The sequence below is a fragment of the Camellia sinensis genome, chromosome 5 (assembly GCF_055761805.1).
Source record: "Camellia sinensis isolate YWXY chromosome 5, ASM5576180v1, whole genome shotgun sequence".
In the NCBI taxonomy this organism is placed as follows: Eukaryota; Viridiplantae; Streptophyta; class Magnoliopsida; order Ericales; family Theaceae; genus Camellia; species Camellia sinensis.
This window is the reverse complement of record NC_138965.1, coordinates 95,472,125-95,544,213: the sequence shown is the minus strand read 5'-3', so window position 1 is coordinate 95,544,213 and position 72,089 is coordinate 95,472,125. Positions and strand designations below refer to the sequence as shown.

Below are 72,089 nucleotides of genomic sequence, written 5' to 3'. Positions count from 1 at the left end.
TCATAGCAAGTACAATGCCATGCATTGTTAAAGGTATCATCATGTAAACAAAAGATGTTTCATGGATGTTCAGCTATGCAACTTGCTAATACAACATTTTCATTAGAAAAAAGAAAACAAATGGAGAGTTACACCACTATTTCATGTAAATTGGAGTTGTAACGCCCTCATAATAATAATATTTAAACCCAACAATTTAGACATGCATTAGTGTAAGAGATAAATATTCTTCTATTCATCAGAGTAGTTCTTTACAAAAGTATTACATGTTAACAACAAAAGCAAATGCCCTACGGGCTTACAACTTTCGAAGTTAACACTTGGTTACAAAAAGAAGAGTGCTAACTCAATACATATTAAGCCCTTGGCTTGAATTTACATGTAATACATCAACAAGCAAATAACGAGCAGTCAGTCTGCCTCTAGCCTCCCAAGCTATGTCCTTGGAGGTGGCATGCTACCTGTACCTGAAAATGATGTCCCATAAAGGGTGAGCCACAGCCCAGTAGAAATACACGAAACCAGCCATGAACAATGACTAAAATGCTAGCAGTTGATAGATGGTCAACACAGATACATCCACATATATCACATTTCAATTTCATGACATTAAGTTCATGTTACATTTCATTTCTCATATCTTTTCCAACTTTGAGTTTGAAAACAAGGCTCAACACCTAGCCAAATAACTTAATGAGATTTAGACTCATCTTAAAACCACTTACAAAATTTCTGAGGGATACACATTTTAATGCTGTATCAATAACACTTAAACCATTCCTACACTTTGCGAAAGATACACATTTCGGTGCTGTATCAACATAACATAGAATCACTTCTATACTTTACAATTGATAACGATATACATTTTAGTGCTATATCAAATCAATTCAAACACTCCCATAATCAACACTTGATACACATTGTAGTGCTATATCAATGTCACACAAAATCCGGTTTAGAGGTCCATCCCCTATCTTCCCCTAAACCGTGGAGTACATCCCCTATCTCCTCCCACACAACACATGTATATAAACATAGGTCATATACATTCAATCAATACATAGAATTAATGTATTATTCCAGTTGCTATATTCAATAGCATACTCAATCGATTAGTTTTAGTTTGCCTAATCATCATGCAGTGTCTACAACAATCAAGACTATCCTCCACCGATAGCCCAAAGCAGTTATTTCTATACTGAAAATAAATGCACCAAATGGATATATAATCAACATTTCAACTAGGTGAGCTATGAACGAATCAAACTACACCCTTTAATCCCATACACATCTAATTCCAACATTCTCGATTTGATTCTTCTTTCTTTCAAATTAATTATCCCAATTAATTTATCAATGTAATTAGAGCATTTCTCATAATTAACATCACAACCCCAAGGTTCCATTTTTACCAATAAACCAATATTGATCTCATTTCTCTATGCCAAACATGCATACAAGTTCATATAAACAAAACCCCAACTTTTGTAAAATTACACAAAGGCCCAAACTTTCTCAAAATTATCCACTAACCCCCAACTCATCAAAATGCTAAAATTCAAAGACAAAACTCATGAGAAGGAGTAGGATATCCCTACCTCGAAGTTAGAGCTCAAATGGGGAAGGAGAAGAAAGTGAAAATGCTCCAAACACCACGATTCTCGAATCAAAACGAAGACCTTGACGATCAACACACTTTTTACAAAGGCCGGAGGATAGAGAGACACTCTAACTAGATCAAGCCCTAGAGAGAAGGGAGTTTCTAGAGAGAGGAGCTCTCAAAATAACTTTTTAGAAAGTAAGAGAGAGAGAGAGAATGTAAAAAGTGATTTTAAAATGCTCAGCTGCCAACTGATATACGACATTCCCGCTCGAGCAGAGAACACAACGCTCGAGCGTCAAGAACAAAAAACTAGGTACGCTCAAGTGCCAAGACACAAGAATAAAGTACATCCGCTCGAGCGCGAAAACCAGTCCGCTCGAGCGTAGATTTCCCCTTCCTAGAACTTACACCAAAAAGTACTACGTACTCGAGCTTCAAAGCACCCGCTCGAGCGCTACCGTTCGAGCGTAAAGAAACCCGCTCGAGCGTAAAAATCACATCTGCAGAAGTTTTGCAGGGACACGAAAAACTGAGAGCGTGCAATCTCCGCTCAAGTGCAACAAGGCCCGCTCGAGCGGAACGACCAAAAACCTGGCAACAAGATTTCAGACCAAGGCTCAACCCACCTGTTCGATACATGCCCAACACATCCTAAAACTCAAACAAATGGAATTAAAGGACGACAACAAGATAGATACAACTACTAACTCCACGGAACCGAGCCCGGAATACAACAGAACAGTAAAGGGACAACCGGGAACGCTATAACCTCCCCCCCTTAAAGAATTTCGTCCCCGAAATTAATTACAAGTTTTTCAAAAACCAGTTTTCCCCATTCTCAATAATATTACAACATAATATTAAACAATCCGACCCATTACCGGTCAATCTCAACTTCCAGTTTTAAGGCAAGTTCTACAACATTTTCCACAACATGCATTATAGTTATGCATTCCCTGAAATTCCACAAATTTCAATACTACGTTTCACAATTCTATATCATATTCAGTATTCATGATATGTCTCCATTTTTACAATACATCCAACATATGCAATGTTACATTAAACTTCCGTTTTGCGGCAAGTTTCAAAATACTTCCATTAAATCAAAACATAAACCATGTTTTACAACCTAAGATATTTTCAATACTCTTAAGGTTCAACAATATAACAAAATATACAATACATGCTCAAACATCCATAAATAGATCCGGATATCTCTCTCGGACCTCCAACTCACGTTCCCAAGTGGCTTCCTCCACCCCGTGATGTTTCCACAAGACTTTTACCAAGGGAATGGTCTTGCCTCGCAAGACTTGATCCCGCCTATCCAAGACCCGAACCGGTCTCTCCTCATATGAGGCATCCTCATCAACCTCTAAGTCGGTCCAATCCAATACATGTGATGGATCTGGCTCATATTTCCGAAGCATACTCACATGAAACACGTCATGAACTCCAGACAACTGCGGTGGATAAACTAAACAATAAGCGACCTCCCCAATCCTCTCAAGGATCTCAAAGGGACCGATAAACCGAGGGAATAACTTCCCACTCTTCCCAAACCTCATCAAACCCCGCCTAGATGATATTTTCAAGAAGACATGATCACCTACCTCAAACGCCAAAGGCTTCCTCCTACGGTCGGCATAACTCTTTTGGCGACTCTGGGCTGTAGCAAGCCTCCTACGGATAAGTTTAAGTTTCTCCGTCGTCTCCCTAACCAACTCCGGACCCAACAAAGGTGCATCACCCACCTCGGCCCAACACACTGGAGACCTACACGGTCGGCCATGCAAGGCCTCAAACGGTGCCATACCGATGCTAGACTGGAAACTGTTGTTGTAGGCAAACTCTACCAAGGGCAAGTGCCTCTCCCACGTCCCACTAAAGTCAAGGACACAACCTCGAAGCATATCCTCAAGGATCTGAATAGTACGCTCGGACTGCCGTCAGTCTTAGGATGATAAGACGTACTGAAGGTCAACTTAGTGCCCAAGGCACTCTACAAACTCCGCCACAACCTAGCAGTAAAACGAGGATCTCTATCTGAGACGATCGTCACTGGGACCCCGTGCAATCTCACTATGTCCCGAATATACAAGTCGGCGAGATGATCTATCGAATCTCTCACGCGCATAGGAATGAAATGCGCCGACTTAGTCAACCGGTCTACAACCACCCAAATGGCATCACTACCCTGCTGAGTCCTCGGAAGGCCTACAACGAAGTCCATAGTGACATGCTCCTACTTCCACTCTGCAATAGGCAAGGGTTGCTAAAAACCCGCTGGCCTCTGATGCTCGGCCTTCACTTGCTGGCAAGTAAGGCACTTCGATACGAAAACAGCCACATCTCTCTTCATACCCCGCCACCAAAACTGGCGACCCAAATCCCGATACATCTTAGTGCCTCTCGGATGCACCGCAAGGCGTGAATGATGGAACTCTCGAAGTACTTCCTCTTGGCAAGACTCCGGCACAAACAAACGGTCTTTGTATCTTACACTCAGGTCGGGATACACCGTCAAACCTTTCTCAACCTTCCCACTGGAGATCTTCTCTCGGAGTGATTCTACCTCAAGGTCATCTCTCCGTGCCTCTAACACTCGGGTCACAAGTGCAGGCTGCGCAACAACAGAAAATAAGGCCGCAGCCTCAACGGATTCGCCCAGTAGCAAATCGAACTCGCCAAGTGCACCCAACATCTCCCATTCCCGGATGGCTATACAAGCTACATCACTAATGGATTTCCTACTAAGGGCATCGGCTACAACATTGGCCTTTCCCGGGTGATAGTGCAACTCAAAATCATAGTCCTCAATGAACTCCATCCATCTACTTTGCCTTAAATTCAAGTCTCTCTGTGTAAACAGATACTTCAAACTCTTGTGGTCCGAGAACACCTCGAACCTCTCACCATAAAGGTAATGCCTCCAAATCTTCAAGGCAAAGATCATTGCTGCTAACTCTAGGTCGTGCGTAGGGTAATTCTTCTCATGTATTTTCAATTGACGTGAGCCATAAGCTACCACTTTCCCCTCTTGCATCAACACACAACCCAAACCCTCTCCTGAGGCATCACAATAAACTGCATAACCCAACCCTCTCTCCGGAATAATCAAGACCGGAGCGGTGGTCAATCTAACTTTCAACTCTTGGAACGACTTTTCATAAGTCTCACTCCATACAAATTTGATTCCTTTTCGCGTCAATCTAGTCAACGGCGAAGCTAGCCTAGAGAAATCTTTCACAAACTGACGGTAATACCCAGCTAATCCCAGAAAACTGCAGATCTCAAAAATGCTCTTAGGCTGTGCCCAATCTTGCACTGCCTCTACCTTGGATGTATCAACAGACACCCCTTCCCCGGATACCACATGGCCTAAGAATTTGACCTCTCCTAGCCAGAACTCACACTTCCCAAACTTGGCATACAGTCTATGGGCTCTAAGCAACTCAAGCACCACTCTCAAGTGTTCCTCGTGCTCCTCCTCAGAAGGCGAATAGATAAGAATGTCGTCTACGAAAACGACTACAAACCGATCCAAAAATTCCCGAAAGATCCAGTTCATCAAGTCCATAAAGACTGCCGGTGCATTGGTAAGCCCAAATGGCATCACCAGAAACTCATAATGGCCATACCACGTACGGAATGCCATCTTCGGAATATCCTCCTCCCTGACCCTCAACTGGTGGTAACCCGATCTCAAGTCTATCTTGGAGAAACAATGGGAACCCTTCAACTGGTCAAACAGATCATCTATACGGGGCATAGGGTACTTATTCTTGACCGTAGCCCGATTCAACTTTCGGTAGTCTACACACAATCTTAAGGCACCATCTTTCTTTTTAGCAAAGAGGGTCGATGCCCCCCACGGCGAAACACTAGGGCGAACAAAACCCTTATCTAGCAATTCCTGGAGCTGAATCTTCAAATCACTCAACTCGGCTGGGGCAAAACGATAAGGTTCCATAGAAATCGGCGCTGTGCCGGGCACTAAATCAATAGAGAACTCTATCTCTCGGTGAGGTGGCAAACTAACGAGATCCTCGGGAAAAACATCCGAATACTCACAAACCACCCTCGGCAATACAATCTAGGTCTCATCACACTCACCACTCATAAAGCTAGCAAGTAGACCACTAAGCTCATTCCGTCTTCGCGGATCATACATCGATGGCAACACACTACCAACCCGATCCCCCAAGAAATGGAAACACTCCCCGCTCAAGGTACAAACTGTGACCCTCTGGCGGTAGCAATCAATAACAGCCCGGTATGACGATAGCCAGTCCATACCCAAAATAACATCAAAGCCCTTCACGGGCATGACAACAAAAGGAAAAGGAAGCCTATGGTCGGCGACCTCTATATCACAACCCCTAACACCTTGTTTCAAGATCAACTCACCACCAATCGGCGATACTACACATATAGGAGATGCTAACTGTGCCAACTCCAATTCCAAAACAGATGCAAATGCAGCAGATACAAAAGAATGAGATGCACCCGTATCAATCAATACACTAGCAACCGAGTTGCAAAACAGAAAGGTACCTCTCACTACTGATGCAGCCGGTACTAGGTCCTCCGCGGTAACAGCTGCTGCACAGACTGGGACGATGAAGTCCCCTGATTGGCCCTTGAGGCCTACACAGACTGAGCTGGCTGAAAACCCTGCGTCTGCCTAGAACCAGACGCACCCGAAGTGGCACTTAACTGTGGGCAAAACCTCTTCAAGTGCCCAGGCTGACCACACTGATAACAAGACAAGGACTGACCCCTGCCCTGACTCTGGCTCTGCGGTCTAGCTGAAGAAGAAGTAGCTCTCTGACCTCCTCCCCTCAGTGGGCAAACTGAAGCCTTGTGGCCCAACTGACCACACTTGTAACAGGTGAACTCCCCCTGATTACCTCTCCCCGAGCCTGCACTCGGCACCGGAAAGGTCGATCTAACAACACCACCCTGAGACTGCTGAGGATTAGCACCCCTCTGTCTCCTGCCATCACCCTGACCGTCTTGGCTCCTCTTGGAGCCTCTCTGTCCCTCTTCTTCCTGCATCATGATCTCCATATGGGCTGCAGCATCGACCAAGCGCCCATAATCTCAGATCATCGAACCTCCAATCCTCATCTTGAGGCCGTGCCTTAACCTCTTCTCGAACTCAATACAGCGGCATTCCTCAGACGCCACAAGTTCAGGTGCGAACCTGGACAAGCTAGTGAAAGCAGCCTCATACTCGGCTACTAAAGAACTCAACTGCAAAAGCTGACAGAACTGGTCTTTCAGCTTCTCCCTGACTGCTGGAGATAAATACTTCTCCTGAAAAGCCTCCACAAAAGCATCCCACGTGCCAGCAATATGGCCCCTCATGTACTTCTACCACTGACCCGCACCCCTTTTTAGCTGGAAGGATGCCAAGGTCACTTTCAACACTCCGTCCTCGATGCCAAGCATCTCGAACGTCTTACTCATCTGCTCTAACCACTCGTTCACCTTTAATGGCTCATTCGAATCCCCAATAAACTCGTTCGGGTTAGACCGGAAGAACTCCCTTTTCAAAAAGGAAGGCCCTGCCTCAACAACCTGGGCCTGAACTGGAGCCTGAACTGGATTCTCAGCTCGGAAAATACCCACAGACTCCCTCAAAACATCAGCTATCCCTCGGGCTAAAGCACCCATAGCCTCCTGACCTGCTGGCTCAGCCACATTGGCCTGGCCAACCCCCTCCTGCTGTGCCGGAATATCATCCGGTAAAGGCATCTCCTGCCTACCACGTCTGCCACGCCTACCACGTCCTCGTCCTGACATCCTAATAAAGGTAACGAAGAACGTCAGCACATTCATAAGTGTGCCAAAACTAAACACTAGCGTCCTAATACATGGACAACTGTAATTCACTCCACGTAAGCACATAAACACATAAGCACTTACGAATTTCATTTCCGGATAATGACAGTCCCGAGGCGTTACTAGAGTTCCGGTTAGAAACAGCATTGATCAAGTGCTTTTCCAACAAGACTCACAGAAACCGAAGGATCCAATCAACATCCTAGAAACTAAATCCCATACCCAAGTAGTCACATAAACATGTTATCAAATAAACACATAATGTCACACATAAGTCTCTAACAAGCGAGACAAACCCATTGTGATACTAATCACTTCCCACGTACCCAAAGTATTTGAACCCGGTACACTCTGATACCAAGTTGTAACGCCCTCATAATAATAACATTTAAACCCAACAATTTAGACATGCATTAGTATAAGAGATAAATATTCTTCTATTCATTAGAGTAGCTATTTACAAAAGTATTACATGTTAACAACAAAAGCAAATGCCCTACGGGCTTACAGCTTTCCAAGTTAACACTTAGTTACAAAAAGAAGAGTGCTAACTCAATACATATTAAGCCCTTGGCTTGAATTTACATGTAATACATCAAAAAGCAAATAACGAGCAGTCAGTCTGCCTCTAGCCTCCCAAGCTATGTCCTTGGAGGTGGCATGCTACCTGTACCTGAAAATGATGTCCCATAAAGGGTGAGCCACAGCCCAGTAGAAATACACGAAACCAGCCATGAACAATGACTAAAATGCTAGCAGTTGATAGATGGTCAACACAGATACATCCACATATATCACATTTCGATTTCATGACATTAAGTTCATGTTACATTTCATTTCTCATATCTTTTCCAACTTTGAGTTTGAAAACAAGGCTCAACACCTAGCCAAATAACTTAATGAGATTTAGACTCATCTTAAAAACACTTTCAAAATTTCTGAGGGATACACATTTTAATGCTGTATCAATAACACTTAAACCATTCCTACACTTTGCGAAAGATACACATTTCGGTGCTGTATCAACATAACATAGAATCACTTCTATACTTTACAATTGATAACGATATACATTTTAGTGCTATATTAAATCAATTCAAATACTCCCATAATCAACACTTGATACACATTGTAGTGCTGTATCAATGTCACACAAAATCCGGTTTAGAGGTCCATCCCCTATCTTCCCCTAAACCGTGGAGTACATCCCCTATCTCCTCCCACACAACACATGTATATAAACATAGGTCATATACATTCAATCAATACATAGAATTAATGTATTATTCCAGTTGCTATATTCAATAGCATACTCAATCGATTAGTTTTAGTTTGCCTAATCATCATGCAGTGTCTACAACAATCAAGACTATCCTCCACCGATAGCCCAAAACAGTTATTTCTATACTGAAAATAAATGCACCAAATGGATATATAATCAACATTTCAACTAGGTGAGCTATGAACGAATCAAACTACACCCTTTAATCCCATACACATCTAATTCCAACATTCTCGATTTGATTCTTCTTTCTTTCAAATTAATTATCCCAATTAATTTATCAATATAATTAGAGCATTTCTCATAATTAACATCACAACCCCAAGGTTCCATTTTTACCAATAAACCAATATTGATCTCATTTCTCTATGCCAAACATGCATACAAGTTCATATAAACAAAACCCCGACTTTTGTAAAATTACACAAAGGCCCAAACTTTCTCAAAATTATCCACTAACCCCCAACTCATCAAAATGCTAAAATTCAAAGACAAAACTCATGAGAAGGAGTAGGATATCCCTACCTCGAAGTTAGAGCTCAAATGGGGAAGGAGAAGAAAGTGAAAATGCTCCAAACACCACGATTCTCGAATCAAAACAAAGCCCTTGACGATCAACACACTTTTTACAAAGGCCGGAGGATAGAGAGACACTCTAACTAGATCAAGCCCTAGAGAGAAGGGAGTTTCTAGAGAGAGGAGCTCTCAAAATAACTTTTTAGAAAGTAAGAGAGAGAGAGAGAGAATGTAAAAAGTGATTTTAAAATGCTCAGCTGCCAACTGATAGACGACATTCCCGCTCGAGCAGAGAACACAACGCTCGAGCGTCAAGAACAAAAAACTAGGTACGCTCGAGTGCAAGAAGGCCCGCTTGAGCGCCAAGACACAAGAATAAAGTACATCCGCTCGAGCGCGAAAACCAGTCCGCTCGAGCGTAGATTTCCCTTTCCCAGAACTTACACCAAAAAGTACTACCCGCTCGAGCTCCAAAGCACTCGCTCGAGCGCTACCGCTCGAGCATAAAGAAACCTGCTCGAGCGTAAAAATCACACCTGCAAAAGTTTTGCAGGGACACAAAAAACTGGGAGCGTGCAATCTCCGCTCAAGCGCAACAAGGCCCGCTCGAGTGGAACAACCAAAAACCTGGCAACAAGATTTCAGACCAAGGTTCAACCCACCTGTTCGATACATGCCCAACACATCCTAAAACTCAAACAAATGGAATTAAAGGATGACAACAAGATAGATACAACTACTAACTCCACGGAACCGAGCCTGGAATACAACAGAACAGTAGAGGGACAACTGGGAGCGCTATAGGAGTCAACCGTGACATTTTGTTATGACCTTCAAGAACCACATATATGCCAGTTACAGGTTAAGACAGAACATAGATGCAGGGGTCCAAGTTTTTCTGAGTTCAAATAGGACAAAGGGATTTTCCCCAAGTTGACACAATATTCCATTGATGATTGCAGAAAATGATAACATAAAAAGTGCAATCACAAAGGGTTCAGTTCATACAGAACAGTCCTTGAATCGACTGTTAACTTCCGAAATAGTCCCTTATTCCATTTTTAAAAAAAATTAACTGCTCATAATTTTTTGGCTTGCTAATTGACTGTCAACTGCTAATTTTCCTCTCTCTGTTTTGATTTTGCAACCTCCAGCAACTCTGCACAAGTGACACTACTATTCTTCTCTATCCTTTCACTCTTCAAATGGCTCTCTCTCTCTCTCTCTATATATATATATATATATTTCGTTGAAGTGGGTTTCTACATCAATTTCTGAATGAACTAACATTTTCTAATACACAACATCAATTTAAAAAGGTTAGATAGAGTAGTGTATGCCTGTGATTGGATAAAAGCAAATAATTCTAATTTATTTGATGTAGAGGACTACATTATAGCACGTTTGAGAAAATGTGGGTTCATACTCATCATCTGCACTATCCTAGAATAATAATGTGGATTTCTACACGTTTGAGAAAATGTGGGTGGAAACAGAATAATTTTTTTTTTCTTTTGAAAGAGTAGGAAGTGAATACACCAATTTATAGAAAATTCAGAAAATTATGAACTATCCTTGAACAAACATTTTTTCTTTTCAAAGAGTAGGGTATAGAAAATTCAGAAAATTTATATAAATATTCAACTAAGAAGTCAGAGCATTGAAATTTATAGAAATCTTCTGTTTTGGGGTTTGAACAGACACAGCCACAAAGAACATCAATTTAAACCATAGAGACACGGGTTTGTGGGTTTCTACACGTTTGAGAAAATGTGGGTGGTCGTAGAATTTTTTTTTTCTTTTGAAAGAGTAGGGAGTGAATACACCAATTTATAGAAAATTCAAAAAATTTATATAAACATTCAACTAAGAAGTCAGAGCATTGAAATTTATAGAAACATTTAGCGAAACATTGGAGTGAATTCACCACATTTGAAACAACACATTTTCCACCTGGGAAAGTATGAAATCGCGAGAAAGTGACAGAAAATAGTAGAAAAGTGAGCGAACCCTTACCTTTAGTTTGAGAAGAGTGAGCGAACCTTTAGTTTGAGAAGAGTGAGCGAAGTGATCTGTTTGAGGATTGAAGACGAAACCAAATGTGTTTGTGAGATCAATTGAAAGTAAAGTGATAGCAATCAAACATAATAAAATAAACAGAGTGATCTTTACCTTTAGTTTGAGAAGAGTGAGCGAAGTGATTGACTCGAGATAAACTTGAAGAGCGAGCGAATTGATCTGTTTGAGGATCGAAGTTTTATAATGATTTTTAATTAACAGAGAGATAAAGGGTCGATTTGAGGATCGAAGACGAAACCGAATGATTTGGCTGGAGAGCAATTTCGGGAAGAAGAAGAACATGGAGGGAGAGAGAGAGAGATAAAGTGTGATGATCGGTTTTACTTTACGTCCCTTCGTTTTCATTTTTGTCGGGATTTTTGTGTCTGGACGTCCTTGTTTAATTCCCATACTTATTTATTTTGAGTTAGCTTTTCTTTTGTTCCGGAGGGTTCTCTCGATTGGGTTCTTGTTTTAGTTTTGTTCAGTGTTGAATTTCACCAGGTTCAGAGGATACTCGGTTGAGTCCGGAATGCTCGGGGGTTTGAACTAGAAATTTCTGGGCTGCTAGGTCAGGGCCGCACGTGTGGGGGGTGAGGCCGCATGTGCGGAGAGGGGTGATCTTCAGAAGTGTGCCTACTGCTTAAAAGGCACGAGCGGAGAGTAGTGAGGGAGGACCCCCGCACGTGCGGGGGTGAGGGCTACACGTGCGGGAAGGGGTGCTCCACAAGTGCAGGGAGGGGCGCTGCACGTGTGGTACTCTGTGCATCCGAAACTCTGTTTTTTTTATGTCTTTTGGCCGAACTTATATCACATTTTGGGCTCTTTCCTCTCACTCTAAACACCTTTTTCCTCGTCATTCTCTCTAGAAAACCCTCATCAAGCCTCCAACACCCTTGATCTCTTGAAGTTCCTTGGGTCTAGATCCATCTCCTCTCTCTAATCTGGAAGATCAAAAGCTAGAGTTTCATCCTTGTGTGGTGGTAGACTAAAGATTCTCACCTCTTGATTCTAGGGTTTCACTTTCTCCTCTTCATTTAACTTTGAGGTAGGGATTTCTTGAGTCATATATACATGTTTTGCTATATGAATGTTGATTTTAAAGTTTCCATGAGGTTGTTGTGTTGATTTTAATTTTGCACTAAATGAAAAGAGAGAGAGGGAATTTTGAAAGATGGGTTTAAATTTCAAGTTTTCTTTTTATCCATGAGGATGTTCTTTCTATAAAACAAAAGATGGATGATTTTGGTAGGATTTATTAAGCAAATGGGAAAAAGTTTTGTCTTGGGTGAAGAACCCTAGAATTTGGGGGTTTTGGGAAAACATGAAAATACACATGAACTTCTTTCATTTCTTGCATCAAGAGAATGAATAAGAGTAAATTTCATCAAATGTTTAGCAAAATTGCAACCTACTTGATCTATGAGAAATAAGATGTCATTTTAGCATTTGTGCCAAATGTGTGAATATGGATTGTTATAATGTGGAAAATTGTTGTGCACCATGGAAGGTAAGAATTGTAAGTATCGAAGATTAATGTTTGAAAATATCACATATAGTCTTGATGAGACTAAATTGCTAAGACTTGTGAAATGAGAAAATTGTAGTATGTGTTGATGGCATGCGATTATCTTGTGAAAGAACCATGAAAAGAGGAAAATGGGAAATTTAATTGTTGTCTTTATTGTAGAGGTAATTGGTATGGAGAAATGCTATAAGATATGAAACATCATTGCATTGCATATTCACTTAATTTACCATCATGTATTGTGAAATTAAGTTGAGGATATTTACTTCATTAAAGGAACTGGTATCTGTAATAAGAACAACAGAAATGTGTATGGGGTAAATACATTGGTAAGTCTGGTTAGGGGGGGTGTAGATGAATTTGATAAGTTGGCTTGAGTGTCCATGGTGAAAGACCAGAAACCCGCGCGGATAGGTGTCGAGCCTTCCGGTTAATACTAGTAAAAATGACAATTTGGTAGTACTTGTATAGTCTGCATGCAGACACCAGCCTAGGGATTACAGTGTCGTATTTACCACCCCTATTGATTAAAATTGGAAGTTTTGAAATGTGTTGAGATTGCAAGCTTTTATTGAGAAATGGAAATTTTCAAGAAGAGCATGAAATGAAATTTCTTTAGAAGAGCATGGCATGGCATTGACATTTGTATTTTTATTGAGAGTTTGCATAACTGTATATACTTTGTAAGAATTCTCTACTGGGCGTTATACTCACCCCTATGGGATTTTGGTGCAGGTAAAGATGTGGTGATTCCGCCGAATTGATGGCGTAGATAGTTTTGTGAAGAGTATATTGCTCTTTTATTTTTGTTGTGAATTTTTGTAAGCCAAGGGCTAGACGTGTATGGGTCCGAGAGACCATTTTGTGTAACCAGGCTATTGCCTTGGAAGATGTAAACCCTTAAGGGCATTTTATTTGTTTTGAGACTAGATGCTTCACATGCTATAGATTCACGTGTTCTTCATATCGTTGAATGTATACCCTCATGTGAAACTTTTGTATAAACTCATTTATTAACTACGCAATGATGAAAGGATTATTGATTGTTGTTTAGTGAATGTCAATTAAGGTGGTTAGTTCATGTTGATTTATTTTGGGGCGTTACATAAAGAGGGAATAGGGTGGGTGGGAACAAAGAATGGAGAGAGATAAAGATAGAATGAAGGGGAGACATGGGTAAGTAGGAAGGTGAGAACAGAGAAGGGAGAGAGATAAAGATAGAATGGTGGGGAGACGTGGGTAAGTAGGAATCTTACTGTTTGGGTGGGAAGTAAATGTAGATATATACTTAGGAGTGATATATACTTAAGGGGGTCATCTCAGCCGTCCATCTAAATACACAATTGAATCATGACCATTAAAATGTCCTAGTAGGACAATTGTCTCTAGGATAAATTTAAAAACCTTCTTCCCTTATTATATAGATATATGTAAATTTATATATTCAACTGTAGCTGGAGAAACTGAAAGTAGACAGGTAAGTAGCAAAAGTAGAGAGAGACTCTAACATGGGTGTTGTATATATATATATAGAGAGAGAGAGAGAGAATGGGGGAGATCTGGGTGTGAAACAGGCACGACAACGGCTTTTTTAGAGATAATGCAGCTTAATTTCATTAGATTATAGCTTAAGTTAAGTTATTTTCAGCTTATTTTGGAAAGCAGCTCAGGAGTGCTTATAAAAATAACTTATGCGTGCAGCTGGGTAAGGGGGGCTGAAATGACTTAAATGCCCCTCTAAAATTCAAAAAATTACAAAACTGCCATTATATATACCCTTCTCTCCAGTTGCCCTATCGCTCGCCTCTCCTCTCACACTCTCCTCTCCTCTTCACCTCTCCTTTCTAGCGACTAATGAGACGAAAACTCCTCCACATCTTCAAGATCACAGCCGATCGTTCAGTTTAGCCCCCTGTTTTCCGTTGATCTGCATAGAAAAGGTAAATTTCATACCCTTTGTATGTTATATATATATACACATCGATCAGGCTCTTCTTGCCTCTGTCTTGTACCCTGTCACAAACACCAATCTGATCAGAAAATTCTTTGACCTTCTCACCCTCAAATCTCTGTTCTCAGGCCCATCTTTGGAGGTTTCTAGGGTTAATCGAATCACAACATAATTTCTAGGGTTAATCAAATCAAATCACAACATAATTTCTTGATGATAAAAAAAAAAAAAAACCTAAAAAATCTCATCTTTGTCTTTCCCTTTACTGGCCATCTCTTTCTCTCTCTCTCTCTCTCTCTCTCTCTCTCCCATTTGTTGATATGTGTTTCTTTGTTCTTGTACCTATATTTGTATATGATCATTTAGATTCCCAATCCTCCAAATCCAAGGCTAGTCGTAGGCTTCTAATTGTTAGATTTCTGAAAGTGGTTCAGGATTTCTTGCTCTTCCTTTGATTTTTTGTTGTTGTTGTTGTTGTTGTTGTTGTTGTTGTTGTTGTTGTTATTATTATTATTCTCATTAAAAGCACGCAACTGACGTCTATGAACTTTTGAGCAACACTATATATTTCCAATGCTATTCATGTGCAAAAATGGATGATGGTTATAATTGAATCAAACTGAACCATGCTTACCCCTACTGCTGTCTACTTGCTTCTAAGAGTTGTGTGTCCTCTCCACTTGATTTTCTTCTGAGTTGATGTTTGTTGGTTTTCAATTTGATGCTCATTGAATTTGTTTTTCTGTCTTTGTTTGGGGGATGTTTTCAATTGTTGTTGTTTTCTCTTTTGCTCTGTGAATACATTCGAGATTTAAAAAAATATTAGGGGACCAATTCATTTTTAAAACAGTATGATGTGTATGCATGAAGTTTTCTTTTCTTTTTGATTAAAAACAAAACAATCAATCTATAAGATAGTCCATGTAATTTATTATCATCTAAATTTTTTGCCTTAAGGGAGAGGACCAAGAAAATTACGGTTACTTTACTGATGAGAATATAAATAATAAAGTTATTCATCTATCGACAACTTAAAATTTTATATGAATTGGTGTTCAATAATTCAACACTTACAACACACACTTGACATGTGGTACATTCTATTCTATGGTTAGATAACTATATGAGTTTAAGAAGGTCCTCTGAAATGGTCTTCCCAGTTTTAGCTAATCTGAATCGAGTGTCCTTTGAACACTAAACAAATCAAATGTTGTAGTTTTGACTGTTAATAAGTTTTATCCTTGAGGATTTGAAGTCCAACAATTGAATTAATCATCATTGTTGCAATCAATAATTGTGGTCCTAACATTGTCCTTGTCATCATCTTCCTTTTAATTAGCATCGATTAACCAATCTATGGATTAATTAGCATCAATGAATTCCTATCTCATTTCAAACTATGGATTAATGAATTAATGAATTCCTATCTCATTTTATTGTTTTGGTCTCTTTTTGGTTCATATGGAAGGTGTGTGGTTAGATTTGTGTGAGAAGTATGATCTCAATCATCTTTCATAAAACTGGAATAAAAAAATGACCAAATGAAATATATTTACAATTAACTTCCTAATCAATTTTAGAGGACTTGGATTCAATTCTTTTTAATTAATGCAGAGGCATGCCATCTTCTAGTAACTATTCTTCTAGGGCTGAGACCTTGGACTTGAGGATAAGGCTTTCAAATGTGATTGTGGTCTAAGAGCTACCATAAGGGTTACTTAGTCTGACAATCCATCTAAAGGGAGACTGTATTTCATTTGTGAGAAGAGAAATTGTCAATTTTGGAGGTAGTGTACCCCAAAATTTGTGATAATGGTAAAGAGGCTAACGAACGAGAGAATGCTTGATCAAAATCAAAATATGGAGACCGTAGGACTAAAAGTGAAGAACCAAATGCTTCAGCAATCCAATGCTTTCATGAAGCAGCTTGTTGTGGGTCTGCTCACAATTTGTATTGTTATGTTAGTTGCATTACTCATCAAATGATGATATGTGCCATTTAGAGATACCTGGCATTTTTGTGCTATGTAGTTTACCATGAACTATTGCACTAAGCTTTGTACCCAATGAATGTTGATATGTCTGTCGTAGTTGCCATGTATGGTTATTATGTACTAATCTAGTTGTTGTAATGCAAGAAATGATGAATAAGTTTGTTTTAAAGAATTTTTTTTCTTTCATAGAATGAGTATCCAAGAGGAAACGCAATCTGAAAATAGGAAGAAGAAGGGAAAATCAAGTCAAGTACCATTCGTTAAAGCTCATTAGGATGCAAAATCAAATGAAATTTTTTATTAAGCTTTGTGTTGAGCAAGTGAAGGCTGGACACAGACCTGGTACACACTTAGATAGGGTTAGGTGGGAAAATGTGATAACTAAGTTTAAAAGTATGACTGGAAAAACATACCAACGAATACAAATGAAAAATCATTGGGATGTGTTGAAGAAAAATTGGCTTTTATGGAATAATATGTTAAGGGGTGAGACAGGCTTAGGCCGTGATACATTGACTGGAGCTATATCTGCATTTGATGAGTGGTGGACCAAGAAATTGGAGGTAAATGAATTGCTTAATGTACATATTCTGTTTGTTTTTTGTTTAAACAGACCAAATTTTTTTGGGGTGAATAAAACAGACCAAATTTTGTTACTTGAAATTGTTAAATTTTCCTTTATAATTGTTACAGAGGTATCCTGATGCTACTAAATTTCGGCGTATGCCGTTGCAATTCACTGAAGACTTAGGCACACTATTCTCAGATGCAGCTGCGACAGGAGAATGGGCATACACCCCTAGCTCAGGGGATATGCCTCACACTGATGAGACTCTAGAGGAATTTCATACCCCATATGATGCTAAATTTCATGATGATGTTGATTTGGGGGTGGTTCATCCTTCTGATTTAAACAAAAAACGTCCATCAAACACTGATGGTTCATCAAACAAGAGCAAGACAAAGAAAAAATTTTCTAGTGCAGCTTTACTTAACAAGACACTTGATCGTATAGTCAATGTAGTTGAGTCATCTTCAGCAACTTCAACACAAACCTCATCAAGAATCCTTCAATTGCAGAATGTTTGGCGAAATTGGAAAGCATCTCTGGTGTGTCCTTGGATGATGAGCTGTATTTATGGGCTGCCAGATTGTTCTTAAGAGACAAGCATCGTGAGTGCTTCATGACTCTTCCCACGAATGAAGTTCGGTTGAGATTTCTGAAGTTGGAGACTGAGATGGAGAAGACCACCGCAGGTTATCATGGCTAATTGTTTCTGAAGTTGGATGTTACTGAATTTTCTAATTATTTCATTTGTAAGACCTATATTAAGGATTTTATTATTAATTGTGGACTGTTATGTTGAACTCATTATTTTTTTCTTTTATTAATATTATGTATGAGTATGTTGGACTTTTATGTTGGACTTGTAGCTGTTGGACTTTTATTAATATTCTGTTGGACTTTGTTAGTTGAATGGTTGAATGATTGGTGGGTAGGTGGCATTTATTCTCATTTGAATAGTTGAATGGTTGAATGGTTCATTTCAATCTTGAATATGAATGGTAGGTGAATGGTTAAGACTTTTATATATATGTAGATGTTCTCTAGCTGCTGTTATTGTGAGGAATGTTGAATTTCCATCTGCTTGTTGTGCTGTATTTATTTTCTGTGATGAATTTCCATATGTTACTGTGTTGAATTTCCATTTGTTATTGTTGGTGTGCTGAATTTCCATCTGTTGTTGTTACGTGCTGAATTTCCATCTGTTGCTGTTGTGCTGAATTTCCATCTGTTACTGTGCTGTATTTATTTTTTGCATCTGTTCTATTGTATTTGCTGTTGTATTGATGTGTTGTGTTGGTGTTGTTTGCTGTGCTGTTCTGGTGTTGTTGTGGAGCATATGTGGAGCATTGGCTTCACAAGTTAGTAAAAATTAAAGTTCAAGGTATAATTTTTTTCCTTTACATTTTTATCAGTTTCTCTGCATTCCAATAGTGCATTAGTTATGTTTATCAGGTATTGGTTTGGTGTTTTTAAGCTCTAAGTTATGTTAGGTATTGGTTTGGTGTTTTTAAGCTCTAAGTTATGTTAGGTATTGGTTTGGTGTAATCATCTACATGTTGTTTTTGTCGGTTCTAATTTATATGTTACACAAAAAAAAAAAAAAAAATTCTATGGAACCTAAGAATATAAATCAAATACATTCATGAACAAAATTAGTGTACAACTACAATACATTCATAAAGAAAACTACAATACATTCATAAACAAAACTAAAATATAAATAAAATTAGTATGCATCATATACAAGCTCAACAAATGGTTCACCAATTTTTCATCTCTCTTGCTTCAAATGTAATTGTACTATTGTGTGTTCATTTCATTATTGTAATAGTAAATAAGAATCCTTTAAATGAGTAGGTATTTTGGAGATGAGTAACAATGATGACAATCAATGGAATGATGATCAAGATGCTGAAGATGAATGCAGCACATTGCAAACCCAACAAAATAATAATATGCTCTTAGCAACGGCGGCAACAGTTACAGTCACATATGTGACAAATTATTTTATAAAAGAACCCTATAGGACATCTTCTCTAACAGGGTGGAAGTGGATGGTAGAATTAAAGGAAGGGAATCGAACAAAAATATTTGAAAATTTTTGAATGGAAAAAGAGGTATTTTATCAATTGTGTGATTCGTTACAGAATAACTATGGCCTTCAAACTGGACGAAAAGTCTCGGTTCAGGAGTAGGTTGCAATATTTTTGTATATTGTTAGAGGTGACATTCGAAACAGAAATGTCAAAAAAAGATTTCAACATCCTGGAGACAATTTCAAAATACTTCAAGCTGGTGTTAAAAGCTGTTACAATGATGTCTATTGATTGGGTAAGGCCTCAACTAAGAAATGGTGTGCATCCATATATTAGAAGCAACTGCAGATACTATCCTCATTTCAAGGTAATAATTAACTACAAGTGGAACTTGGGTGTTACATATAATTAATGTTGTTAGGATATTTCTAATAATGAATAAATATATTTTTATTCTCAATTTTGTAATAGGATTGTATTGGAATAATTGACGGACCACACATCAAAGCATATATATCTCCAGATAAGCAACCTCATTTAATAGGTAGAAAGAGGTATGCGACTCAAAACATAATGGTCGCATGTGACTTTAATATGTGTTTCACATTTTGCTTGCCAGGATATAAAGGAAGTGCACACGATACTCGGATCTTCTTAGATACAATTAGGAATCCTAGTTATAATTTTCCAAAACCAAAAGGAGGTAACTGTTTTATATTTGATTGCTATAATAGATGCACTGCACTCACATCTTCATATTTATTTTTACATTTCTAATTGCTTACTTTAATTTCAGTTTGGAAATTTAAAATAGATGAGTTTTACTTGGTGGATGTTGGGTATCCAAACATGAAAGGATATCTTGCACCTTACAAAGAAGAGAGATACCATCTAACTCAATTTGAACATGGTCAACCCCCTCCCTCCCCCCCTCCCCCCCCCAAAAAAAAAAATGCACAAGAAAAATTCAACCAAGCACATTCATCACTTAGAAGTGTAATAGAAAGAGCGTTTGGGGTTTGGAAAGCAAAATGGCCGATGATAAAGGATATCCCACCAAACTACAAGTGGCCGACCCAAGTCAAACTTGTTTGTGCAACAATAGCAATTCATAATTTCATCCAACGAAGTGAGTTTCGCGATATTGCATTTGACTCTTATGATTGATTCACGACTTATGTGCCTAATGAAGAGGAAAGATCTTCGTCTCAACAAGCACGCCATGGAAATGATGTTGCAAGTGATGACAACGAGATGGAAGTGAGGAGACATAATATTTGTATGTCAATTTGCAGACAAAATTCGGAGTTCTTTAAATATCTAGGAAGTTTTATTTTTATTGCCTTAATAGTAATTTATTGTATTTTTATTGCAATGACATTTTGTTGTTCCTTTGTGAACTCAATATTAAAATAATAATAATAATAATAATAATAATTGAGGTAATGGAAAAATGTATCAAATTAGGTACTAATCATATCAACTTCCATTAATCAAATAACTTTTTCAAAATTTAAAGTGAAGAAAATGACAAAATTACAATTTTTATGTTCATAAGGGAAAAAATGACAATTACACAACAAAAAGCTATTTTACAGCTTATTTACCAAATACTACTCTGCTGCTTAAATCCATAATCCCACAGCTTCACCAAACAGGTTACCAACTTATGTTCACAGCTGTAAACTATAATCTATTAAGATATAATCTGCAATCGCTTCCCCACAGCTCTACCAAACGGGACTTGAATAAGGGTGGGTGCTTGGGCAGGAAAGTTGAAATTTGTAGTTGTAAAGATTTGGCGTGAAATTACTAAAACATCTCCAGATAGTATAGCAAGTTATGAAACTACCAGCACACTGGGTGAGTTTGGAAAAGTTATGTTGGGTTTGGTTTATGTTGGGCGGTAAGTGTTCCCACCAAAAAAATTAAACATAAACTCAAATTGGGCGGTAAGTGATCTCACCAAAAAAATTGGGTTTTATTGCCGAATAAATGTGTTTTGGTCACCAAAAATGTATATTGGCCCAAATGAGGTAGTAACCAAAGATTAAAATAAAATTATACTAGATATTTGGCGACTAAATTTTGCTTAGTCGGCAAAAGTTACTATATGACGGCTAAAATTTATTTAGTTGCTGAAAATAATTGTTGGGCGACCAACTTTTGGTCGCCAAAGATCAAAAGTAAATTTTTGTTTTTCATTCGGCGACTAAATAATTTTAGTTGCCAAAACTAACTATACAGCGACTAAAATAAATTTTTGATCGCCAAAGATAAAAAGTAAATTTTTGTTTTTCATTTGGCGACTAAATAATTTTAGTTGCCAAAACTAATTATAAAACGACTAAAATAAACGTTTGGTCGCCAAAGATAAAAAGTAAATTTTTTTTTTCATTCGGCGACTAAATAATTCTAATAGCCAAAACTAACTATACAGTAACTAAAATATTTTTTGGCGTTGAAAATAAATTTTTGGCTACCAAACTTTTGTTCGCCAAAGATAAAAAATAAATTTTTGTTTTCATTGGGAGACTAAATAATTTTTGTAGCCAAAACTAACTATACAACGACTAAAATATTTTGTAGTCACCAATTGTGGCATTTTTAGCTGCTAAAAATTTTTTTAGTCGCCAATTGTGTCATTTTTAGTAACTAAATTTTTTTTAGTCGCCAATAATCAATATACCCCGATTAAAAAAAATTAGTAGCTAAATCTTATACTTTTGTCGACTAATATAAGTTTTGGTCACCAATTTCACAACTTTTGGCAACTAAAAAAAATTTAGTTGCCAAATTTAGTCCCCAAAAGTGTAATTTCCTATAGTGTTTATGATCATGATTTCTAATATGGAGTTTTTTTTTTTTTTTTTTTTTTCTACAGAATCATTTTTCTATGTTGGAATGATTTTTGCATTCATAGTTGTACTAAGTATGTTACTCTTAACGACATAGACAAGTACTTCAATTATTTGTCTTTTTTATTACTTTAGTTTTTCATGAGAGACAAAATTGATATGGGAATCTCTTTATTTTATTGTTTTGAGACATTGCTGATAGGATATGAGTCCAAATGGCAGTTTGGGTGATTTCAAAGATAGGTAATGGTTATTTCACAATTAACAGTTTTTGTTTTTGCACGAAAATGGGATGCAATTTCAGCAACTCTCTCTCTCTCTCTCTCTCTCTCTCTCTCCTCTCTTAACAGCCTGTAGATGAGCAAGAGCTAGGAAGAACGAGTACATGATCTTTGATGATGATAGTTACTGTGCGGGATAAGTACAATGAGTAATCATTTTAGTATAATTTTGGGCCTCTTAATTTAGTTATGGAATTTCATGCTATTCACATTATGAACATTTGGTGATTTCATAAATTTCGAACCAAATTGACTATAATTTTAAACATTAGCATTGTTTAGAATGCCTCTAAATTAGCCTTAATTTTTATTTTATCTAATAATTAAGGTTTTCATGATTTTTCTTTCTTAATAAGGTATATGCAAAGGTCTTCCTTACAATAAGGTACCCAAACAAATTGTTAGGAGTGCCTTTAGGCACAGGTTATTCCTAGTATATATATTAGCTTTTATTTCATTCGCTTTTCTTTGTTCTTTTCTTTTTCATCCTCAAATTCAAGATCCAAACACGGCCTTTAAAAGATAGTGGTTTTTGTCAACTTCAAAATTTCATATATTTAGTTCATGATGCCCTTCATTAGAGAAAGTGATAGATTTCCCTTTTTTATGATATTCTCTTGTTTGATTGTGTTATTTATTTTGGATAGTTTGGGGATTATACTATATAAAGTTCTTGTGGAAGTAGAAATGTAGTTGTGGGCTACTTAATACAAAGTTTATGATGTCCTCTATCAATTTGAACTTTAACTCAACATAATGCGTTCAAAGTGGAAAATTATGAAGCATGTTAAAATAACAATATCTTAAACCTTTAATTAGATATATGATTGGGCATATGACCCTTCCTCAAAATTCTTCTTGTACAACTAGGAAATTATTCAAATTGAGAGTCTTGGCTCAGCCTTTAATCAAATATATGATTGGGGATGGAGGTGAGACCTTTTATGGTTGGATAATTGGCATCCAATTGGTCCTCTGTATAAAATCTATGGTGAAAGAGTGGTTAGGGATTTAGGAAGCTCCCTTCTTGCTAAGATTTCTTCCATCATCAGGAATGGTCACTAGAGATGGCCTAGGCTTAAAAATAGATATATTCATTATATTATTGAGAACACCCATGATGATTTCTTGCCTAGTCCTGAGCATGGTGATTCTGTGTGGTGGTGTTTTGCTGCGAATGGGGAATTCTCTGTTAGGTCTGCTTGGAATGCTATTAGAGTGCCTCAAGCTTGTGTTTCTTGGTGGTATGGGGTATGTTTTAGCTACAATGTCCCTAAATGGGCCTTCATTTTGTGGCTTTGCTGCTGGAAAAGATTAGCTACTAAGGATGAACTTCAAAGATGGGAATAGAGGTTCCTTTGCTTTGTGTTCTTTGTAATCTGTCACATGAATCTCATGATCACCTCTTTTTTGAATGCCCTTATTCTGGTTGGATTTGGGGGCAAGTGTTGAGGAAATTTCAAGTTTCTAGAGCGCCCATGAGCTGGTCTGCTGAATTGGAATAGTGCACTTTAAATTTGAGAGGAAAGAGCTTCAAGGCTACTGTGTTTAAGCTTGCCCTTTCTATTTCAATTTGTCATATTTGGCTTGAAAGGAATGCTAGGATTTTTAGCAATAAAGCGTCTGATGCTTGTGTTGTTTTTCATTTTGTGGTAACAAATGTGGCATGCTATGTATGACATGTGCTAACAAAATTTCTGAATCTTCAATCATGTCTCCGACATTCCCAGAGCTCCTTGAAAATGTTCTTAAGTTAAAAAAAAAAAAAAATTAATAATAATAATAATAATACATTTTATTGGTGATTGATATATCCATTGACAATGACATAGCCTTTTTAAAAATTTAGATCTTCATGGATAACTTTTACTGCAAGCATAAATGTTATACAATCCCAAGAATAAATACTACAACTTCGATTGACCAAATTGTCAAATGCATTACTTTTGCAATCTTGGTTGAGTTCTACTTTCTGCAATCTGCATAATAATGATAAATTAGTAGCATACAAAACGTGGCATATGTGGATAACATAAAAAAGATCAAATTCATTTGTTTGATTTCCATGTATTTAACTAGTTTTTCTTTGCTTTTGTCATATCAACATATTATATGCTGCTTGATATAAATTTAGCATTTGAAACTGCTAAATGTTGTGTTTATGAGACAATATATTGCTTCATAATATTAAGTATTATTATAAAGTTCACTAGGTGCCCTCGTGATGTTGAAAAGATCTAATGGCACCTTCTGCACACAAAAAAAAAAAATGTCTTATGTTGTTCTAGTCTACAATGGATCAAGGTTCTAAATCGCGGTATCGGTATCAGTAGTATCGATCGGTACGTATCGGGAATCGGGTGTCGCGGCGGTGAAATTTTAAAAATCATTTCACAAGTTTTTCAGCTTTTTCTTTCCCGTATCGGTCCGAACCGGTGAGTATCGGTCCGTACGGCTTGTGTAACAGTTACAGACCGATACGTACCAGGACTCAGCCGATACTCCTGTGATTTTCATTCTCAGCGGTATACCGGCCTGTATCCGTCACGGTACCCTATTTTTCCGATACGTATCGGCCGATACGTAGTGTATCGGCCGATATTTAGAACTATGCAATGGATGCAATCCTCTTTTGAATTAAAACTAATAACTATTCATCATTGAAAAAGAATGACACAGGAGTGAGTAAAGTGTAATATTATTCTTCCAATTTGAAGGCAACGAAAAACTATGAAAAAGCTGTCCAACTCAATTGCCCCAAGCAAGTATTTTTAGATCTGTGAAATTAAATATTTTTATTCCATTTCAAATCGGAACCCTAAAATCTTACTCATCACAGTTTCGTCATTTTCTTCTATTCCAGTGTTATCTTCTACTGCCATTTTTCTATCATTAACTCTTGGATGATTGGCTTGAGAATTTGTGAATATGTTTATGTTTAAAATATTGGTGGTAACTTCATGATAAATAAGCTTGATATTCTTGTTGGAACAATCTTCTGTGTAAAATAAATAATTTGAAACCCAATCAAACAAATAAAATAAATTACTTACAGAATTTATTTACTAATGTGAATAAGTACAAAAAGATCAAGTCAAGTGTGTGACATTCTGTCCTTAAGACAGATTCCCCCTCTATGGTGCTTATGGAAAAATGGCATCTATCTCTCAGGATACAGTGATCTTCACAAATTGTAGTAGCATTCCAAATAATTTGTACGACGAACAAAACCTGTGTTCTATATTCTCTGAATTTTTTTCCTAAAAATAATATGAAGAATAATGCAACCAAAGAGCAAAATCGGGAGCAAAAAAAAAATTTCTAGATGCTAGAAATGCTGGAAGAGTTTTGCTTTTATAGGTAGATTGGTAACCATTCAGATCTGTCCGAACAAGCATGATTCAAACCGGACAGGTACTTTTGAATTGAACAGATATAGTTTCAAATTGAACAGATGCAAACCTGTTTGAACCTGCTGGAAACCTGTTTGAATCTTTCCGGTGTAAAACAAATTGAAAAACTGTTTGGACTGGTTGAACCTGTTGGAAATTGGACCAGAGAAGGGCTCTGTTTGGACAGAAAAAATTGGCGCAAAATTTAAATTAATTTTCCCACAAGAATTTGAAATTAATTCAAATAAATTTTGTTCAAAAAATTAATATTAGGACCCAACCCACAATTCGCACCTCGCACCCGACTCGACGGACGGTGGCGGCGGCGCACGCGTGTGTGGTGGTTTGAGCTAAGGCTCACTTTGTCCATAACCCCTCCCTTCTACAAACTTGGAGTGCCCCTCGGGGCCCAACCCAAGTGTTGCCACCTAGAACTTATATACACACATAAGTTCTCTTGAATTTTCAATATGGGATAACCCATTTTAAGGAAACCCACATTTTACTCTTTAATTGTCTATTCCACTAATCCGAAAACGACGTCAAGTTCCAATTCACTCATAAATATTTTTGATAAACCGTCTTCACCGTGTGATTTGCCATGCGGTAAGGAACACGTCACCTCTTTGGACCCACCCCAAAAGATGTTTGGGACCCACTCAAATTTGGGCTCAAAGTTGGCCCAAAATAAGCCTATAAAACCATAAATTCCAACAATTCTGGTTTGAGTTGTGGTGATACTTCTAATGCAATTTTTTGTTTCCCAATTGATATCTGTAAAATTTTCCCATGAAAGTGTGAGGAGCTCAAAATAGGATAAGTTCAACCTTTGAACATCATTTTGATGCCATGATATGTAATTGTCTTGCATAGTGACCTAAGATATCACAACAAATATATCTGATATCATCTTTTTCATTTTTTGTTTTTCTATTTTTGTTTTTATTTCATCAAGAGCATGATGATTCAATTTTTTCTTAAACTTTTATCTACAGTTGGCATGAAGCACATTTTCTTTGTAGAAAGTGTTTTAAGCTGAGTGAAGGTAATACAATCCCCTGTTGGTGACATTACTTCAATGATAGCTGCAGCTATTGATGCTTTTGTGTTGCTACTGCATTGCCACTATTGCGGCTGCTACTGCTGCTGCTGTGGTCTTTACTTTTTTTTTCCCAAGCTAACCACCAAAGAATTGGACTTTGGGTGGGATGTGCTTGACCCAACCAACCTACTTGTGTTCAAAACAAGACCTACACTACCAACACAATTTGTAAATGAAAGAAATTGAAAACATCCCAGAAAAAGTAATTATTCATCTTTCTAATTTTATTCAATCGCAAAATAGATGGAACATAAAGTATCTTTTAGTTTGAATAAAAAAATACGAGGACCTCACTGTAACTTAAAGACACTTGTAGCAACAAACGACACTTGGTTAGTACTTGTAGACCGCCCTGTACTCCCGCTCCGCGCGTGAGGGCGCGAATCGTTGTTTTGGCTACTACAGTTCGGACTCATGTCACGGTTCTGAATCTAATCTCACAAAGTGTAATGTAAGACCGATAAATCACCAAAGAGTCCAAATCCGGCAAATCGTTTTGGAAAATCGATTTTAATCAAAAAGCGCCAAACATGGACTGCTTTGCCAAATTTCAGAGTCGCTACCTAATTGTTTTGTTTTGGGAAATTTAGGAAATCCTGACTTGTGCCTAAGGCCACGTGTCCGTCATCACCAAAGTTGCCTCGGCTCGAGAATTTGGGTACGAGAGGAGAAGGTCCTGAAATGAGCACCCCCGCTCGCCCGATCAAGGGATCGGCCTCTACTAACATGATATGTTGTTTTTGAAGACACGTGTTCTTATTCCAGTTTATTAGCTAGCTTACTATGTGATGTGCACAACATACAAGTATAGACTCAATCACAAGAATTGGAACAAAACATTTCATGTTTGTTTCTCGAAAATGGTTTGGAAATGTTACTCGCAAGTAGGCCAAGACGCGGATTTGCCACCCTCAAGTGGGCTTAGAAAATAACATGATTTTACCACTCCGCAAAGTGGGCTTAAAACGCACATTTTGATGAATTGTTCCAATTCAAGTAATAAAGCCTTCATCCACAGGCATTCATACAGTTAAAACACTTAAGCAGTTAGCCTCATGGCAAGCATGCTATCATGACAGTCACTTACACACATGCAAGGATGCTAAAGCATAAACATTTACAGTGTACTCCAAGCCAAAACAAGAAACTAGTTAGAAATCAGGCATGATCCTAGCTATGTCAACAATGCCCAATGCAACACATATAAAAAATGCAACTAAAATAGGCTCGGCTATTCTAAGATGTTATGTGAATGCAACTAGATAACATGCTTTGAAACACGTATTCAAGTAAGTGTATTGAAAGATAATGCAATTTGAATGATGCGCCGAGCCCGGTGCATGCAAGACAGATGAATGAATGCAAACATTCGAAGCATAAGTATGCTAATTGAAACATGCCCTAAAACTAACCATCAAAATCTGATAAGTAAAAGAGAAAAAGAAATGGGGTTGGAAGACATGCGTCACACGCACGCACACTTATTACAAAATTTTCCCTCTCGACAGAGGGTCCGAATAATAAGCTAACTAGCTAATCTAAGCTAATTAAACTAATTATTACAAAGCGAAGCTAATTAACTAACAAGTTAACTAGTTAGGTATTACAACACAAATTGATTAGCTAAGTGCATTAACTACTTAAGTACAGAACCAAATAGCTAGCTAGCTAAGCAAAGCAGTTCAAAGAAGCCTTGAGGCGAGAAGTGCATGCATGCTCGGTCGCCTCGTTCGGAAATCCATTATTATGCCCCAACTTGCCTCTATTTGCATTTGATCTCAGAACACTGCACAAGCTTCCAGATAGCTTCTACTCCAACATGGAGACCTCCAAGAGGGCTGCCGACCACTTAATGGTCTTGTAGACCACCTGTAGACCACTTACACATGCTGCAGACCAGAAAAAGTGGTCGGCCAGTCACTTTTACTGGTCTGTCGACCAGAAAATTCTGCCCAACTCCATTTTGCTGCAACAGAGAACAAGAAGGGGAACGATAGTGTATTTGCAAGATATGTATGCACAACCACCCTCCATATCATTTCCTAAGCTCAAGGGAGTGTGGTACTCGACTCTCGGGCCACCAACTGAGCATCGTAATACACGATGGCCAAGAAGCCAAGTTTGCACAATTCAATTTCAATGAATGCACAAATAACACATAAGGGCCTTAACCTCTATCATGCATGATCAAGAGGGTCGACGACCTAGAAATGAGGCACATTTCATCACTTCAAGTATGAAACGCCCCTCGTTTCTCGTGTTTGGATTAACACTCTATCCAAACACAATGCAACACAACATAAGCATGATCAACCTATCAATGCTAATGGCATGCAAACACAATGCAATGCAACAACATGCAAACAAAACACAATTCTACCAATGCTATTATGGCACGCGCAAGATTCTATCATGCAAACAATGCATGCACAAGATTCTATCATATGGACAATGCATGTATGGCATGTTTAAAAGCTAATGCATCAAAGCTAGTAAAACATGTTACACATGAGGCATGCAATACGATGCTTAATGGACTTAAACCGAATATGGACAGACCTATGAGGCTCCATAACAGTGGCTAACACACCAAAACTTAGGCACAAAAAGGCAAGATATGCATGCACATGCATTAGCTTATCAACTAGGCCTAAGAATACAACTCTCAAGCATGATCAAGAAGTGACAAATGTGAGAGTGTAGCTACACTATATGCACTAAAATCATGTATGAAATGATGCCAAACCACTCAATTAACACAAGTATAGCATGCAAGAGGGCCTAAGGCATAAGGCCACCAAGAGGGACTACACAAGAGGCATGCAATACATGATACAAATGACTGAGCCAGCCATGGACAGAGCTCAATTAGGTCAAAACAAAGACCAAAACATGCTGAGATGGGAGCTCACAAGTCTAGACAAGCATGCATACACATTAGGCCATAAGCAAGGCACAAAGGCATAACCCTTAAAGACACTCAAAGAGTGAAAGAAGTGAGAATATGACAATGCTATATGCTCTGAAATATCATGTTAAATGATGTCAAATCATGCACATGTCACAAATGAAGCATGCTAGGGGGCTCAAAGCTTGAAACTAGCATAGGCACTTGCACTATAGCTATGCAATACATGAACCATATGGCTAAGACAACCCAAAACAGTCATAGAGCATGTCAAATCAAGGCTAAAACATGCACGGAGTATAGCCAAAACAAGCTAGCATGGTAAGCTAAAACATCAAGTAAGCAAGGCCAATGAACATGATTACTCTACACCTACCAAAACCAAGCATGAGATGACTTTACTAACAAAAATTAGAGTTGTATCATGGCAAAATAAGACCAAAAACACACTAAAATGGAAGCCCAAAAGCTTAGGTAAGATGGCATGCATATTGGCTCATGCTTAAGGCATAAAGCGTAACCCTCCAAAAGCATTGAAAGAATGAAAGATGTGAGGGCATGACCACACTACACACACTGAAATCACATACCAAATGATCCTAACACATGCAAATAGCCCAACGAATGCATGTTAGTGACTTGGAAACTAAAAGCTAGTGAGCAAGAATGCACTATGGCTATACAAAGCAAGGCATGCATGACCAAAATAACATAAAATAGAGCTTAATCATGGCAAAACATAAGTAAAAGCTTGCTAGAGTCGAGCCAAAAACATGCTAGAATGATAGTCAAAAGCATGATGCATGTTAGGCTAGTGAATGAAATTGCACTACAAGTGCAAGGAGCATGCAAGAGGCTATCAAACCAACCCAAAATAGAGTTATGCCACGCTAAAACAACACCAAAAATATGCTGAGATAGAGCCAAAACATGCTTAACAAACATGCTACTTTGATGAGTCATTAACACAAGCATATAAGAGAAGAGGAGGGGGGACAACCCCCTCCTATTTAAGACCTCAAAACACACTTTCCACCACTAAAATTCCTCTGGAATTCAGTGGTGAAGAGGCCAAATAAAGGTGATCACAAAGGCCTAAAGTGATGGCACAAAACAAAGCCAAACAAGCCACCAAACGGGGTAAACCACCCCCAACACAACCAAAGCCTTAAACAAACATTTTAAGCACTTGAAAATGAAGCTTTTTACAGTTGAAAACTAGGTCAAAATAAGCATGCAAAGATGGCTAAGTTAAGCAACTGAAACAAAGCTTTACAAGGATTAGAGCCTCACCCTTGAAGAAACACAGCAAATCAGCAACTTCTGAGGAAAAACTAAGCCTTTGAGCTTCAAACAAACCTCCAAGAACCTCAGCTCAAGAGTGAAGGTGTTTCACTATGTGTTTGTGTGCAAAAGTGTGAAGAAAATGGCACTTTTAAGCACAAAATGAGACAAATATAGAGAGGAGGAGCAAAATAGAGATAGAGATATATGTATAACCCTAATGCAAAATTTTTGAACCTAAGACAAGAGGGAGGAGGCTCCTTTTTATAGAAAACCAAGCATCAAGCTTGTTGAACAAGTTTCGAGCTTGAATCAATCCCTCCATACACGTGTATGGAGGATACTTTCTGTGCCCAACAGCTGGCATGAAAAATATCTGCAGAAAGTGCAGGAAAGCTGCCGACCAGTTGAAGTGGTCGGCCAGCTACTTGCACTGGTCGGCCGATGACAAAAAGTGGTCTGCAGGGACAAAAAGTGGTCGGCAAGGGGGAGGAGGTGGTCTGCACAGAGAGAGGAAGGTGGTAGCATGGCTGCAGACCACTTTTTTGGTCTGTAGACCAGAAAATGTGGCTAGTCGACCAAAAAAAGGTGGCTGGTCGGGAAGAAAAGTGGCTGGCAAGGCCAAAAAGTGGCTGGCAAGTGTCTAAATTGAAGCCCCAGAAGTAAGCTTTCCAATGGTGGCAGCCTTGCATCAAAATTCCAACTGTGCACAAAGTTATGCCTGTTTTGGTGAAGCCGCTCAGTTTTGGTCCTACCCGGATTCATGTCGAACTTCTCCCAAACTAGTTTTCTTCTCTCCTTTCCTCTTTTCTTCAACTCTAAACCCCTAAACAAGGTGTTTTGAAATATTTTTCAAAGATTTCATCTCTCTTTCATTCATTTCCACTTTGTCCTTACTCGGTTTACCGAAAAGCGCAACATTTAACGAAATGCGAGCATCGGAATATCGTAGGAACTTTATTTCAAAAATATTTTGAAAGAGAGGGTTTTAAAGTCTAAAAACCATTCAAAATAGTCTCAATCCAAAATGAGGTGTAAGGTTGGGATTTGACTCTCCTCTTGCCGAAGGAATCGAACATTTGCCCTGCACACCTTTCATCACCAAGTAAAGCATTAGTAGTGCCCAAGTCTTAAGGGTGGTAAAAAATGGGGTGTCTACAGTACTCAAGGTTAGAACATTAGAAGCAAGTATATGAAATTTATATTGAGTTGAAGACTAAAAACAGGTCATTTGGCGCTAAATTCATGAAATAGCTAATTTATATTGAGTTGAAGATTGAAAATAGGGCATAAGCCTCTTTTGACCATGCCTGGAATTTGTGGTTTAGATATGCTATGTTTTGTTTACTCATATTGCTTTCTTAGTGGATTTATGTGTCTCATGTGTTTGAAACTAGTGCTAGATTCATGAAATAGGTCAATTTAATGAACTTTTCATATGAATGACCAGTGTTAGATTTCTGAGACTATTCCAATGACCTAAGAAGACATTTTACCCTGTTTTTTGACAAAGGGTGTTTTTTGATTTGAAAAACTTGATACCAAAACCTTTACTCATCATTAGAGTTTACCTGAAACTGAAATTTAAAGTCATCAAATTAGCACTCCTAGGCAATCCTTGAACTTTTTATTTATTTTACAGTTACCACCATTGAGGCCTAAAATGAAATTTTTAATTAGAGGCTTTTCTTATTTTTGAAATAACATCTATCAATTTTATATATATTATAAATTGTTGTGTACAATTCATTTTACTTTTTGATTCTTGTAGTTATAATTAAAGAGGTTTATTTACAGGTTTTTTAGCCTTTAGATAATGATTTGTTTGAAGATGAGCAAAGAAAATACTTGTTCATTATCATTACAATCCATCATCATTTATATATATTAATAATAATAATATAAGGGGTGGGTTGTATAGTTGGTGGTTGGATCAAAGAACACTTGTTTCTCTCCAACAAAGATGGAGAAACCAGTGCAATGTGGACACAACACAAACAACAACTCTTTTCTTCACCGAAGGGCTAACCCACCTTCTTTAATCCTTTAAAATTTCCAACTTTGTTTTGTTTTTTGTTTTTTGTTTTTTTTTTCCTTAAAAAATGTAATCTTTGTTGTTTTGTTATATTTGTTTGCAGCTTATATGTTTCACATATACTTATTGGTTATCCTTTAGGGTATATCTTAGAAGGTAGAAATGTTATGATTATGTATTTTGCCCCAATTTTCATGACAATACTCAGTATTAAAATAGTCAAAATTCATAATGGAGGCAAATTGTCTCCCTCGAATATGACAGAAATTTTCGTGAAGATGAAATGTTATCTTTCTCGTGAAAAAGCTGAACACAAAGAAGGACGTAAAGATGCGATGGAATTTTTCTTGAAAGATCTGATTATTGAACTCGACGATGGTAATAAGGAGGTGAAATGAGATGGAAGACTTTCAAGTATAGATTAGGAAAAATGGAGTTTGGAGAATTGAATCCGGTGCTAAGAAGAAGACGAGCTACAAACCAAAACAGTAGATCAGTGGATTATGGAGTGTTTACTATCTTTGTGGATGAGATCCCAAACTCAATGACTTCAAAGTGTTTGTTTACTCTGTTTAATAAGTTTGGTGTAGTTAAGGATGCCTTCATCCCATCCAAAAGACGAAAAACGACGGGGTCAAGGTTTGGTTTTGTGAGGTATGATTGCAAGGTGGCTGCTGAAATGGCAATGCTGAAGGCTGATGGCTTATGGTGCGATAATAAGGCCCTAAAAGTAAAGATAGCAGAGTTCAAAAAAGGAGAGTTTAAGCAGCATACAATGACAAACAGAGGAGATGATCCGATGATGCAGCGTCCACAGAGGAGTTTTGGGCATAGAATGATAGATGGTATAGGTCGAAGATCTTTTGCAGAAGTAGTCCAGAGTGGTGGCAATAATGAGAAGATGAAGGTGGTTGTAAAGGCATTCGAAGCCGGTAATGGGTGGCTTTATGACAGTGTAATTGTAAAGTTGAAATCATTTTTTTTCCTTCGATGAGTTTAAAAAGGAGGTCGGTAAAAGAGGTATGGAGGAAGTAAGAGTCAAAGAAGGAGAAGGAAGGTTAGCACTGCTAACTTTCAAGTCTCAGCAACATAAAAGGGAGGCCAGAACCAAGCTAGAAGAGTGGATGCTAGAATGGTGTGACTCTATTACAGATTGGGGAAAAGGCAAGTACGTTGAACAGGAAAGGTGTGTGTGGCTCACATGTGCAGGTGTACCATTTAATTTGTGGAGTGTAAATACATTCAGAGACAATGGCAAGCTGTGGGGTGAAGTTGTCCAATTTGATGATGATATTACTACTCAAAATTCTTTTCAGTGGGGGAAGGTACGAGTAATTACTTCCAGAATGGAGTTCATCAACACGGTGATTCATGTTGAATGTAATGGAAGCCTGTTCCTAGTTAGAGTGTGTGAAGAGATCCCACCAGCAGGAAAGCCATGTCATTGCAACAGTTCTTACATGGAAAATAAGGTCACTGGTTCTATGGCTTAAGACGAAGTAGATCAACTGTCAAAAAATGGTGAGACAGACAAGGAGGAACATGAAGATGAACACACAAAGAAGGAGGAGCTGAGCAGAAAAGATGAGATAGCAGGTGACGAACAGGATATGGTGGACTGCGATGCAGGGGAAAAAGATGAAGGTAATGAGTGCTTATCTGTATCAGCCGTAAAAAAAACAGAGGATGACATAGGAAATCAAAAAGTCAGAGGAGATAGTCTGGAGGGCAGGTTGGTGAATACGGCAACCCCAAGAAACGAAATTCAAATTGTTGAAGGCCATTTATGTACTCCTGGGTTTATCAGAAGCCTTAGTGGGCCAGAGAGTTTAAGGCCTAAGCTAAACTTAGAGGTGGTGCTGGAAGGGCTTCAGGATGGGGTGCAGGAGGATAGGCCCATCACTGATTATTCAAACTTAAGTGACTGTGTAGCCCAAACTCAACTTAGGCCCCTTGTTCAACAACAAGCTAAGTTAAGAGTAACAGTCAAAGACAACCCAGTAAGGAAAGGAAAGCCCACTGAAGCAGTAGTAAATAGATGTTATAAGGATGGTGTTAATCTGTGAAATAGGTCAAAATCGCACAAAAAACAGATCAAGCAAAAAAGAGTGATGCGTAGCAACTACTTCAAGCAAGGAGCTATCTTCAGAGCAGCAGCAGCTGCTATATCAATGTCAGTAAAGCAAAGTCTCAACACCAGGAGGAGAAATAAGTTATTAAATGAAGCCCAAGCTACCATGGAAGTTGGGAAAATTATGGGATTAGACCTTGAAGGCAAGGAAAATGAGGTGATTGGCAAGTTGGCTGAACTCGAAGAAAATGATATAGAGAGAGTAGAAGGGGAAACTGTAATGCCGTAAGTCTGGTCAGGACTCAAGGCAGGAGATTTTAGGAGTTGTGTAGTTTTTTTATGATTTTATTATCATGGAATATTAGGGGTCTGCGAAGACCTGAGAAGAGAACAAAAATAAAGAGTTTAGTTCGGGTGAGAAAGGTAGATGTCCTGTTACAGAAGACTACGAGAAGCTCAGTAGATGATAATTTTGTAAAGTCCTTATGGCCATGGGAGGAGCTGGAGTACATGGAGGTGGGTGCAGAAAGAAGTGCTGGTGGTTTACTATGCGTGTGGAATCCACAGATTTTTGAGCTTAAGGAGTGTTGCAGCTCCAGGAACTTCATGCTTTTATCAGGTATGACCCATCATACTTTTAATTGTACTCTTATTAATGTGTATGCACCCACCCAATGATGTGCTCAAAAGAAGGCAACTTTGGGAGTCCCTAGCAACACTGAATCCGTCCTACCCAAGCCCTTGGTGTATAGGTGGTGACTTCAATGAAATCAGATTTATGAGCGAAAGAAAAGGGTGCTCTAGAAGGGAAAGAGGGATGAAGGATTTTAATGAATTTATTGAAAAATTGGAGTTGGTAGATATGCAAATGTTAGGCAGGCAGTTCAGTTGGTGTAATGCGATGGATGGAAATAGATGGAGTAAAATTGATAGATTTTTAATCGATTCGAGGTGGCTGGAAGAGTTCAAGTTTAAACAGTGGGGACTGCCTAGGTGTATCTTGATCACTGTCCAATACTCCTTATGGAGGATGAGAGGGATTGGGGCCCAAAACCATTTCGATTTATTAATGCATGGTGTTTGCATCCCAAATTCAAAGAAGAAGTGAAGAACTGTTAGGAAGGATACCAGGTTAGTGGATGGGCTAGTTTCAGACTTTTGAAAAAATTGGGTAACCTGAAAGTCCACCTGAAGAGGTGGAACAGTGAAGTCTTTGGTAACATTGATGAGAAGCTGAAACAAGCAGATGAGGAACTGCGTGAGTGGGATTTAATAGCTGAATGAAGGAATCTACAGGATGCTGAGATCAAAAGAAAGGTAGAAATAAGAAAATTAGTTTGGGATCTGAGTAAGAAGAAGGAATGGTTGTGGCTTCAAAAATTTAGAAGGGCCTGGGCTGAAAATGGGGATAAAAATACCAGATTTTTCCATTTAATGGCAACCAAAAGGCAAAGGAAAAACTTGTTAAACTCAGTTACTGTAAATGGTGTGATTCAGGATAAGCCTGGGATGATTAAACAGGCAGTGGCAAGTCATTTCAAGTACCTTTTCACTGAAGATTGGAAGTAGACCAAAGCTATCAGGTCTTTTCGACTCAATCAGTCCAACTGACTCATCTGAGTTGTTAGAGGCAGAATTTTTGGAGGATGAAATCTGGGAAGCAATTAAAGATTGTGACGGGAATAAAGCGTCGGGGCCGGATGGTTTTAATCTAAAATGTATTCAAAAGTGCTTGGCCATCATGAAAGGAGAGTTTATGCAATTGATGAATGAGTTTCATTCTAATGGAAAGCTAGCTCAAGGAATAAATAATTTATTCATTACCTTAATTCCTAAGAAGGAAAACCTTGTGGGGTTAGGAGATTATAGGCCAATCAGCTTGATTAGCTCCATATACAAGATTGTAGCTAAAGTCTTCTCAAGAAGGCTGAGGAAAGTATTGCCCAAGATTATTAGTGAAGTTCAAACTGCATTTTTGAGTGGAAGGCATATTATAGATGGGGTTCTAATTGCCAATGAAGTGGTGGATTGGTGAAAAAGGTCAAAGAAGAAAGGTCTCATCCTCAAGCTGGATTTTGAAAAGGCATATGACTCCGTAAATTGGGAGTTCTTGTACTCGATGATGAAAATTTTCGATTTTGGAGAGAAATGGGTGGGGTGGATGAAGACTTGCATATCCACAGCTCAAATTTCAGTGCTAGTAAATGGTTCACCTACTTCTGAGTTCTCTCCCATGAAATGTCTTAGGCAAGGAGATCCGCTTTCTCCTTTCCTCTTTAATATTGTAGCGGAGGGTCTGAACATTCTCTTGGAAAGAGCCAAGGAAGTGGGACTGATTAGAGGAGTATCTGCAGGTCCATCTGAGTTGAAAATTACACACTTGTAGTTTGCCGATGATACCATTATTTTTTGTGAAGCTGAGTGGGAGGAAGTTGTAGCTGTGAAAAGAATCTTAAGGTGCTTTGAGTTGATGTCTGGACTCAAAATAAATTTCCACAAAAGTAAGGTGTGTGGGGTAGGTGTTCAAGATGATATTGTCCAGGTCTTGGCAAAAAAACTAAATTGCCTAAGCCAAAAGTTGTCAATGGGTTATCTGGGGTTACCATTAGGAGCAAATCCAAGGAGAAAGGCTGCTTGGAAGCCTGTGATAGACAAGTTTAAGAGTAAGCTAGCTTCTTGGAAGAGAAGGTATTTATCTTTTGCTGGAAGATTAACATTGATCAAGTCTATTTTGTCATGCTTACCAGTTTATTTCTTACCCATCTTCAAGTTGCCAATGGGTATTGCAAAATTACTTCACAAAATTCAAGCTAACTTTCTTTGGGAAGGGTTTGAAATCAGGAAGAAAGTGCACTTAATTAACTGGAAGGAGATATGCCTAAGTAAAACTAAAGGTGGGCTAGGGGTGAGAAACCTAAGCCAGGTTAATGAGTGTCTACTAGTTAAATGGTGGTGGAGGTATGGTAAGAAGGAGGCAGCTTTGTGGAAGCAAGTGATATGTAGTAAGTATGGAGGTTTAGGAGGCGGCTGGTGCCCCTTATTTATTAGTTCTGTGGTGTCGCATACGTGGAAAGATATAATATCAGTGGCTGAAGTTAACACTGCCCTGCGTGATTTTTTCTTGCAAAATTTCAGGCTAGTTGTTGGAAATGGTAGAAGACTGCAATTTTGGTCTGACAAGTGGTGTCACAACGAAAATCTGAGTGTGTCTTTTCCCAGATTATTCACATTATCAGTTGACAAAGATGGAAAGTTGGTTGATTTTTTCCACAGAAGAGTGTCAGATTCAGATTGGAATCTGGTTTTCAGATGACCCCTCCTAGCATAGGAAGATGAGGAAGTGCGAAAACTTAATGATCTCCTGTAGAATGCGCCTAGGCTCAAGGTAGGGGTGGTAGATTCTTGTTCTTGGTTAGCTCATCCGTCTGAAAAGTTCACTGTGGCATCAACTTGGAAGTGGTTGGAAGCAAGTCAAGGGGTAGAGTTTATAGTCACTAGGTGTATTTGGAACAATTTAGCCCCTCTCAAAGCTCAATTCTTGAGTTGGCTAGCGTGGAGAGGAAGGATTAAATGCTCTGAATTGTTGCAAAGAATTGGAGTGTTAAGCCTAAATGTCTCTGCTCTCTGTGTGTTCTGCAGATCTGAGTTGGAGACTGTTAATCATGTTTTTCTTCACTACCCTTTCATTTGGAAATTGTGGGCCAATTTAGTGAACTGGTGGAATTACAAATGGGTTAGTCCTGGAACAGTAGAGGGATTACTTCTGTCGTGGTCAGGTATAAAAATGAAGAAGAAGATGCTAGCAGTTTGGAAAACACTGCCATTAGCAATTATGTGGTCAGTGTGGAGAAGCAGAAATGATTGTTTATTTAATAAGGTACAACCGGATTAGAATGCTTTGGAAGATCTAATAAAGGCTAGAGTAGCTCTGTGGGTTTTCTCATCCTTGAAGGGGTTTAATTATTCGGTGCACGATGTTATATATAACCTGGATCAGGTCTGTCTCTGTGTGTAGCTAATTGCTATCTTGCTGAAGCTCTGTGGGTTGATTCTGCTTTTGTTACTGAAATGATGATCTGCACAAGTTCTGGTTTGTGCTGTCTTATGCTGTTCTGTTTCTGAGCCCTGGTATGCTATGTTCTGTGCTGCTTCTGATCTCTAGGCTAGTTTGTGGTGATGTTCTGAATTCTAAGTTCAGTTGGTAGGCACAGGAGTTTGATTAAGCTGGTTTATTGTGATTTCAGTTGGGCTGCATTTGTGTTGATGTTTCTGAATCTGTTTTGAGTTGGATTTGGAAGGTTTCAAGTGGTAGGCAGGGGAGTTTTCAGCTGTTTTGTTATGAATTCAATTGGGCTGCATTGTGTTGATGTTCTGAATCTAATTTGAGGTGGCCTTGGAAGGCTGCAGTTGGTAGACAGTGTCTTGGGTTCTGCACTTCCATTTGTTGATCTGTATACTGCTGCTGATCTGTATGAACCATGCTGCTGATGTGTATGTTGTTTGGGAAGGATGATTTATCTACTCTGGGCTGCTTTTGCGTGCTGCTGGTTTTGCTATTGATTTATGGTTGCTCACTCATGGTAACTTGGATGATTTGCTAGTTGGGTGTATGGTTTTAAGCTGGTTTTGGATGTTCACCTTTTTGTTCATGCTGGTTGTAAGGAGGTTTAGTGCTCACTCTGTTTGTCCTGTTTCGCTCCCTTCTTTTTGAGTTCCTTTCTTTTTGTTTCCTTCTGGTTTTGTCTCTTTGTTGGTCTCTCACCAACTAGGAGGTTGGAGCTTTTTTAGCTCCAAGCTCCTCTTTATTGATGTAATTTTCTATACTTTGTATACGCTTTTTCATCAATAAAGTCTTTTCTTTTGCCGATCAAAAAAAGAAAGAAAGTTGTCAAATTCATTACATCTCAAGCCGTTCAAACCACTCATTCATTATTCTTCAATTTTGGATCAAATTATAGTTTGTTTAGTACATTAGGACATTTTGAATATTGTAATTTTCAAAATTAGAGGTGACTTCTGTGTTTGGTATATCATAGTTTCGAGATCAAGCATTTTATTACTAATATTTCAATATTGTAATTTTTTTCATACATTTGACAGATTGGTAATGGATGGAACGTAATTCAGGGAGCATTAGAGGATTACATTTTAAATTTTTGAATATATTGTCATAGGATTTTGTAGCTTGGAAGTTTTTTTAGAATCATTATGTACATGCTTGAAGTTTCTGATTGTAAGGAATTTACTTGTGTTGGATGTTTTGGATATGCTTAATATGCTACTACTTTTGATTAAGTTTATAGTTTAGATGCTTTGAACAATGTATTATTATTATTTTTTTTTTAATTCCATGTGAAGAAATGATGTACAGGAAAAGTAAATTTGGATTTGGATTTGGATTTGGATTTGGATTATTTTTTATAGATTAATGAACTGAATAGGGAAATTGTCAAAAAAAAAACAAGAAGAGAAATAATGAATTTTTGATGACAGGGAAATTGTCACACAAAAAAAAAAAAAAAGAAATAATGAATTTTTTCCAAAAAGTAAATGAAAATGCAAAATATTACACTTACTATTTATTTTCATTAATTTCTTTTTCATTTTGCATCTTTTGACTTTCATTAATTATGAATCACCATTTGATAATATATTATATTATTTGACTTATCCCTGATACGATACAAGGCAAGGGCGGAGAATGACAAATTTGGCCCTTGGCTATTTCTACTCTCAATTCAAATCAATTATCCATTCATACTCTATATTCGACTAAGGGTTGCATTTGGAAAAACATATATTTTTAATTAAAAAATTCAAAATTCAAAAAAAAAATTAAAATTAAGATTTAATTAGGACATATGATACACTGTGTATAATAAAATTTTTCTAGAATTTAAGAAGTTGTCACAGAAGAAGCTGATGGAATTGCAGAGAGATGGTGAGAATAAAATAATTGTTTGGTTTGAGTTTTTTGGATTAAGTTTTTTGATTTTTGTGTTTTTTTATTTTTAATGAATATTTTTAAAATTTTAAACATTTTTTTTACTTTTTTAGATGCACCTTACTTAAATATATCCAAAAAGTAAAAAATTTGTGAAAAAATATTTTAAAAAATTAATAAATACATAAAAATACAAAAAATGTACTGAATTCTCGTATTTTTTTTATATTTTTGGTATTTAGTGAATTTTTAAAAGGTTTTTTTTCAAATTTTTTTACTTTTTAGGTATATTTATGTTAGGTATGTCTAAAAATTAAAAAAATTGCTTAACATATTAAAAAAAATCAGTAAAAACAAAAAAAATACGAAAAATAAAAAAATAAATTTTTTAAAAGTGTTTTTAAAAAATGATAACCAAACAAAGTGTATGTTCTTCGAAATTAACTTGTACCTGGTATATTGATTTACTTTATCTACCAAGTTTCACCTACTATGTTTATATAATTCACAACCCTGGCAGAAGTGGCTGTTGACCAAACCAATAACACCAAGAAAAAAGTAAAACAAAAATAAAATGAAATAAAGTAAAAATCAATAACAAAAAAATCAAATTTTTATTACATATTTAGACATGTAAGAGAAACAAGATTTATAATTCTTCACACCTCTTTCTTTGTTAAAGCATAATCTGAAAGGAAAAAAAAAAAAAAAACTCTGAATTATATCGCATATGTTGTGCTCTTTTAATTAGAGAATGACACGTAAATATACGATCACCTGACCTAATAACTAAATAGTAACGATGGAAGTTTATATAACCTAATTCAAAACAAGAAGACACCTAAACTTGAATTCTAACAGTACCAACTGATTACTCGTGTCTCTTTTTCTGACTATAAAGCCTCACCAACTCCTCCACCATCCCATCTATATCCTCCTCCCCTTTGATACCTAGGGTTTCACTCAACTCCCTTACTTTGCTCCTCACCGCCTCCCCACCATCGTCAACCACCACCTTCTGAATCACCTCGGCCACATTTTTCCGATCAAGCACCCCATTCTTGTCCCTCACAGCCTCCATGCCAACCCCTATCTCCTCCACCAACCTGGCATTTACAGGCTGATCAAGGTGCATTGGTATGGCTATGATTGGACTTCCCAACTTCATTCCCTCCATCACTGAGCTCCACCCACAGTGACTCACAAAACCACCAATGCTTGGATGCAGCAAAATATTCACTTGAGGAGCCTAGCCTTCCACCACCATGCCTCTCTCTCCTACCCTCTCAACAAACCCTCTAGGCATTGCCTTCTCAACACTTGTATTTGCTCCCATTGGAAACCTCACAACCCATACAAAATTAACACCAGAAATCTCCAATCCATAAGCTATCTCTTCAATCCCATCCTCCGATAGAAAATACTCGGTGCCAAAACAAACAAACACTGTGGACCGCAGCTCCTTCTTCTTCAGCCACCCAATAATCCCTCTCTCATCGTTGTCATGGACGCAGTCTTGGACAAGGGGGACAAGCACAATCTTCTTCCCAACCAAACCAGAGAGATAATCAATGTACTTTCCTTCAACTTCTTTAAAAGTTTTGATCAGAACAATCTCCGATCAAGGCACTCAAAACAGCGAGTCTTGTCCTTGTCGAGGTTTTTCGAAGGATTGAGCAAAATGGGATACTTCTACTTTGTCATAATCACGAAGATAAATCGATGGAAAAGGAAAAGTGATAAGTGGGTCTTTATAGAGGTGGTGCATGAAGGCGGTCATGGTGGCAGTGGCACTGCTAGTGATGAAGTCCACCGCCGGAATACCATACTCGGCGGCGACCACCTGAGCCCAAGGTTGAAGAAAATCATAGATGAGGAGGTCTGGTTTGTGGGCTTTGAGGAGGAGAGAGAAGTTGGGTTCGGCAGAGTCGAAGGCCTTTTTGAGGGTGGGCATGAGGTGGGGAGGGAGGTCTTTGGTGGTGTGGTACGGCGGAGGGAGGTCAGGAAATGGTGGTACATGGAGTTCAATTAGTTGGATTGAGTTTGAGTACTTTTCAGAGAGTTTTCTTTTGATGGAAGTGAGGTTGACTGGGGTGGAACATAGGTATATCTTGAAGTTTCTTTTTTTGATCGGCATATCTTGAAGTTTCTTGTTGAGGGCTTTTTGGCTAGCTCTAAGTAGGGTGAGATGTGGCCATGTGCTAGCCATGGGAACATAAAAATTGAGATGGTGCTTTGTTTTTCTTCCATGATCTCTCTCCCTCTCACACAGGCTCTTACCGCAACTTTGTGTTGTGGTATCCCTTGTATATATAGAGAGAGGAATGACCAGTGAGATGCATAATAGAGATGATAAATTCATATCACAGATATGAGATTCCTACATTATCTAAAGGTTGTAACTATTTTGGGACAAAAAGACAGCAATTTTTTTGAAACTTTCTACCTTTAAGGAACAATAATCAAATAACAATGGAAACTATCAACAAGACAATAAATGGAAACTAAAATTCGCTTAATTTGTTAAGTTTGATTTCCGTTTTTTCATTGATAGTTCCCTACAAGCTAGGAGAAAATCAACTCGAGGATTTTCTTGGGTTAAAAAGAAAAATGGAATGCTTGTATGCATATTTAACCTTTTTTCATCAATGCACCATGCTTCTTATTTTTCTTTCCTAATGGAATTTTAAGCTCCCAAAATTCTCATAGGAATAATCGGGTCTATGTATTCTTTAATATTATTTTTGGAATGATTGTATAAACCCTAAACCCTAAAATAAAAGAAAAAACAGATTTTTCATATGATTTTTTTACTATTAGACACAAGTGTTTAGTGGAACCCATATTTTTGTGTATTAAATAAAAAATTCATTTATATATATCTGTACATCATGGAGAAAATTAAAAGAGCATGCACAAAATCATTAAGTTAAAAAAAAATCATGGCGGTAATTATGAATTTTTTAAGTTCGATGTAAACTGAATTTAATTTCCCCCCCCTAAAGTTATGAAAAAAAATAAAGGAACATGAATAAAAACAAGCACAACATTCCCTAAAATGAATGAAATCATTTTTGCCATTGAGTCTTTAACAGAATTCGAAGCTTAAAAATTTCCCAGAGTAATAATCGGATATTTAATGCTTAATATTGGAGTGGAATTATGTCACACGATATGTCAAAAGTAATTAATCTTTAATGAAGAATTGACACAACTAATTAATTTTTAATCATGAATTAGAGTGTGTTTGAAAATGGAGCCAAAAGATCTCTGTCTAGTTTTGGTAAGATTTGTCACAGTTGCCTTTCAAACTCCATATTTTTTTTTTCCATAAATAACAACTCACATTCCCATCTTTTGATGTAATGAGTAACGGTTAAAAAAAAAGAGTAATTTTCCTTGAAATTTCTACAATGCCTTTTTAATAAGATACCAATTATGGCTTGAAAATATATAGGTTTCGTTTGGAGCCACTTTTCAAAATCCTTCCTAAGTATAAAAATTCTTTTCAAAAACTTTTTTATTTTTTATTTTTATGTTTGATAAAATTATCGAAAGGAATTCCTTCAAAAGTCACGAGCTGTGAAAGTCTATTTCAAAGGTGCTACGCAGAGCGGATTTTGAAATTCTATTCAAATCCACTTCCTACAAATTTAGCTAGGTCACTAAGAGAAAATTCAAAACTACTTTTCATTTATTTAAAAAAGAAAAAGAAAAAAGTACACTCTTTGTTTATCTAGCCTTTTTTTTTTAATTATTATTTCATATATTTTAACATTACTTTTTATATTACGAATTCATCCAAACGAACTATTTAAAGAGTCTCTTTTAATATTAAAATAACTATTGCATTAACTATTAGAACAAATTAAATAAAATGAGACTACTTATAATAATCAATCGCCATATTTTAAAAAATTTGTAAAGATGCTTTCAATAGATTCCAATCAGTTTCCCATGAAATCCTTATTTGTTGTAATTATGATAGAGACCGCCAAACATACATGACCCCCACTTTCATCCTGACCATCCATAATGTGAAACACTCGTAATATGAGGCCCATACATACATAAGTGAATCCCATATACACATCAAAGGCCAGAATTAAATTGGAGATCATGGAACCCCTAAAAAGAGGGGTCCCAAACATTTCTCTTGCTCCTAAAATGGAATAGGTTTTGGGGTTTAAAACTCTTAAAAGTGGACTGGAACAGGGCAACTATGCTCAGACACTTTTGGCGAATAAGTAAAAAAAAAGGTTGATTCTTGGACTATGTCAAGAAGATTGTAAGTTATAAGGGACTTGGGTCTGCGTTTGATTAGGCATAAAATTGGTTGGATAATTGGCATCTTTATACAAAAAATAAAACTCAACAAATTTAATTTTAAAATTTAAATTATAATTTAAAATTTATTTTTTGTTTTAAATAGCTATCTCTTTAAATACTATTACAAACTTCTATTTTAACTCTATGAATAGTACCCCCAAAAAAAGTCAAAAGTGGAGTTAAATTTATCAACAAAAAAAAATGATAAATTATTAAATAGCCAATGAACTACTTCAACAAATTTGTTAAGGTATCTGGAACTATAGGAGAGTAAAAATCATAAAATTGGGTTGACTGTAATAGGCCCGGACAAGATCAAAATTAAATATTTTTATTTTTTATTTTTTATTTTTTATTTTTTATTTTTTATTTGTTACTGCGTTAAAGAAAAGAATCTTGGAACAATGCACTGAGAAAATACTTGTTTTAGTTGAGAAAAATGATATACAAATAGAATTTAAAACCAGAATAATGTGATAATAATATTCTTATAATTACGAACCATGATAGACATTTTAACTTACAAATGAGTATAGATATAAACGTGACATATCATACTGCATGAAATTCTTATATACAAAACTAAATGAAATTCTTATATACAAATTTTGTTTATATAACGTTACTTTTGAAAGAACAAATTCAAGGAGAGGAGTATTATAATGATTATTGACATTAATGGAATGGGCCAAAGAATGTTTGAGGAAGAAACCATGTCTGAGATCTCTCTGTTAATAGTGTGTTGAAATTGGATCATTGGCGGAGCTGGTATTAGTATTGCACCATTTGATCTCATCGTCCTGCATTCATGCCAAGTTAAATTTTTCCCTATTAGGAAGGAAAAAAATATTATAAAGTGCAATGGTTGATTATAACTTTTGAAGTAGTAATTAACTTTTAAAAAAAAATACTCATTTAGAATTTGAAATGTGTGGATCAATAATAATGTTATGATGATAGTATTTATGTATCAAATTGTATTAACTATTACATTGGTTTAACTGGACACACCACTGTCTTTCACTAATGCAGTAAAAATGCATCATATGGTAATGCATAAATGCAGTTATTATAATATTATTAGTGGATCAAATTCATTGAATTGTGCCCCACCAAGTTTAAATTTATAAGATAGGTTCAAATTTCAAACATTTTTTACAAAAAAAAAAAAAACTGAAGATGTATGTACCTGGAAGAGAGATTGGGGCAAAAAATGATGGCATAATTGGTAGCCTTGCAAGTGAAAGTGCTGGTACTATCATCAAATGCATAGCTATAAGCTCTCGAACAAGCAATCTTGAAAATGGGGAATAAGAAGACGGTCTGCAAGTAGTTGGGTTAGCAAACTCCCTACTGCAGCAATATTGGTCTAGCCCAAATGCCTCGCATGCACTCCTGCATCCAACCACTCCCACTCCACCATTGTCCCCATCGACCACCTGAAGCTCTTTTGGGCAACCTGCAAAGTTTTTATTTACGACAGTACTACTTGAGCATCATCAACAAGACAACCATGAATCATAGTGACTGCAAATGTAACCCTATATTGCATTGTAGTATGTGTGTGATTTATAATTTATATTTTTTATTCTTCTCTATTTTTGTGTCCCACCGATTCTAATTAATTGTTTCACAATTTGTAACACATTTGAGGATGGTGGTTAGGTGGTTTGGAGGACAGGAGGTCGAAAGTCTATACATAGTTGTTGGAAGCATAAGATTCATAACCATTAAGCCTGAGGCGTTGCTCGTTGCAACTATAATCTTGGTAGCAGAAATTATTCAACCTTCTCATAACACTACATTTTTTTTGATCGGCAAAAAAAAATCTTTATTGATGAAACATACAAAGTATGATTGGATACATCAATAAAGAGGAGCTTAGAGCTAACATGAAGCTCCAAGCGCCAGTTGGTGAGAAACCAATGTAGCTCATAACACTACATAGTTGTGCCTAAACAATGTTTTGTGATTTTCCCTCTTTTTTTTTTCTTTTTCTTTTTTGTGTGTGGTCATGCAAGATTATACCCTTGCTATTAGATAGGCACACCGTCAACATAGTGTGCCAAGGACATTGAATAATTAATCTAACCATGGGATTGGGATCAGACTTTGACTTAGCCTTTATATAGGGAGCACTTGCATATATCCCCAACAATCCTATGTTTTCAGGCCCATCTAGGCCAATCTAACCATGGGATTGGGATCAGACTTTGACTTGGCCTCTATTTAGGGAGCACTTGCATATATCCCCAGCAAATCCCATGTTTTCAGGCCCATCTAGGCCACTTTCGTTCGACTTCTAGTATATAAGAGCTCCTATTGTCACGCCCAGGAAGAGTTTTCACGCTCTAATCACCAGATCCTACTTTTTTACGAAAAATAAAAATTAAAAAATCATTAATTACCTGTGTTGAGGTCTGAAACACATCCGGTGGCATTGCATACTCCAAAAACCCCTTTTAGGGCAGCAATGAGAGGAAGATTATAACCATCCACAATGTTGACATCGTAGAAGTCTTTCTCATCGGCACCGGTGCCCATCGTGATCTTAAAGAGAGACGCAAGTGGTGCGGCTCCAACGCCATCACACTCTAGCCTCCCACCGCAATCCCCTATTTGGCCCGTACCCACCCCTAACTCAACAAATTTGCACCCTGTCCTTGCCCATATCCGACCTAACCACCCTGGAAATGCCGGAATTCTGACACTTTGGCCAAAATCCAATTTGAAATCTGTTGTCAAAAGTTGTTGTGTCCTTGAATCGACAAGTGTTCCAGGCCAGATTGTTTGTGGGCAATTGTTAGTGACAGTGAATGTGGAGGCAAATGAGTTAGTTGGGAATGATTTGACAAGAAAGAACATCAAGAACATCCATGGTGATGTTATAGTGAACATTTTGGGGATAGAGAGAAGTGGGTTATGGTTCCAAATTCCAATGCCCTGTTCTTTTCTAGGAATGGGTTAGTAGCAAGGTTCTAAATAAATCGGAATTTCGAAATTGCAATATCAATATTTTGACCAATACTGTTTGATATGAACTGATTGAATACTATTATTTAAAACCAAGGTTGATAATCAATTACAGGAAAGAGACACTGCTATAAATTGTATTTACAAGTAAGAATCTGCATAGGAAACAAAAAGGGTTAGAGTTGCTTTGTGACACAACTTTTTTCCTACAATCAATAAATGTATTTCAATAGTAGTAGTAACCGCATCTTCCACCATTATACAAATAGATGACTACTTTTAACTACCATTATACATTAGAATTGCTCTTTTTAAATGGTTGGCACGTACTACAAAAACATAAAGAATAAACTTTAAGCCCAAAACAAATATAGATGTCCTTCATCACGTAGTACCAAAAAAAAAAAAAAAATTGCAATGCAATAATCCCAATGACTAATATCCAAATATTAAGGAGCCAAAGACAATCAAGGATATTATAATTGTTAATTACTTTTTTAGGTAGATTTTTTTTTTTTTTGGGTAAGTATTTTTTAGGTAGATTAATGCCCATATGTTACGAAATATTGCAATAATGTGATTAAACAAATTTGGCAGTGCACATCAGTATCTATTATTTGCAAGAAAATTCATATGTTAGATACCAGACCATTACAATTTCTGTTATTCTTTTTTATAAAAGATCTATTTTTAGTTTTTTATTTTTTTGGTATTCTCATGTATTCTTTTTGAAAATCAAAACATTTTTCCTAGCATCAATCATTGAATATGAATAGTAATAACCAACCACATCTTTCACCAATATGCAAATAGATGACTACAAATGTTTTTATTTCCACTATTTTACATGAAACTTTTGAAGAATAAGCTGTAAGCCAAAAACATCCTAAACAATAGGGTGGAAAGAAAAGGTTCAAATAAGCTTACCTAGATTGCACATCCTCCTTCCCTCTTATTCCTTTCATGACACATGATATACTGGCATGGACACCCGTCATGACAGCAAAATTGTGTGCTTGTACAAAGGGACCCCCTGCTAGGGCCTATAAACAAAATAAACCATTTGTTAATTACACATCAAGTAAGTTTCTACATTAAACAGTAGTTGCATCATCAAAAAGCTGAGTTTGGGTTGCCCAAAAGAAGATGTTAAAATAAGAACCAGAGGCCCTAATTCCACTTCCAAAGGCTTGCACTACGTGTCAACTTATTCAGGGTATGTATGCTTAGATTAGAATACCTAAAAATTCTCAATTCGACTAATAGAAGCATCCATTCCACATTCAAAATGAGATACAATTCCAAATCAAACCAAACAAAGCCCTAAATGATTCTTAAACAAATGAACAGATAAATAGAAATATCCTTATCATGACCCATAAAACAAGCAACCAAAAACCAAGTTTGCTCTATTTTAACATATACAAGCACAGGACCTCAAATTATATAATCAGCAAATCAATCCAGCACTTGGCATCTCCAATCCCTGACTCAAACCTATATCAAATTTAAATTTGGATAAAAATCACTTAAAACACCGTCCACTCATTGTCCCAAACTTATACCAAATTGAGTTTTACTCAAAATTTTACCCAAATCAAATGTTTAATCAAAATTTTCAAGGCTATTTAGTGGCTCTCAAATTTACCACACTCTCCAATTACTGAATCTTTTACATGGGACGGGAAGTCTAACTTGGGAACTTGCCGTCCTTGGCTTGTTAATCCTCCTAGTGAGGATGGTTATTAGCTTTGATTATCTTGTTACTTTTTTCTCTATTATTATCTATTAATTTTTTTTTTCTTTTATTGAATCTTTTACTTAAATGTGAATATGTCCAATGGATTGGTTTACACCAAATAAAGCTTTTACTCAAATTTTTATTCAAATGAGTAAAATTTTGAGTAAGCTTTTACTCAAGTTTTCAAGCATTGTAGGGTGTGTTTGATTCAAGGGATTAGGGGAGGGGGGGGGGGGTTATTATTCGGATTGCTTATTCAATGAAGGGGGATGTCCATCGTTTGGTGCAATTTTAGTCCGCCGGACTCCATATCCCTCATATGAGGGACTAAACAATCCTAGGGAGGGGGTGGGATTATTTCCATGGGATTGGTATCCCATGGGACTAATGTGTGAAATGTCCATTTTACCTCATGCTATTACTTAGTAAACAATTGGAAAAGGATAAAATAATCTTTTGAACATTTATGAATTATTTTTTTAGTGTTGTTAATTTAAAATTATATACATTAAATAAAAATAAAATTATAAATTATAAATTTATTTAATTAAAAATTATAAATAAAAAAATTATGGTCTTATAAATTAAATTTTTAAAAAAATTAAATTTATATATTAAATAAAATTATTTTTTTTAGTGTTGTTAATTTAAAATTATATATTAAATACAAAATATAAATTATAAATTAAATTTAACTAAAAATAATAAATTAAAATTATGGCCTTATAAATTAAATTTTTTTTAGTGTTGTTAAATTGTAAATTATAGGGTAAAATAGGCTTTTGAATATTTATATTTATCCAGTCTGTCCAACAACACATTGAATTCACTAAAAATAATCATTGGGAAATTTATTAAAAAGTCCCATTGTAGGAACTTATAGTCCAGATGGTCCCATGTTTTTTTACTTTGTCTACCAAGTCCTTTTCAGGAGCACTTTGTTACTGTCACGACCCCAAACCGCCCCTAGTAGTTTGGTGCCGTGATGGCCAGTAATCCGAGATTACCGAAGGCCAACTTTCAAAATTCACACACAAACGGAGCATAAATATAAGGGGCTAACATGTGCGGAAGCAATAATTTAAAATACAAGTGGTCCATAAGAGCAGTGCATAAGTCAAATGGAATGGCATACATCTTTACACAACTTTACAACTTGAATACAATTAAAGTAAGGTCCAAAATACATATTACATTTTAACAAAGGGCTTCACAAGCCGACATAAACAAAATGCACGAACTACAAGTAGAGGAACATAGTCTACCAGATTACCGACATCCTCGTTGCCGACATAACACACACACAAAACACACATCTTGATCGAAATGCTTCTCAAGCCGACGTGTACGAAATACAAATATTACAAGTCGAGAAGCATGATTTTCAAGACTGCCGACATAATTACAAGTCAAGCCGGCATGACAAAAGTCCAAAACAAACTCGCGAATTACATCTAGGTGTCACCGCCTTCTTGCTCATACCTACATATATATAGAGAGGGTGAGCTTGGATACTCAGTGAATGGTATAAATAATAAAGGGTTTGCATGAATAATAGCCGAAGTCCTTTCAAAACAGTACAAGTCAAAACTTTATATAACAGGGGATGGACCCCGTCCATCTAACAAATCTTCAAAGCTTCAAGGGATGCTTACTAGCATCAACATAATACAAAGATAACATTCCGGCAAACATATCCACGCGATAAACCGTCAATGACAAAACAAGACAAAGCAAGGGGGATATCTCAAACAAGGGTGCTACAAAAGTTTAGAGTCCTCTAGCACAAGGGACCTATGTTACATAGGCCCGTAGCCCTTTAACACGAGAGTACCGTGAAAGTTTAGAGTCCTCCAGCACAAGGGACTTTCAAAACAAGATGTGCTGCGAAAGTTTAGAGTCCTCCAGCACAAGGGACTTTCAAGACGAGATGTGCTGCAAAAGTTTAGAGTCCTCCAGCATAAGGGACTTTCAAGACGAGATGTGCTGCGAAAGTTTAGAGTCCTCCAGCATAAGGGACTTTCAAAGCAAGGGGTGCAGTTGCATTATAGTCCCCTGGCACTAAAGACTTTCCGAGAAGGTCATCAAGACAAGATAATGCTTGATATACAAAATAGGGACAATTATTCATGCTTAACAAATACTTTCAAAACAAAGCAAAGCAAAGTCTTTATCAAAACATATAACATAGCTTTATTAAAAATACCACTCACATAGTTCTGCAAACGTCGGGGTCAAGGCAAATCCAAGTCCTACAAACACATGACAAAGTCTATTGAATGCACCACTCAAAATAAGTCTAGCATACATGCAAATGACCTCGACATTCTTCAAAAACTAAGTCAAATCAAATCAAAACACAACTTCTTATCTTTGGAAAAACATGCTGGGCAACTACGAGGTCTAGGCCAAGGTCCCACACCTCCTTGCCGAGGTGTGGCCTCGATGGCCACATTCAAAAGCGAAGTCGGGAAAATCTGGGTTTCCCTCTTGATAAACATGAAGAACATGAGCATGAAGAACATGAAAAACATGAACATGAGGAAGATGAATACAAGGATCAAAACTTGCTATTACAAAAGCTGAGATTTCATGCCATGAATTCAAAAACATGGACCTGGGTACCCACACTCAAGGATCTTATCAAAACAACCACAAAAACGTGAGCCTTAATGCAAACGTTCGGATCAAACGAGGCTTTTCTTTAAAAACACATGAAAACCATTTTCTCTTTCTAAAACCAACTTTAAATCAATGTATGACATGCAGAATAGATCTGATCGTGCAATGCAGCTAGACGATCAATAAGAACAACAAAAGTAGGTTAAGATTCTAACCTCAAAACTCGAATCTAACAGTTCAAGCTCTAACGATCAAGCTTGGAAGCTCACTCTCTTACCCAAAGGCTTCACCTCCTTCTTCCTAGAGTTTCTCTCTCTAAAAGCAAGATTTGATACAAAATGATATGTTTCTCTCGACAGTCACTGACTTAATCCCTCTGCTGGGACACGTGGCATTGGCTGATTGGCTCTACTCAAAAAGGTGACTGACTTGATAAGACAAGACCAACACAAAGTGTATTCAACAAGCTAGACGGCAAGAACACACCGGCAAGTAACGACATTGGCTAACAACAAGACTCCGGCAATCAAGGGGCAAGGACATCGGCTTGGAAGGACAACACCTGACTAAGTTGTGCCACACCTTGGCCTAGATGTGCCACACCTCGGTCTAGGTCATACCATTCCAGGAACAAAATCACTAATGCAAGGATCAAGGATCTAGAACGCCTAGATATTAACATCTCGGCCTAGATGATGCACATCTCGGCCTAGGCGACGCGCACCTCGGCCTAGATGATGACATCTCGGCCAATATGCCAGGGTAAAGATGGAGGTCAACCGATGGGGTTCCAAGATAGTTCTAAGTGGAAAAGGTTTCGAAGGTGTCTAGGCTCAAGATAACCTCGGTAACACACCAGGCAAGAACAAAGCATACAAGCAACATTCGAGCAAAACAAGACAAGATTTGCAAATGCACATATCAAAACAAGATCATACATGAATGTATGCAAGTATGACTAAGTTGAAATGAGGGTTGTTACAGTTACTGTGTAGTCCTGTTTCGAATGTGAAGGACATATTTGCGGACGGATATGCCCTCGCGTGATTTTATGAAGATTTCATGCAGTTATTTTTGGTAGGTGTAATCCCACGTTTCGTGGGGTTTGAGGACACCACTGCCGACACACGGGTACGTTACATATTACGTCTCCTGTGAACATTGATTTTTCGTTATTAATGGTGTATGATGCGAATATGTTGCATTGTTATATCGTTCCGAGTCGCGAACATATATTACAGCCTACAGCGCGATTTTCACTCCTTTGTAGCGACGCCACCAATGCGAAATTGATCGTCTTCGCTAACTCCTTCCGATCAATAGATCCGTTTTTCACTTGGTGATTGTGAGGAAGAGGAGGCAATATCTGCAACACATTCGAACACTCTCTTCATTCTTGTGTGGCGATCATCACTAGGAGAGTAGGATTTTCAGTTTTATCCCCATCGAACAATGGCAGAACCCCAAGTAAGACCGGCCCCAAAACCAGCAGCTGCTATCATATGGCCTGATTTCACCTTCCCAATCCGTACAGCTTCATCCAATGCCAATGGAATGGATGTTGCGCTTGTATTGCTGTAGTTTGCCAAATTCAGAGGGGAGAAATGTTCAAGGGAGGAGAAGTAGTGGTTGATAGATTTAGGGAGAGAGATGTTCAAACAATCGGAAGGGGCATCTTTTTGCAGATCAGATGGGAACAGTAGTGGAACAACAAGTGTCTAAATCGAGATACGAATCTGCGTGAACCCAGCCAATGGTAAGGTTCACGTCAAAACGTCACAAATGGTAATTGGAAAACAAAGGGTCAAACTGTGGGAAAGCCGAAACGTGACATAAACCACATCATAAAAAAAAATGTGTGTTAAATTACTTGTGTTCACGTCACAACCCACGTCACAAAAAAAAAAAAAAATGTGTCAAATTACTTGTGTTCACGTCACAATCCACGTCTCATGTTTTGAGTGTTATACACTTATTAAATTAAAAAAAAATATTAGTGTGCTTTTTCGATCAGCGTGACATACAAACACTCATTCACCTTATCCCATACAAACCCACACCAAATGTCAATCAATAATACTAGCAGTGGCAAAATTGTCAACAAACAAATTAAGGGACCACCCAGTCACTAAGAAAACATTCAGGACCTTATGGATTACAAGTCCACAAAATGGGATTTACTGGTCAATTCCCCATAATCATTTCCAGACATCTAATCCCATAAAAAAATAAACATGGATACACATTTAATTCAACCAAATAGTCCAGGATTAACAGTCTCATATTCTAATCCCCTTTATCCAGTCTGTCCAATCAAACACGCCCGTAGTAAACCAAACCCCCCCTCCCAAAAAAAAAATCCTAGTTTGGCACAAAACCTAATTTGTGAAGCCAGCAATAGAATAACACACATATAGGTATGCATGAAAAATAAGTAATATATGAATAATTAGGAGGGTAAGGGTGAGGATGGCAACCAAAAAAAAAAAAAAACCTGGCCTTGCTGGAGAGAGGCCATGGCTTGGGGATTCATAGAGGCAGCATTAGGAGGAGGAGTGTAGAAAGAAGAAGAGACGTTGTTGGTGAGGGTGCCCATGAAAGCGCCTATGGCGGTGCCTTGGGTGGCACTGGTGGTGGTGACGACGGCGGCCTCCACTGGCAACGACTGCTTGGCCAACCATGCCTTGAACCCTGTCTCCAATTCCTTGAACTTGACTTGCAATTAAGCTACTAGGTTTTGTGTCTAAGTCGCCACTAGTCCTTTTGACATCTCCCCCACCATCACTCTTTGCTCTCTGTATGTTTTTTTGTTCTCGACTTATCGCTGCTCTCCTCTCTCTCTCTCTCTCTCTCTCTCTCTCTCTCTCTCTCTCTCTCACACTCACTTCTCACAACTGGAATCTGGAAGCTTTAACAAGGAGCTGTTTTGGGGAGTATGGATAACAAAATACGGTAAATTACACTTTATACCCTTACATTTCCTACCTAATTTTATTTTAGTCCTTTTGTTAATTAGTAAGTAGAAATTGTCATGTGACCCTAATATAAGGTATTTTTAGTGAAAAATACAATTTCCTTTTTATTTCTTATTTTGTTATATCTATCAACTTTAACTTTTTTTTCTTATATTGTAACTACATCACTTTTTATGTTAATTCAATCTGTTTCGCCATTTCTCCACCACCTATGGATGGCATTAGTTAATAATAAAGAGTAAAGTTGTCGGGCAAAAGAAATATAGTGATAAATAATAAAAAGCATGTGGTGAAAGGATGTGGGTGGCAATAATAATGAAGGGAAATAATGTAGAAAAAAAAAATGATTATGGAAAATGATGGAGTTATAATTGAGAAATAAAAAAGAAAAATAAATAAATTATGTTTTTATTATAAAAAGGATATCATATGAGAGTTATATAACAATTTTTATTAAATAATTGAATATTAAATTAATGAAAGGGTTATATTGTGATTGGACCAAAGTATAAGAGATTGATGGTTAGAATTAAAAAAGTAAAGACCAAAATAAATTTTAATATAGTCTTGGAGGTTCGAAAAATAATACAATTAGCCTTATATGTTTTACATAATTATGTTGACATTTTTTAATAATGTTTGATGATACAGGCCGTCCCGAGTGGATGGGTCAGGCTGGCCCAAGTTCTTCAAGTTCTGGTTTCAGGTGGTGATTCCGTCAAATGACCTGCAAGCAAGTCCAAAGGGGAACGGGGCAGTCCCCCAGTGAACCCTCCGGCGAGAGAATTAGTAGAAGGAAGACAGGAAAATGTAGCGAAGAAGATGGAGAAATGAAAAGCTTAACCTTATTCTTGTGCTTCTCTTGTTGCTTATATCCTTTGGTAATCATTTCACTGTCCTTTGTGACGTGCCCCCCTTTTCGCCGAAAGCCTGTGCCGTAGCTTACCTTGTTCAGGGTGAGGGGGCTCTGTTCCGACGGGGAGGTGTTGTCGTAATAAATGCTGTGATGGGCTGCATTAATGGTGATGTGTTGTGGCAATAACTCTGCAGATCTTTGTCTGCTGATGTGGTCTGTGTCTCATCTGTCATGTGTCCGAATGCCCTTGGGTGATACAGTCCAGGTGGACTCCAGCTGTCCTGGGCTTTGCCAATTAAGTTATGCTACGGGTCCGAGGTGATGGGTTCGGGGCGGTTTGCCGTGGGCTGGATGCCTCGTGGGCCTGTCCATGTCAGTAGTCCCCTATTTCCGAGTGCAGCTTTAGTCCAACGAAGGGAATAGTAATAAGGAAGAGAAATTTGAACCGAATAGCTGACCGTGAGGGTGGCCGAGCAGGAGGCGTCGGCCGAGAGGCGTGTTGACCGCGAGGGTGGCCGAATGAGACGGGTCGACCGAGAGGCGTGCCGACCGCGAGGGTGGCCGAGTGAGAAGGGTCGACCGAGAGGCGTGCCGACCGCGAGGGTGGCCGAGTGAGAAGGGTCGACCGAGAGGCGTGCCGACCGGGAGGGTGGCCGAGTGAGAAGGGTCGGCCGAGAGGCGTGCCGACCAGGACGGCGCGGGGTTCGAAAGGAGAGGGGGTGGGTTGGGGCCATGTGATGATTTGAAATGGAAAAGACAAGGGAAAGGGGGGGACAGTGGGGAAGGGGAGAGGACAGTGCATCGTGGCCATACACGTGGTAATATCGTGGGGGAAGTGAAGCGTTGGAGCAGAAATGAAACGATAGGTCACGAGTGGGGTTTTGAAAAGGCGGCTTTGGCGGTTGATTTGAAAGGTTTTGAAACGGGCGAAAATTAATGCGGATTCACGGAATACGGGTAAACCGTGGGGTGTTGGTATAATGCATTTCAACTACCTGTGTACAAAAACCCAAAATATCCAAGTGTTAATTCCTTCACTGCATACGACATATCTGTGTTAGCATTTTCTGAACTTCCTCGTTCCTGCGTCAGAAGTGAGTTGCAAGTAAACCCTAGAAATGGCACAAGAAGAAGGAGTTAATGTGAGGGTGGACCCGTTGGGGGATGATGATGGGGAGGAGTTAGCAGCGCAATACAGGACGGAGGTGCGAATGGTGGGGGAAACGGTGGGAGAATCGCAGGCGTCGGTCCTGGTATTGGCGCCACAGCCACTAAGCCAGGTAGAGCCAGATCAGTGGCACACTAAGGCGGATAGATCCACACTCACGACGGCGGATTTGGAGGTGATTAGGGGACGGTACCAGATTCCGACGGAGGTAGAGTTACGGCTGCCAACATCAGGGGAAAGGTCGTCTACTGTGAGGCCAGGGGAATTTTCCCTGTACGAGGAGGCGCTAAAAGGGGGGCTGAGGCTGCCACTGCCTCAAGTGGTGGTTGACGTGCTAAATCGCCTAGAGGTAGCGCCGGGGCAATTGATGTCCAATGCGTGGAAGATTCTGCTGGCCTGTGCGAGTGCGTGGCCTAAGGCGAATGGGGGGGAGGCCATGACGATAGACGAGTTCTTCTCGTGTTACAAAGCGTCGGGGCAGCAAGAAACTTGGGTCACCCTACAGGCGGTGATGGGGAGGGGGTTGGTGGCAGGGCTGCCAATGTCGATCAAGGGGTGGCGGCCACGGTGGTTCTTCATGGCAGTTAATGGGGGGATGGGTGTACGCACCATCTGGAAGGTGCCAACCCGGTCGATGGAGTCGAGACTGGGGGCGGTGGCGGAAGAGAAGGTGAAGAGAGTGAAGGAGTGGAGAGAGAGAGAGAAGGTCAAATGGGACGATCTTGTCCAGCCGTCTGCACTGTTTGAGGCGGGGCTGGGACCGAGGCCGAAAGGTGGAGACCTTGGCCGGGCGGAGTTGGAGGAGAGGAGGAGAGCGCAGGAGGTAGAGGACCGAGCCGTTATGGCCAAGGCCAAGAAGTTGATGGAGGCGCAGAGGGACCGACCGCCTCAACCGATCGCGCGGGAGAGGATCCGACCGCGCCCCAGGCCGTTGGGGGAAAAAGACTTAAGCAGCTTTGAGCCGCGGCCGCCGCCTGTAGACCCTGTAAAAGAAAAGGTCAGAAAGGGGGTGGAGCCTCTGAAAAAGAAGAAGAAGAAGAGGAGTGCCCCAGAGGAAGCTGCAGAGGAGTCTGGGGCCAAGAGGGCGAAGGTGGCCCCAACGGAGGTGGAGGTCCCTGTGGCAAAGGACGCCCCAGATGTGGTGGAGGTCATCCCGATAGTGGAGGTTGTGGAGATTGCTCCACCAGTGCAAGTGGAGGCTGGGGTGAGTGAGGCGGCGCCGAGCGGAGGGGAACAGGTCCAGAAGAGGCCTGACTCCCACGAAGGAGGGGTTCGTCTGGCCACGGCAATTTATCACGCGCGCGCAGTGGCTGGAAGGTTGGAGGGAGAAGAAGGCCCAGCCAGGGCGGGGGCAGACCGCCTGGTGAAGATTGTGGAGGAGGGAGCTCTGCGCGCGGCATCTGGGTATAATGAGGCTGACCTGCTGAGGGGGTTATGCTCCGCCCAAATGGAGGTAACTACCTTGGCGGGGGCCCTTCTTAGGAAGGCTGGGGCTGCCAAGTTGAAGGCTGAGGAGGCCAGGGCTCAATTGGCCAAATTAAAGAAGGATAGTGCCGACTGGAAGACTGCCCATGTCGATCTGCCAGCAGTCAAGTTGGAACTGGAGGACACACGCCGTAAGGTTGTGTCGCTGGAGTTCCAACTGGCTGGTGAACAGAAAAAGTTGGAAGAGTCTGAGAGGGCCTGCGCCGTGGCAATCGAGCGGCATGAAGAGGCCATGACCAGCAATGAAGAGCTGGTCAGGCAAAAGGATGAAGCGGACTTCAGAATTGGAGATCTGTTGAAGGAGTTGGGGGAGGAGCGTGCCAAAGCAGAGGAGGAGAAGGGGAGGCTTCTGAGGGAGTGGGAGATGGAGAAGGTGAAGGCGGCGGCGGAGCTGGAGAGTCTGATGAAGGGGGTGGAAGAGGAGAGGGCGGCGGCGGCTGCTGAAAGGGGGGCCCTGCAAAGAGAGCTGGACGAGGAGAGGGCGAAGGCGGCGTCTGAAAAGGCGGCCTACCCTGATCTATGCGTCGCAGCAGTAGAGCAATATAAAGGGTCCCCCGAATTTCAGATGGTGGTGGATGCTGCTGTCGCCAGGAGTCTGGTAGGTCAGGAGTCTGGGGGGGGTGGGCCCATCAAGGAAGACTGCTGGAGGTAGGACAGAGGCAGAGGTGATTGAAAGGTTCCAGCAGTCAGACTTCTATAAGCACGAAATGGCCGAGTTTTGGGACAGGGGTTGGAAAATGTTCAAGCGCAGAGCTGAAGAGATGTTCCCACACTTGGACCTTAGTAGTGTGACAATAGGCGAAGATGATGTGGCCCAGACCCCCCTGGACGAAGGCGTTGAAGAAGAGGATCTGGCATCTAGCGAGGAGGAGTAGCCAAGGAGAAGAAAGACTGGGCGTGCTCTGTGTTTGTTTTTTTTTTTTTTTTTTAACTTGTAAACACATTGTAAAGGAGTGAATGAATGAAGGTATGGAGAATTTAACTGTAATGAAGTTGTGTACAAAGATTATTTAATTGTAATGGATGAATGTATAGCCAATTGAATTTTGTGTATTGTGCTTATGTTGCCAGCATGAATGAAATGTTGTAGTTAAAACTGGTCATAAAGATTGGGTCAATAAAAATATTGTGCAACGTGAGAGTTATACAAGTTAAAAAATTGAGAGTTAAAACTGGAGTTGTATGAAAATATTGTCAATAAAAATTGGTCATAAAATATTGTCAATAAAAATAATGCGATTAAGATATTGGTCATAAATTAGCCAACGTGAGAGTTAAAACTAGTCATAAAATATTGTCAATACAAATAATGCGATTGGAGTTGTATGAAAATTGAAAAGATAATGGAAAAATTGGAGTAAGAGGCAGGTTGTAAATTGTAACAAAATAGTTGGCGAATAATCTGATCAGTAAATGTAATACGTGAGAGTATGTGGAGAATTTAAGTAGGTAAAGACGTGGTCCTGGAACTGTGAAGAAGCTTCAGAATGTGACTAAGTGTTGAAAATGTGGTGCTGCTTGGTGTTGAAGTGCTCAGTCAGGCTGAGGCTGTTAAAACGCTCGGTCTGGCTGAGGCCTTTGAAGTGCTCGGTCTGCCGAGGCTTTGGAGTGCTCAGTCTGGCTGAGGCTTTTGAAGTGCTCGGTCTGGCCGAGGCTTTTGAAGTGCTCGGTCTGCCGAGGCTTTTGAAGTGCTCGGTCTGGCCGAGGCTTTTGAAGTGCTCGGTCTGGCCGAGGCTTTGAAGTGCTCGGTCTGGCCGAGGCTTTTGAAGTGCTCGGTCTGGCCGAGGCTTTTGAAGTGCTGCAAGTGAAAAAGTTATGGGAGCGACATACAGACAGTTGAATTATGAAAACCGAAATCACCAGGCGGAGTTTGCATTATGTATAGAAAGGGAAATACAACGATATTGTCAATATAAAAGTATGAATTATTGATAGTAATGCTTCAAATGTTCCGCATTCCAGGGATGGGGCAGGTCTCGGCCTTCCATGTCTTGAAGTCGGTAAGTGCCTGGTCGTGGTCGGGTCTTCACAACGTAGGGCCCCTCTCATTTTGCTGCCAGTTTACCCTCGGTTGGATTCTTTGTAGCAAGAGTCACTTCTCGTAAGACGAGGTCCCCTACGGAGAACTCTCGTGGTCGGACTCGGCGGTTGTAGTGTGTTCTCATTTTCTGCTGGTACGAAGCCGATCTGACAGCAGCGGTCTCTCTGAGCTCTTCGATGAGGTCCAATTCTGTTCGGTGGAGTTCTTCGGCTGCGGCCAGATCCGGATGTAAAATCCTAGGGGTGGGCAAGCCGACTTCTACCGGAATGACCGCCTCAGCGCCATATGTTAAGCGAAAAGGGGTTTCACCAGTGGGAGTGCGAGCGGTGGTTCGGTAAGCCCAGAGTACATTTGGCAGTTCCTCAGCCCAAAGGCCTTTAGCAGCTTCGAGCTTGGTTTTGATGATTTTCAGAAGGGAACGGTTGGTGACCTCAACCTGGCTGTTTGCTTGGGGGTGACCGGGGGAGGAGAAGCACGGTTGGATGTGGAGATCTGCACAAAATTTTTTGTACTTCGCGTTATCGAATTGTTTGCCATTTTCAGAGATAATGGCTTGAGGGATGCCAAATCGGCAAATGATCGATTGCCAGATAAACCTGGTGGTGTTCCGCTCGGTGATTGTGGCAAGGGGTTCAGCCCCGACCCACTTGGTGAAGTAATCAATGGCAACGATCGCGAACTTGGTCTGACCTCGACCGGTGGGAAGTGGACCGACCAGGTCGATCCCCTACTTGGCAAACGAGTAAGGGCTGCATAGTGTGATTAACTCTGTAGGAGGGGCGTGAGGGATGTTGGCGAACTGTTGACATTTATCGCATTTGAGCACGAAGTCGGTCGCATCCTGATTGAGAGTTGGCCAAAAGTACCCAGTACGGAGTATCTTCTGGGTAAGGGACCTGCCTCCTGAGTGATTACCACAAATCGCCTCATGGATCTCCTGCATTACGTAAGTTGCTTGCGCTGGATTGAGGCACCGTAGATATGGCCGGGAGAAGCCGCGTTTGTACAATATATCGTCGACAATGACGTAATTGGACGCTCGGGATCGGACTTTGGAAGCCTGCTGCTGGTCATCTAGGAGTACTCCTGTGGTCAAGAATAGGAGGATGTCGGATGCCCAAGGGATAGGTTCATTTTGAATGTATTGTATAGCTTGTAGATCGGGTGAAACAGCCGGGTGGTGTAGATATTCAATGCGGACATCCTGGCTGAGAGTAGGATGATCAGCAGAGGCCAACTGGGCCATCTCATCTGCTTTGGAGTTTTCTGTCCGAGGAATATGCCTGATGTGGAAGGTATTGAAGAGGCGAGCAAGGGGGAGTGCCAGGTCTCTGTAAGCTCGCATCGTGTCATCCTTGGCATCAAAGTCCCCCGTCATCTGACCAACGACGAGTTGGGAGTCGCTGAAAACTCGGAGATGGCTGACCCCTATGTCCTTGGCGAGGCGGAGTCCTGCTATTAATGCCTCATACTCGGCTTCATTGTTGCTTGTTTCAAACAAGAGACGGAGGGCACATTTGAAGAAGCCGCCCTCAGGAGAGGTGAGGATAAGGCCGGCACCGCTTCCTTCTCTTCGGGACGATCCGTCGACATTAAGAGTCCAAGAATGAGGATCTTCTGGCTCTGTTGGAGTTGGTAGGGGCGGAGGTGTCTTGGTCAGGGTCGGCTTGGTGAACTCCATGATGAAGTCAGCTATGGCCTGCCCCTTAATTGCTGTCCGAGGGCGGTAAGAGATGTCGAACTGGCTGAGTTCTACGGACCACTGCATCAGTCTACCTGAGAGTTCTGGTTGCTGCATGACCTTCTTCAGGGGTTGGTCGGTGAGGACCACAATGGAATGAGCTTGGAAGTATGGGCGGAGTCGTCTGGAGGCAATGACCAAGGCCAGGGACAATTTTTCCAGCAAGGGGTAGTTCTGCTCCACGCCCCTGAGAGCCCGACTGATGTAATAGACCGGCCGTTGGATTAAGCCATCTTCTCTGAGGAGAGCTGCACTGACTGCAGTTTCCGATACCGCTAGGTAGAGGAAGAGGGGTTCGCCCGTGATTGCTTGGGAGAGAAGGGGGGGTTGGCCATGCACTGCTTTAACTGTTGGAAAGCCTCTTCGGATTCAGCTGTCCATTCAAAAGTCTTCCGATCCACTTTGAAGAAGGGCAAGCACTTATCTGTCGCACGGGAGATGAACCGGTTGAGGGCCGCCACTCGGCCCGTGAGTCTCTGAACTTCTTTGACCGTCCTAGGCGACTGCATCTCAACCAAGGCCTTGATCTTCTCAGGGTTAGCTTCAATGCCGCGCTGACTGACCATAAAGCCCAAAAATTTGCCGGACCCTACGCCAAAGGCGCATTTCTCTGGGTTGAGTTTCATCTGGTACTTGCGCAAAGTGGCGAAGGTCTCACGTAAGTCAGCAAGGTGATCGGAGGAGTATTTGATTTTGACTAGCATGTCGTCGACGTAGACTTCCATATTCCGACCTATTTGGTGGTGGAAAATGGCGTTAACCAGCCGCTGATAAGTGGCCCCAGCATTCTTCAATCCGAACGGCATTACACAGTAGTGGTAGGTACCTTGGTCGGTGATAAATGATGTGTGCTCCTGGTCGGATGTGTGCATCAGAATTTGGTTGTACCCAGAGAAGGCATCCATGAAGCTGAGCATTTGATGACTGGCCGTGGCGTCGACCAGCAAATCTATACGGGGAATGGGGTAGCTGTCTTTGGGACAAGCTCGGTTCAGGTCAGAGTAGTCGACACAGAGCCGCCATTTGCCATTGTGTTTGCGGACGAGGACCACGTTGGACAACCACCTAGGATAGTCCACATTTTTGATGAATTGGGCCTCGAGGAGTTTGTCAACTTCGGCGGCTATGAGGGTGTTACGCTCCGGGTGGAAAATGCGTTGCTTCTGGCGGTGGGGTCGAAAGTGGGGCTCGATGCTGAGGCGATGGGTTATGAAGGAGGGGTCGATGCCGGGCATGTCAGAATGGGTCCAGGCGAATACATCTCTGTGCTCGGTCAGGAGAGCAGTGAGGTCGGCCTTGACTTGGGAAGGTAATTGGCTGCCAATCTTGGCGGTTCTGATTGGGTTGGTGGGATCAATGTTAACTTCAATAAGTTCCTCTACAGGTTCACCTCTGACCAGCTCGTCCTCATCTCGGACGTCAAGCCCTTCGATGATCATGGCCTCTTTTAACTTGACTTCCTTGAGCGAGGCGACATAACACTCCCTGGCCACGGTCTGCTCTCCTTTGACAGTGCCGACACCGAGATCGGTAGGAAATTTGATGGTAAGATGATATGTAGATGTGATGGCTTGGAAGGCGTTGAGGGCTGTGCGGCCGAGGATGATGTTGTAAGCAGATGGGCAGTCGACCACAAGAAAGGTGAGCAACTTAGTGGTCTGCCGGGGGTGCTCGCCAATGGTGATAGGTAGATCGATGGAACCGATGGAGGTAATGCGGTCGCCGGTGAAGCCGACCAGAGGGGTTTGGAGAGGAGACAAACTCTCTTCCCCAATCTTGAGCTGGCGGAAGCAATTGAGGAAGATAATGTCTGAAGAGCTGCCGTTGTCTACGAGGACTCGTCTGACTTTGTAGTTGGAGAGGATGGCGGAAATGACAAGGGGGTCATCATGTGGGTAACGGACTCCTGCACAGTCGGTGTCGGTGAAGGTGATGGGTTCGATCCATTGTTTTGACTGTTTGGGAGGTCGATCCACCGTCACCACTGCTTTGTCTGAGCCTTGTCTGATTTTTCTGAGTTCTGCCTTCTGAGCTGAGCGGGATGGCCCCCCGCAAGCAAGGCCCCCCGAAATGACTCTGATTTCTCCGACTGGTGGAGGGGGATTGCCCGGAGGCCGAGGCTGTGGTGGCGGGCGATCGTGGCCTTCGTTTGGTGGGGCTTGATTGCGGGGTGGTGTGCGTCACCGATTGTTCCTGGGAAGGTCAGTTCTTTGCCTCTGTGTGGGGCGGGGGTCTGTGAATCGGCTGAGGCGGCCCTGGCGGATGAAGGTCTCGACCTGGTCTTTGAGGTTGATGCACTCGTCGGTAGTATGGCCATGGTCTTGGTGGAAGCGGCAGTATTTGGACTGATCCTTCCGGGTGGAAGGGTGTCTGGACGGTAGGGGCCATTTGAGGGGGTAGTCCCGCTGGATTTGATTGAGGACGTGCTCCATGGGGGAGTTGAGAGGTGTGTACCGCTCAAACCGACTGGGTGGTCTGGTCAGAGTCGGCCGGTCAGTTCGGGGGGGTCGGTCATTATAGTGGGGTGTTTGGCTATTATACTGGGCGGTTCTGGGCTCGGGGTCTTTCCTCTTGTCTCTGGGGGTCGGATTTTTAGGGGTCGGCTTTTTCCGAGCGGCCAGGGAATCTTCAGCATTCATGTATTTCTGGGCTTTGGATAGTAGAGCTGCCATGGTGGTTGGAGGGTTTTTGGAGAGGGAGAAAAGGAAATCAGACGACCGCATGCCGGCCATGAAAGCGGTGAGGATGACCTTATCGTCATTCTCCGCTACTTGAAGGGCTTCGGTGTTGAACCGGGTGACAAAGCTGCGGAGCGACTCCCCCTCAGTCTGACGAATGTTAAGGAGCTGGGTGGCTGGGCGTCTCTGACGCTGGGCTCCAATAAAGTGGCTCAGGAAGGAGTCACTGAGGTGTTGAAAGGTGGAGACGGAGTCCGCCGGGAGTTAGCTAAACCACAGCCGAGCTGATCCCTTCAATGTCACTGGAAAAGCTCAGCACATGATCTCGTCAGGGAAAGCATGGAGGATCATGAGGGTGCGATAGGATTCCAGATGGTCGACTGGGTTCGTCGTGCCATCGAAGGAGTCAACGGTAGGCATCTTGAACTTGGCAGGCAATGGTTTGTCGCGGATGGAGGCAACAAAAGGCGAGTTGGTGGTGACTGAGGGCTTGTGCTGAATGTTCTGCATGACCCCTTGTAGTTGGAGTTTCATAGCTCGGATTTCAGCGTCCCAGAGGGGAATGTTGTCGCCATGGTCGGTTAATGGTGGCTGGACACTGCTAGCTTCCCCCTCAGGAGCCAGTGCTGCGACTGGCGGGCGTGGAGGTGGGGGTGGTAGGTTTTCATGTTGGGGAGAAAGGGGCTGCGAGCCTTCTGGGTTAGGCGGAGGGGGTTGTGGGGCAGTATGGCCTGGGGTTATTCCTTGGTTGGGTGGGATATTTGGAGGTGGAACGGGGGGGTTTCTCTGGAGTAACGCATTGATCAGGGCCTGGTTTTGCTCGGCCATGCAGTTAATGCTGTTGGTGAGCTCGATGATATATTGTGGTGGGTTAATTGGGTGGGAAGGATCTGTTTGGTGATCGGCGGCGTTGTGGTGAGAAGCCATGGACCTAGTCGTGACCATACACCTGGACGGGCAAGAGGGAAAGGTGATGGTGAGAAGGGAGGGCTCCGGCGGTAGTGAACACAACTAGCGCACGGATAAACCACTAAGTTTCCCACAGACGTCGCCAACTGATGATACAAGCCGTCCCGAGTGGATGGGTCAGGCTAGCCCAGGTTCTTCAGGTTCTGGTTTCGGGTGGTGATTCCGTCAAATGACCTGCAAGCAAGTCCAAAGGGGAACGAGGCAGTCCCCCAGTGAACCCTCCAACGAGAGAATTAGTAGAAGGAAGACAGGAAAATGTAGCGAAGAAGATGGAGAAATGAAAAGCTTAACCTTATTCTTGTGCTTCTCTTATTGCTTATATCCTTTGGTAATCATTTCACTGTCCTTTGTGACGTGCCCCCCTTTTCGCCGAAAGCCTGTGCCGTAGCTTACCTTGTTCAGGGTGAGGGGGCTCTGTTCCGACGGGGAGGTGTTGTCGTAATAAATGCTGTGATGGGCTGCATTAATGGTGATGTGTTGTGGCAATAACTCTGCAAATCTTTGTCTGCTGATGTGGCCTGTGTCTCATCTGTCATGTGTCCGAATGCCCTTGGGTGATACAGTCCAGGTGGACTCCAGCTGTCCTGGGCTTTGCCAATTAAGTTATGCTACGGGTCCGAGGTGATGGGATCGGGGCGGTTTGCCGTGGGCTGTATGCCTCGTGGACCTGTCCATGTCAATGTTAAAGCGACTGAAACTAATACATGATAAATACATTAAAATAAATAAAGATAAATATATATTTTAATTGAAAATATATTAATATATTATTTTTTATTCATGCGATTAACGAATTATTGATAAAAAATAACCTAATTATTGTATGAATAAAACTATAAAAAAAACTAATATAATTATATTAAAATTATAAAGTTACCTATATTTAAAAAAAAAATTAAGAAAAACGACTATAATTTAGCCTAAAATATTAAAGTAGAAAGTGTAATTTATTTTTATTTTTTTAATAATCATTTTACCCTGTATCGTCATCGTCTATTGAGGCTACGACAAAAGACAAAGTAGCAAATTCATTGAGCATCTTTCCATTAATTTCGTGTTAAAAATAAAATAATTAGAAAATTTAAGAAAATAAATTACAAAAAGGTCATAACATTACATTTCCCGGCTCGACCATGTTGGGTTTTCTTACCCCGTTTATATTTACTAGTTGGCTCCCCACGCGCGTTGCGCATGGGCGTCGTTCTACAGTTTGAATACAATATTTTTAAAATTTTGTTTTGTTTATGAATTTGAGAAATGAAATGTAATTAGATCTTATATTTAATTTGTTGTGGTGTTCCGTGTATTATGATTGGTGGAGAAGGTGGGGTATTATTAGCCCACCTTCTCGAGAGACCTATCAGCTTCAAATAAGTAACTATATTAAGGAACCACGTGCCCATATTTCTTCATTAATGATCATTTATCAAGCTCTTTTATGTTCCTCAATCACTCAAGAATAAGAGGCAATGTCATGGTGGTAGAACTTCTTGCAGATGATATCGACTTGGGATCTTTTGGTGAGGTGAGGTACAAAGGCTAAACTGCAACATAGAAGGCATGCGTTGTAGCACAAGCATTGGGGTTTACTTCGTCATTGATAAATATTGAGAGAATTATTTCATGTAATTTTGGTAAAGTGCTCTTTTGAAAGAGAGGCAAAAAATAAACTTGTGTTTTGAGTTATTTTATGAAGATCACTATTTATGCAGAAAATCTTGCAATTATTGTTGACTGAATTGTTTTTTGTCAAGGACATATTATATGCATCTTAATTTTTTGTTGTTAGATTAAAGGGGGGCCAAAAAAAATTGAACTGTTGAATTGATGCATATTCAACACTATTATGAGTCCTAAGATTGCATCTTATGATCACTCTAACGTAGTGAAATGGAACTTTGTGCAAGTTCATATTACTGATAAGATTGCATTCTATAAAAAAAAAATATATATATATATATATATGTTTGATATATCAGTCCATATAGTAGTTTTTTTTTCTTCATAACATTGTACATTGTAGTAGGTATACAGTGGGGATTTGTTTACAAAAGATAAGAAGAAGAAGAAGAAGAAGAAGAAGTACTCTGTGTTAGTGTAATTATGTACAATGTGGGGATTTGTTGCAGAGTTGCATAATGCATTTGTTGAAGAAGTACCCATATTTTCCTTTGATCTGGTTGCATAATGCATTTGTTGCAGAGTTGCCTTCACCACGAATGAAGGTGATTTTACAATCTTTGAAATTTTGTTTTCTTATTCGGATGTTGCCTATAAGTTTCCATACGATGCTGCAATAATCTCTTTGTGTATTGCGTAGATTTGTCTCGATTAAGAATTTTGCATCACCTTTTGCCCATATCTTTGGCCATTCATTTTCTGTTGCAATTTGTAATCCGCGACATAAAGCTGATGTTTCAGCATATTCCGCATATTTCATTGGTATTGTGTCTCCAAAAGCATAAACGCAAATTCCTTCGTGGTTTCGAAATATTCCTGCGCGAATGGCATCTACTAGTTCTAGAACTTCTTTGTTTGGATAGATTCCACCATCAAAATTTAATTTGAGCCATCCTTGTTTTGGTGGTTGCCAATATACAAGCTGATGTTGCTTAATGAAGTCAGTTGATGATATGGTGGAAGTTTGGTGTGATGAGTAAATTTGGGGTAATAGTTGGTCATTAGTATTTTCCAATGTAGAGATAGTGATGTTTGGAGAGGTGTAGTAGGCTTCGGAATTGTAATAATAGTATGGGTTTGAGTAAGATGTTGTAGGTATGTTTGAGTAATATTTATAATTGGTTGGAGATATATAAGTGGTTGGTTGGGTGTGTAGGAGATGTGTGCTAGAGTGATATGTGGGTTTATTTTCAGTTTGTAAGATGTAGTGATGATTGTCATAATGGGTATTGTTGTAGTTTGGTAATGAATTGTACATTGTATTCATGTTGAAGGGCGTGTAGTTAGTGTTATCCATGTTGGTGGTTTTGTGAGGACCTGTGATATGCGAAGTTAGGTCAACTGTGAAAGAATAACAAAAGTGTTAGTTAAACTATAGCAACAATAGCATAAGAGAATTTGTTAACAGCTAAGAATGTGACTGACCTACTTGCGCGTAGGCACTATAGATGGAGTCACAAGTTGGTTCAGTAATGAATGTGTGACATTTTACTCTCTATCCAAAAACAAAAGAAATAGATAAAGGGTAATTTATGGTTAAACAATTGAATATGAACAAAGAAAATTCAGGATTATATGCTTCATAGAGTAAATGTATGAAGAATGGTTCTTAATACATAGAGTAAATGTATTTAAAAAAATAAAGAGTTAAAATTTAATACAAGGAGCTTTTAAAAGCAACCTTAGATTAAGAATGGTTCTTCTTTATTGTAATGACAAAAAAACAGAGTAAATGATTTGAAGGTTGCTGAAGACTTGCTTATGGTTGTCAGCAGCATGTGAATCTCCTAACTCTCCTTTGTCGTTTGTAACATTTGTTTGTTTGTTTTTGGATTGTACTTGGTGTTCGCTGTTTGATAAACTTGGCAAAAGTAGTTAAGTGGTTAGGCATTGATCCAGTTTGATGGTGAGAGTAAACCCTCTGGATTTTTTTTTTTCCCCAAATAGTTTTAAAATATGTAGTGGATGGCTGATCTTACAGCTGACCATAAATTCTGGGTTATTTGTTTAACCATATTGTGAATACATGGTGGATAAGAAGTTTGACATTTTTATTGTCAATTTATGTGTGAGTTTCATTTCGGTATATGGTTGAACGCATGGTGGGCACGCTAGACAAGAGGAAGAGAATGAAAAGCAACAAGAATTATAACCATAGATCACAAAAACAACAACAGATACACTACCAGCAAGAATTAACACCAACTGGGAAATAGAAAGGGAAGCAAAGCATACCTCTTTTGTTTCTTCGGTAAAACTGTTGGTCATTTGTAGCAATCAAATTGAACAATTTACACCTCTTAATAGGTGAGGATTTTAGGAACAAGCTTGGGTGCAAAGTGACTGCCTCAGCAGCTATGATACAGGTTGCACAAATTGATGAAGAGGGCAACACAGAGGTCCAGCACAGCACCGCAATAAGGCACCGATGTTGGAAATTTCTAGGAGAACAAATCATTCCTATTGCGAGGTTATACCTAAATCTGCTGGAAACATTGTACACTGCTTTCACCGCTTGACCTATTAAATCCTTGGAACTCTCAAGTACAGCAACAGTATATCTGAAAAGCTTTTGCTGGTAAGTTGCAAGTTGTTCTTGATCTATTTGTATGTTTTTTTTGGTTTTTCAGAATATTGACATGTTTGTATTTTAAAATTTATGTTATTTGACAATATTTATAACCATTTAAGATATTTTTATAAGATGTGTTCTTTTATAAGTTATTGTGTTGGTGAAACTAATTAATTAATTATTTTCATTCATTATGTTTTCTTATAATGTTTCATTATATTGGGATAGATATGCTTAAAAGGTCAATCTGTCATTTGTGTTGCTTTTGCTCCCTACCTTGTAACAAATTCCACAAACGGTTTTGTAGGATTCTGGTGGGTTTCTTCAAGCTCTTGGGTGGTTATTTCAATTTGGGTATTGTAAGAATACTGATTGACAAATGCCTTAGCCAAATCTTCCCAATTCTGCTTCACTTTATCCTCTAACTTGGCGTACCAAGTGCCTGCTATACCCAACAGGGTTCTTCCATACAAAGAGAGTTTCTGAGGCTTAGTTAGACCCATCGGTTTCAGGACATCCAAGAAGAGCCGGATATGCACCATAGGATCTCCAAACCTGTCAAAATAGTCAATAGGTGGCATTTTGAATCTATCTGGAAGGCTTACGACAACCTCGGTGTACCCATCCTCAATGTTAAGAATGGGGTCAATTCCCTATGCCCTTTTGAATTGCTTCTCAAGGTTAGCAATTTTTAACAAGGTTGGGTCGAGATCATTAATATCAAGGGAAAAAAGGCCCTTATTAGGCTACACTAGGGGTCTGAAAACTCGAGCTTGAGCCAACCTTTCTTAAGGATCTGGTCCTTGCAAATCTTCAACTGGCGGAGGTGGGTCAAAGTTTGGCTAGGGTGCCGAGGCTGGATATGTGGTAGATGCCCCAGAGAGGCGTTGTATTTCAGCACTAGTCTCATCCTGTATGGCAATTCCTTGGTTTAGGGTCGTTATCATGGCCACAACTTCTTCTGGACTCTGTGCCATTACTGGTCTGCTGAG

At 39.6% G+C, this 72,089-nt stretch overlaps 1 protein-coding gene and 1 pseudogene across 1 annotated transcript; both read right to left on the bottom strand.

Moving 5' to 3' along the window:
* Positions 1-42,138: 42,138 nt before the first annotated feature.
* On the bottom strand, positions 42,139-43,517 carry LOC145791548 (beta-D-glucosyl crocetin beta-1,6-glucosyltransferase pseudogene; annotated as a pseudogene).
* A 2,735-nt stretch (positions 43,518-46,252) lies between these two features.
* Positions 46,253-48,824, bottom strand: LOC145790160 (pathogenesis-related thaumatin-like protein 3.5). Its single transcript, XM_082867984.1, has 3 exons — positions 48,005-48,824; positions 46,786-47,055; positions 46,253-46,396 (listed from the first exon to the last, which is right to left on the bottom strand). The coding sequence occupies exons 1-3, from the start codon at positions 48,492-48,494 to the stop codon at positions 46,389-46,391; spliced, it is 768 nt and encodes a 255-aa protein (XP_082724110.1). The 5' UTR covers positions 48,495-48,824; the 3' UTR covers positions 46,253-46,388.
* Positions 48,825-72,089: the final 23,265 nt, after the last annotated feature.

Coding starts and splice junctions, on each gene's coding strand:
- LOC145790160 (XM_082867984.1), bottom strand. CDS start 48,494: ATGTTCACTATAACATCACCATGGATGTTCTTGATGTTCTTTCTTGTC. Junction 47,056..48,004: donor TGTTTCAGACCTCAACACAG/GTAATTAATGAT, acceptor AAAACTTTGCAG/GTTGCCCAAAAGAGCTTCAG.